The sequence below is a fragment of the Capricornis sumatraensis genome, chromosome 1 (assembly GCF_032405125.1).
Source record: "Capricornis sumatraensis isolate serow.1 chromosome 1, serow.2, whole genome shotgun sequence".
Lineage (NCBI taxonomy): Eukaryota > Metazoa > Chordata > Mammalia > Artiodactyla > Bovidae > Capricornis > Capricornis sumatraensis.
In genome coordinates, this window is record NC_091069.1 from 237,120,586 (window position 1) to 237,180,623 (window position 60,038).

General features: G+C 42.9%; 1 protein-coding gene across 2 annotated transcripts; it reads right to left on the bottom strand.

The window, feature by feature from the left end:
* Positions 1-20,624: 20,624 nt before the first annotated feature.
* CLDN18 (claudin 18) lies at positions 20,625-46,287 on the bottom strand. 2 transcript variants are annotated; one of them, XM_068986237.1, is made up of 5 exons: positions 46,068-46,287; positions 25,393-25,557; positions 24,666-24,783; positions 21,808-21,918; positions 20,625-20,796 (listed from the first exon to the last, which is right to left on the bottom strand). In XM_068986237.1, the coding sequence occupies exons 1-5, from the start codon at positions 46,285-46,287 to the stop codon at positions 20,625-20,627; spliced, it is 786 nt and encodes a 261-aa protein (XP_068842338.1). The 2 variants fall into 2 exon arrangements, with proteins under 2 accessions (XP_068842338.1, XP_068842329.1); XM_068986228.1 differs by lacking the exon at positions 46,068-46,287 and adding an exon at positions 36,524-36,743.
* Between the last annotated feature and the right edge of the window lie 13,751 nt (positions 46,288-60,038).

Genomic DNA, 60,038 nt, shown 5'->3' on the forward strand with positions numbered 1-60,038 from the left:
CTTCCTGGAGAGGACAGAGTGGGACAGGGTGGGATGGCATGAGATTTCATCAAGCTGCTCAGAATGGTGTATAATGTAAAGTTTATGTATTGTTTTACTTCTGGAATTTTCCTTTTAATATTTTTGGACTGTGGTTGATGGAGGATAACTGAAACCACAGAAAGTGAAAGCACAGATAAGGGAAGGACTATTATTGTCATTAGTATATTTTGTTTGTTTTTGTAATGCACTTCCACTAGACTCAAGCACAAATCTATGTGTGCACACTAGACTAGATGACAATCAAAATGACCACCTTCATGCTGCATCCAGAATCATCCCTACTCATGCTTCAGGCAAATCTGTTCTTTGTCACTTTTCTTCTCTTGGGATGTCCTAGGACATTTTTTATTCCTCATGTACCTCAAGTCTACCAAACCCACTTGGCACAGTGGATATTTCTGTGGGAATTGTACCCACTCAAGGCCTCTGAGAAAGCCTGGCCTGGGTGTCCATGTTTCTTTGGATTAAAATGCATTGGCTTTGAAGTGAAGTGAAGTGAAAGTTGCTCAGTCATGTCCGACTCTTTGTGATCCCATGGACTATACAGTCCATGGAATTCTTCAGGTCAGGATACTGGAGTGGGTAGCCATCCTCTTCTCCAGGGGATCTTCCCAACCCACGGATCAAACCCAGGTCTCCTGCATTGCAGGCAGATTCATTACCAGCTGAGCCACCAAGGAAGCCCAAGAATACTGGAGTGGGTAGCCTATCCGTTCTCCAGTGGATCTTCCTGACCCATGAATCAAACTAGGCTCTCCTGCATTGCAGGCAGATTCTTTACCAGCAGAGCTACCAGGGAGTAGTAGTAAATCTGTACTGAAATTTGGTTATGTAATAAAGAAAGCTAACTATAATATATCACAAAGAGTTTAGAAATGGAATGTCTGCAAATGAGCAAAAATTTAGTGTTCTGGATCCACTTTTCCTAGGCTTCTCTTCTGCTTTCCTTCATCTTCAGGCTGGTAGCAACCTAGCTTCAGTGTTTTCAATCAGCAGTTTTAATCTTGATTATGCTTAGAGGAGGGGCTTCCCTGATAGCCCAGTTGGTAAAGGATCCACCTGCAATGCAGGAGACCCCGGTTTATTCCTGGGTTGGGAAGATTCCCTGGAGAAGGGAAAGGCTACCCACTCCAGTATTCTGGCCTGGAGAATTCCATGGACTATACAGTCCATGGAATCACAAAGAGTTGGACATGACTGACTGAGTGACTTTCACAGTTTCTATGCTTAGAGGAGGAAAGGTGTGTGTGTGTGTGTGTGTTTGTGTGTGTGTGTGTGTGTGTGTGTGTGTGTGTGTATCTTGGGGCATGGTTCTGTAGATTTTGCTGTCTTCTCATTATGAGAGAAGAAATCTGTTTTAGAATCTTCCCACAGACTTTCTTTTAGGAATCACTAGTGGAAACTGAGGAGAAGGCAATGGCAACCCACTCCAGTACTCTTGCCTGGAAAATTGCATGGATGGAGGATCCTGGTAGGCTGCAGTCCATGGGGTCACTAGGAGTCAGACACGACTGAGTGACTTCAGTTTCACTTTTCACTTTCATGCATTGGAGAAGGAAATGGCAACCCACTCTAGTGTTCTTGCCTGGAGAATCCCAGGGACGGGGAAGCCTGGTGGGCTGCCATCTATGGGGTCGCACAGAGTCGGACACGACTGAAGCAACTTAGCAGCAGCAGTAGCTGTCGAAACTGGATCATATGGTCTTTTCTCTAAACCAATCACTGGGAAAGGGAATGAGCCACTATGATTGACTTACATCAATCAAAATATATCCCTTGAGCGGTGGATACACTTATTTAGCCAGAAAAAATGATGGCAATCGATTGGATGTTGAATAGCCAAGTCTACTGCAGGGACAGAACTAATTGGATCACAGGTGAACCCTTTACAAAGGGTGACAAAACTTTCTGTTGATTAGTGATTAGAAAATCAATCAGATTCTCATGAGAATAATTTAAGAGAAACATAGGTTCTGCTTAGAGTGTAATAGATACTTTAACTAAAAGTTCATGCAGAGTTGGATCTGGGTGACACAACCATTTTTAGTTGAGGAGTAAGCAGCTGACAGAGAGGCCCCAAATTTTACAGTGGGTTTTCTGCTCTTGTATACAAAAAGACTTGATCAGGATATTCATGTATGTTTGCATCCGAGGTTGAGAACAATGTAGATTTAGCTGGTCCCTCTGCCTACCTAGAATGTGTTGTTATCTTTGTGCTTCTCAAACTAAAAATGAATCAATTTTGATGTATAAAAAGCACTAAAGCTAAGATGATGCTTGATCTTTAAGGGCCCACTTGTTCTTGAGTGTCTGAGTATAATCCTCAGTAGTACTTTCTTGGGAATATTAGGAATATTTTTAGGGACTGTTAGGTTGGAAAATACCCACCTAGTAAGGTCAACAAGATCTCTAATTCCTCAGACATGACCCTTTTCCACTGGGGGAATTCTGGGTGGCTCATATAGTCACATTGTGCTTCCTGAGCACGACGGCAGCTGGAATGGCTAGTATCGTCTATGCTGGTCCCTGGAAAGCCTTCATCTTGTCCTTACTTTGAAATGATAGCCTAGCTGGGTGTAAACTTCTAGCTTGAAAATTATTTTTCCTCTGAACTTTGAAGATATGATTACAAAGTCTTCTGGTATTTGTTGGTGTTGATGTCAGTCTCATTGCCATGGATTTATAATTATTTTTTACTTATTTTAAGATGGTTTTCTTATTCCTGATATTCTGAATTTTCATGACTGTGTCCCTAAGTATAGTTTAATTCATTTCCTTTACTAACTCTTCTGAGATACTGTGCTATGTCTAGTCCACTATTTAGTTTGACCATGATTCTTAGATCAACAACTAAGTCTTAAATTTCCAGCATTTTTATTCAGTTCATTTTAAAATACCACCTGCTCCCCCCCCCCCAACCCCAGTTCTTTTTTTTGGGAGGATACATTTAAAGTGTCCTTATTTTACAGCCTCTTATATTTTTCTATTAGTCATAGACCCTGATTTCTGATTCCTCTTAGTTGTCAAATCTAGAGACTTCCTCATCATAATTTATTTCCTTACATGCCTTATAACTTTTGATAGTAAGCCTAACTTTAGTGAAAGATGTTTTTGTGAGGGAAGCTTGTATATGGTGGGATGTGGATGCATCCACCTGCTCTGGGACCCTATAGTTTCAGTTATTTCAGGCCGTTTTCTTTCTTTCTCTCTTTTCACCTACCTTCCTTCCTTTCTCTCTCTTTCTTTTTTCATTTCCATCACTTGTGGGTGCCCTGCTCCAGTTTGGCTAAAGAGAAGAAAAAAATTTTGGTCAATTTTATATAGCATTTCTGTGTAATTGAACTGGTGGTGGTTGGGGGTGAGCATCCTGTGTCAGCTCAGCTTGCCACCTTGACTGAGAGGCAAGTGTTGCCACTCCAGCTGACACAGGCATCAGTTTGCTTAGCTACTTCTGTCTGAGCTGGGAGGAGGCTCTCATCCAAGAGGAATGCCACCCACCCAGTTCTAAACTCCTCTGCCTAGACCTTGGCATAAGCTCCCAAGGGCTGAGACAAGGGGCTAGGGAGCAATGCCAGCCTGTGTCTGACTTAAAAATGTCCTATGCCAGATATGCTGAATCACTGATCCAGGACGCACTGGGGCACTTAGCCTCTCTCCTGCCTCAGAGTGACTTTTTTCTCTTCATGTATAGCCCCTTCTTTTGTAAACTGGGAGACAGACTTTGTCTTCTCTTGTCGCTAAAGCCTTAACCTCCTGTGCCAGGATCTAAGTGTTAGTCGCATAGACGTCTGTCATCTTTCTCCCAGATCCTCTGGCAAAAAGGTTTCCTGCATGGTGGATGTTCTGTTGTGTGAGAATTTCTGAATGGGTATATAGGCTCTACCCAACTCCACTTCTCTTGTCCTCTCCTCTCCCATCCTGATCCCTTCATTTCCTCTAAGGTCCTATTTTCTTCTAGATACACACAAAAAGAGGGGATTAATGTTTTTCCCTTCAAAGTTGTCTGAAATTTTACTTCCCTAAAGGACTTGCTGTGGGATTGGCATACTTGCTGCAGCAAAAATGTTAAAAGAAGGGATTTAATATGTTCCTTTCTCATTCCATCCTGGGATGCGCAGTAGTAGGGAGAGGGCTGAGGCCAAGGGGGCTTCAGGTCCAACCCTAGCCTGGGGAGAAGGGGGAGGGAGGAAGAGCCTGCTGCAAATGTGCTTTGCATACTATTAGCTAGGTACATCTGAGAGGAGATAAAGCTGAAGGTTCTGTGGGAGGGGTCTGACCTGGGAAAGTCTCATAGAGTCCTTCTTGGTCACAATACCAAAATTGCTGGCCCATGGACCATACTTTGAGTATCAAGGCTTTTCCATTCAGAGGTATAGCCAGGTGCTGACCTCAAGGGAAGGGAGACTAGGGGCTGAACAAGGATGAGATGAGGGAGTTTTGCCATAGTTCCTGACCTTTGCCACACGGGGGTAGTACCAGTGGAGGCATAGGGAAATGAGGTGTCATGTCTTGGCAATGAAATTGTACTTTTACATACTTCATAGATCTGTCTTTGCCTGGGTTTGATTTCAAAGGGAGAAAAGTCCACACAGAGAAACAGAAATAGCTACATGACTACTATGTGCTGTGAAATTTTATTTTTAGCTCATGTTTTCAGATTCTTGGGCCAGCCTTAAGAAACAGTAAAATTACATCAGTTAGAAATACATTCAACAGAAAATGCAACGACAGTGGGGTTTATTGGTTTTATATTATGGAAAGTCTGAACCACTGGCTAGTGGGATGTTAGCTCAGACATCCTTGTTCTATATGCCTCCAGAACTTGGTTCTCAACTCTTGCTGAATGAACTAGGGAATTAAAGAAAATCACAATGTCTAGAGCACAGCCCAGGCTGATTAAATCATAATTTCCTGGGTCAGGACCCAGGCATCAGTATTTATAAGATCTCCCCACATATATCATCTAATGGTTGAGAACTTCTGCTCTTGGCCTTGCTGGTGCACAGCTTTCTCCAACAGTTTGCATCATGTTCTTAACAACTCTCAGCACCTGACAGCGTTACAGCCAGCATCTGTGTGGGTCTCTTGGCCTTTTCAGCTTGGTTACCAGGTGCTTGCTGCAGCCTCAGTCACTCCATTCTAGACAAGAAGGAGGAGGAAAGGGGAAAGGCAGGTCTCAGACTTCCACGCACATCTCAATTGTTGGAACTGTAACGTGCCTTCTGCTAGGTCAGAGGTGGCTGGAAAAGTGACCATTTGAGTTTTCCAGCCTCTTTAGTACAAGCAGATAAGAGTAATGAGGGTTGGGAGTAGCTATAAGGTAAGAGACAATACTGTCTTTTAGAGTCGATTATTACTGAGAAAATAAAAATTACCTGCCTGTTATAGAAATTCTAGAGGAACAGAGTAGAGGAAAATAAACTTACCATAGTCTCAGCACTTCAGGACAAGAACTGTCAATAGCTGATGCATTTCCTTCCAGATTCTTGTTGGTTTCCCTATGATTCAGATCATATTGTATTTACAATGATGAACTTTACCTTTTCTTATAATATGAAAGGATGAGCATTTCTCTATCTGTTATGGTGATTTCTTAAACATCATTTTATTGTCTGCATCATACCTCACAATGCTACCACATCATAGTTTAACCTCTTTCTTGCTGTTAAGAATAAGGTTCCCTCACCCCACTTTTCTAGTCTTACAGAATTAAAAACAACCCTGTCCTGAACTTCTTTGTGCCCAAATCCTTTCCCTGCCTTTGTTCCTGTCTATCTACCTATCTTATATCTACCATCAATCATCTAGTTTGGTGGGAGAGGAAGAGGTTAAAAAGAAAAGTTTGGTTTCTGCTTCAAACAACTTTCCCAAAGAGTGGTGATTCATTTACATCACGAACGCTCATTTCCTGTCTTTCACGACAGTTTGAATTCCACTTAATGTGTGATGCTTTCTGAAGTCCAGTGTATTCATTTGGACCTATGTGGAGTGTTCCTTGTGTTCTTGGTCTCATGTGAAAGATATTGACATTTTGGCTTCAAGAACAAATTAAAAAATCATAAGTACAACTTCTGTTTGATTTGGGTCTGAGCAGATTACAAGGCAACTATTTAGCAACAATGGTCTCAAATATTTAAATACTCTGTGAAACTGTAATTAATTAAAGAACTGTTGATTCGAAGAACTGTGCAACCAAGGCAATGAGGAGAGAGTTTTAAGTCTGGATGCCAAGTTCAGATCAAAATATTAATAATATCCTGCTCACATCTGCAGCATCTGTAATAGAATAGAGGGAGAGGATAATAAGAATTACATGAATAATGTTAAATAAAAGTGCTTCTAAACCAGGAAATTTTTTCCATTAAATTTGCCACTTATTCTAGTTCAACAAAATGCTTGTAAGGAAAATAACTATTTAAAGCATTGCTACATTGTTGCTATTCAGAACTTCTTGAGATGGAAAGAATGAACACCTATCAACTTTCCTGCTTTAAACTTAAGTATTTGTCTTAAAACATATTATTTTGTAACTTGAACATCTACTTAATGCCTTGAAAAGTCCAAGAAGAAAGTAAAATCATATTGAAAGCCAGCAATGGCATCAATCATCTAGACAGATGTTTGCTGGTGGATTTTGGTATCTAAAGCCCTTTTCCCTCACATTGCACAGATGTTCCTTTTATAGAAACAGCCTTGGCAGTAATGAGAACCTGGGTTGGTGCATAGAACTTTTGTAAATTCTGCAAGTGGAGGACTTATTCTCTCAATATCGACTGAATTTTGTTTGTTTAGAAGGTAAAGTTTTATTTTTGTTCAGCTTTCTCCCACCACTTTCAGTGGTATTTCTTGCACATGGAAATACATATATTGTCTGATACTAGTACCAGAAGTACTACCAAGTACCTTCAGTTGATGGTTTCCTTAGCTGCAGACCAAGTTTTTTTAAGTGAGAATGATCCCCTTTTAGGTCTTCCCAGGTAGCACTAGTGGTAAAGAATCTGCCTGCAATGTAGGAGAAGCAAGAGACCTGGGTTCAATCCTGGGTGGGGAAGATCCCCTGGAGAAGGAAATGATAACCCACTTCAGTGTTTTTGCCTGAAAAATTCCATGGACAGAGGAACCCGACAGACTGCAGTCCACGGAGTCACAAAGAATCGGACGTGACTGAGAAACAGCCTCCACGTGCATGATTCTCTTTGGGCAGTTTCCCAGGAAGTGAGCACTGGGTCACAGAGAATGAACCAGGTAGGGACTTGGAGTATGTTGCCAAAGTGGCCGTGAGGGTCATTCTGACACCAAGTCTCCAGTGCACTCTCCCCTGGCTTCTCTCTGCCCCACTGGCTGTGCCTCTTTGCAGGTGAATGGGGCTGGCCTTACTGCACAAGGGTTACTGGTGGGAGGTTTCTGGGAGCTCTCAGGAGAAGACACAGTCACATGCACCCTCCATTGACTTTCAAAATAACTCTACCCACATTCTGACCCCTCAGCCCCCACCCCTCAAAATGTTTGCTGGACACTTTTCTTTCTCTCACTCTCTCTTAGTTATGACTTAACTCCTGAGACTTGGGCAAACACTCCCAGGATCATAAGGGATTGGCTGGCTGGGTGGCTTCTGCCCCATTATGGTATTTTATTCACCCTTCAGCCAGACTCCATCCTCCTTACCAGAACCATTGCCATGACAACTGTCCTCCTTTGGGCAATGAGTATGGGTGCCAAAGTCCTACATGATTAATATGTTTGATATTTTACCTTTCAAAAAATTCTCTGGGGAAATTCAAGTTGGCTTGTTGAACAAAATAAATATGCTTTTTATTGTCAACAAAGGTTAAGGGCGGCAGCTTTGATAACAGGGAAAGGCTGGACTGGTTACAAAACTGAGACCAGAGTGAGCAGGTCATATCCAACTCCACTCGAGACAAGAAAGGAATGGAAAAACTCTTGATTGGTGGAGACTGACTGAGATCTCAGGTTGCTAGAGAGCTCTAACCTGAGATTAGCACTGAGATGAAATGAGCCTCAGCCCAAACCCGACCCCAGTGGACTTTGGGTGGCTTTTGGCTATCATCGCTTAAGGGATCAGGGATTTCGCCTGCAGACAGGGGGCCATGAGCCTTCCTTGACCCTCTGGGTGGCGTCACACCTCAGACTTCCTTAGCCGGGAAACCCTTAGAAGTGTACCTGCATCCCACAGCACATTGAGAGTTTTGTAGAGGCTGAATGTGTTAGCTCAGAGGAATCAGCTAGCCTGATGTCCTCCTCCATCCCTACCATCTGTTCGTCCACCATTTACAATAGATTTGACCTTTTTTTTGATACTTTTTAAAATTTGAGAATTAAAAGTTAAAGTTTTACAGTATATTGTTTTAAGTATTATGTTTCTTGGCTTCATAGGCAAATACTTTTTCCTTTAAAGTAGATTTATTCCTCCTCTCTTTCTCTTTCTTCCTCCCTTTTCCTCTCCGTCCCCTCTCCCTTCCTTCCTTCTTCTGTGTGTGTGTATATGTATGCATTTTCCCTTAGTGGGATTCACTCTAGCACAGAGGAAAGAGAGTGAGGTGTGAAGCCAGACAAACCTTCATTGAAGTTCATGTTTTCCTATTAGTTATGTAGCTTTGGCATAGGGTGACCAGATGTCCTAATTTGCTGAAGGCTAAGGGTTTTCCTAGAAGGCAGGACATTCAGTGTTAAACCCAGGATGGTACTGAATAAATCAGGACAGTTGATCACCTCACTTAGACAAGACACTTAACCTCTCAGAGCCTAGGTTTATTCATTTGTGAAATGTTGTTGTTCAGTTACTCAGTCATGTTCAACTCTTTGCAACCCCATGGACTACAGCACACCAGGTTTCCCTCTCCTTCACCATCTCCCAGAGCTTGCTCAAGCTCATGTCCATTGAATCAGTGATGCCATCCAACCATCTCATCCTCTGTTGTTCCCTTCTCCTCCTGCCTTCAATCTTTCCCAGCACCAGGGTCTTTTCTAATGAGTTGGCTCTTCACATCAGGTGGCCAAAGTATTGGAGCTTCAGCTTCAGCATCAGTCCTTCCAATGAATATTCAGGGTTGATTACTTTTAGGATGGACTGGTTGGATCTCCCTGCAGTCCAAGGGACTCTCAAGAGTCTTCTCCAACACCACAGCTCAAAGCATCAATTCTTCAGTGCTCAGCCTTCTTTATGATCCAACTCTCAGTTCCATTCATGACTACTGGAAAAACCATAGCTTCGACTAGATGGATCTTTGTCAACAAAGTAACATCTCTGCTTTTTAATATGCTGTTTAGGTTGGTCGTAGCTTTTCTTCCAAGGAACAAGCATCTTTTAATTTCTTGGCTGCACTCACCATCTGTAGTGATTTTGGAGCCCCCCCAAAATAAAGTCTGTCACTGTTTCCATTGTTTCCCCATTTATTTGCCATGAAGTGATGGGACTGGATGCCATGATCTTCACTTTTTGAATATTGAGCTTTAAATAAGCCTTTTCACTCTCCTCTTTTACCTTCATCAAGAGGCTCTTTAGTTCCTTTTCACTTTCTGCCATAAACGTGGTGTTATCTGCGTATCTGAGGTTATTGATATTTCTCCCGGCAGTCTTGATTCCAGCTTGTGTTTCACCCAGCCTGGCATTTCCTATGATGTACTCTGCATATAAGTTAAATAAGCAGGGTGACAACATACAGCCTTGACATACTCCTTTCCCGATTTGGAACCAATCTGATGTTCCATGTCCAGTTCTAACTGTTGCTTCTTGACCTGCATGCAGGTTTCTCAGGAGGCAGATAAGATGGTCTGGTATTCCCATCTCCTGAAGAATTTCCCACAGTTTGTTGTGATCAGTACAGTCAAAGGCTTTAGCATAGTCAATGAAACCGAAGTAGATGTTTTTCTGGAATTCTCTTGCTTTTTCTATGATCCAACAGATGTTGGCAATTTGATCTCTGGTTCCTCTGCCTTTTCTAAATCCAACTTTAACATCTTGGAGTTATTAGTTCATATACTGTTGAAGTCTAGCTGGGAGAATTTTGAGCATTACTTTAATAGCATGTGAAATGAATGCAATTGTGTGGTAGTTTGAACATTCCTTGGCATTGCTTTTCTTTGGTATTGGAATGAAAACTGACCGTTCCAGTACTGTGGCCACTGCTGAGTTTTCCAAATTTGCTGGCATATTGAGTGTAGCAGCATCCTCTTTTAACAGCATCCTCTTTTAGGATTTGAAATAGCTCAGCTGGCGTTTCATCACCTCCACTAGCTTTGTTCATATTAATGCTTCCTATGGCCCTCTTGACTTTGCACTCCAAGATATCTGGCTTTAGGTGAGTGATCACACCATCATGGTTATCTGGGTCACAGATCTTTTTTTGTATAGTTCTTCTGTGTGTTCTTGATGGAGAAGGCAATGGCACCCCACTCCAGTACTCTTGCCTGGAAAATCCCATGGATGGAGGAGCCTGGTAGGCTGCAGTCCATGGGGTCGCTAGGAGTTGGACATGACTGAGCGACTTCCCTTTCACTTTTCACTTTCATGCATTGGAGAAGGAAATGGCAACCCACTCCAGTGTTCTTGCCTGGAGAATCCCAGGGATAGGGGAACCTGGTGGGCTTCTGTCTATGGGGTCGCCAGAGCTGGACATGACTGAAGCGACTTAGCAGCAGCAGCAGTGTGTTCTTGACACCTCTTCTTAATATCTTCTGCTTCTGTTAGGTCCATACCATTTCTGTCCTTTATTGTGGCCATCTTTGCATGAAATATTCTCTTGGTACCTCTAATTTTCTTGAAGAGATCTCTAGCCTTTCTGATTCTATTATTTTCCTCTCTTTCTTTGCAGTGTTCACTTAGGAAGACTTTCTCATCTCTCTTTGCTGTTCTTTGGAACTCTGCATTCAGATGGGTATATATTTCCTTTTCTTTTTTGTCTTTCATTTCTCTTCTTTCCTCAGGAACTTGTAAGGCCTTCTCAGACAACCATTTTGCCTTTCTTTTTCTTGGGGATGGTTTTGATCACTGCCTCCTGTACAATGTTATGGACCTCCATCCATAGTTCTTCAGGCAGTCTTTCTATCAGATCTAATCTCATGAAACTATTTGTCACTTCCACTGTATAATTGTGGATTTGGTATAGGTCATATAGGGATTTGATATAGGTCATACCTGGATGGTCTAGTGGTTTTCCCTACTTTCTTCAATTTAAGTCTGAATTTTGCAGTAAGGAGTTCATAATCTGAGCAGCAGCCAGCTCCCAGTCTTGTTTTTCCTGACTGTATAGAGCTTCTCCATCTTCAGCTATGAAGAAGATAATCAATCTGATTTTGGTAACCACCATCTGGGGATGTCCATATGTATTGTCAGGTATCTTGTGTTGTTGGAAGGGGGTGTTTGCTGTGACCAATGCCTTCTCTTGGCACAACTCTGTTAGCCTTTGCCCTGCTTCGTTTTGTACTCTAAGACCAAACTTGCCTGTTACTCCAGGTCTCTCTTGACTTCCCACTTTTGCCTTCCAGTCCCCTATGATGAAAAGGACATCTTTTTTTGGTATTAGTTCTAAAAGATCTTATACATCTTCATAGAACTGTTCAGCTTCAGCTTCTTTGGCTTTAGTGTTTGGGGCACAGACTTGAATTACTATGATATTGAATGGTTTGCCTTGGAAATGAAGAGAAATCATTTTTGAGACTGAACCCAAGTACTGCATTTTGGACTCTTCTTGACAATGAGGGCTACTCTGTTTCTTCTAAGGCATTCTTGCCCATAATAGTAGATATAATGGTTATCTGAATTAAATTCACCCATTCCAGTCCATTTGAGTTCACTGATTCCTAAAATGTTGATGTTCACTCTTGCCATATCCTGTTTGACCACTTCCAATTTACCTTGGTTCGTGGACCTAACATTCCAGGTTCCTATGCAATATTGTTCTTTACAGCATCAGACTTTGCTTTAACCACCAAACACCAAACCTCCAAACCTCCTTCAACATCCACAACTGGGCTTGTTTCCACTTTGGCTTAGCCTCTTCATTCCTTCTGGAGCTATTTCTCCACTCTTCTCCAGTAGCATATTGGGCACCTACTGACCTGGGGAGTTCGTCTTTCAGTGCTTATCTTTTTGCCTTTTCATACTGTTAATGGGGTTCTCAAGGCATGAATGCTGAAGTGGTTTCCCATTGTCTTCCCTAGTGGACCATGTTTTGTCAGAACTCTCCACCATGACCCATCTGTCTCAGATGGCCCTACACAGCATGCTCATAGTTTCATTGAATTAGACAAGGCTGTGATACAGGTGATTAGTTTGGTTAGAAAGTGAAAGTCGCTTAGTTATGTCTGACTTTTTGTGACCCCTTGGACTGTACAGTCCATGGAATTCTCCAGACCAGAATACTGGAGTGAGTAGCTGTTCCATTCTCCAGGGGATCTTCCCAACCCAGAGATCAAACCCAGGTCTCCCACGTTGCAGGCGGATTCTTTACCATCTGAGTCACCAGGGAAGCCCTATGTTAGTTGGTTAGTTTCCTGTGATTGTGGTTTTCATACTGTCTGCCCTTTGATGGATGAGGATAAGAGGCTTGTGGGAGCTTCCTTATGGGAGGGACTGGCTGTGGGGAAAACTGTGTTTTGCTCTGGTGAGCAAGGCCATGTTCAGTAAATCTTTAATCCAGTTTTCTGCTGATGGGTGGGACTGTGTTCCCTCCCTGTAGTTAGGCCTGAAGCCAAACTATGGTGGGGTAATGGTGGTAATGGTGACCTCCTTCAAAAGGACTTATGCCAGCATGCCACAGCTCCCAGAACTGTTGCAGTCAATGCCCCTGACCCTGAGGCAGGCTACTGTTGACCCACGCCTCCGCCAGAGACTCCTGGACATTCACAGGCAAGTCTGGCTCAATCTCTTATGGGGTCACTGCTCTGTTATTCTGGGTCCCGGTGTGTCCAAGGTTTTGTCTGTGCCCTCCAACAGTCTGTTTCCCCAGTCCCGTGAAGTTCTGCAGTTAAATCCCCCTGGCCTTCAAAGTCAAATTCCCTGGGTTTCCTCAGTCCCTTTGCCAGATCCCCAGGTTGGGAAATCTGCTGTCAGCCCTAGAACTTTTGCAACAGTGCGAGAACTTCTTTCATACAATTGTACCTTAGTTTGTGGGTCTTCTGCTCAGAGGCTCACTGGAGCCAATGGCAGCCTCCTCCAAAAGGACCTATGCCACATGCCACATCTCCCAGGTCTGCTACAGCCAGAGCCCCCATCCCCATGGCAGGTCACTGCTGACCTGTGCCTCCGCAGGAGCCACTCAAACACTGAAAGGCAGGTCTGGCTCAGTCTCTTGTGGAGGTCACTGCTCCATTCCCTGGGTCCTGGTGTACATGAAGTTTTGTTTGCACCCTCCGAGCATCTATAGTGAGTCTGAGATTTGATTTTATATATGACTGCATGCCTCCTACTGTCTTGTTGGGGCTTCTCCTTTGCCCTTGGATGCAGGGTATCTTTTTTTAGTGGGTCCAACATTCTCCTGTTGATGATTGTTTGGCAACTAGTTGCTGTTTTGGTGTTCTCTCAGGAGAAGATGAGCACATGCCCTACTCTGCCATGGCTTAGTGGGGTAGTAATATTTGTCCCATGAGTTATTTTAAGGATTGGGGCTAGTGTACAAAAAAAAGGCCTGAAGCTGTATCTGAGATCTACTAGATCTCAATAGATGATCAGTTCAGTTCAGTCACTCAATCGTGTCCGACTCTTTGCGACCCCATGAATCACAGTACGCCAGGCCTCCCTGTCCATCACCAACTCCCAGAGTTCACTCAGACTCACGTCCATTGAGTCGGTGATGCCATCCAGCCATCTCATCCTCTGTTGTCCCCTTCTCCTCCTGCCCTCAATCCCTCCCAGCATCAGAGTCTTTTCCAATGAGTCAACTCTTCTCATGAGGTGGCCAAAGTATTGGAGTTTCAGCTTTAGCATCATTCCTTCCAAAGAACACCCAGGACTGATCTCCTTTAGGATGGACTGGTTGGATCTCCTTGCAGTCCAAGGGACGCTCAAGAGTCTTCTCCAACACCACAGTTCAAAAACATCAATTCTTTGGTGCTCAGCTTTCATGATAGCAATATTAATATTAGTAATTTTCTGTATTTTTTTAAGCCTCAAAGTGACCTTTCATCATTATTCATTTCTGCTATAAAAGCTTTTCTCTCAACTTCTAATGTCTGTTCAGGAAAGGGGAGTTTATTTTGGTTTCTTCATTTAAAAATATATTAAAAAAAAATTTATATTTATTTATTTGTCTGCCCTGGGTCTTGGTTGTGACATGTGGGATCTAGTTCTCTGATCAGGGATAGAACCTGGGGCCCCTCCACTGGGAACCAGGAGTCTTATCTACTTGACTACCAGGGAAGTCCTTGTTGTTTTCATTTTTATGTAAGTCCTAGGTTTCTAAGACTTTACTTCCCCCAATTAAAAAAAAAAACTACTAAATTTTGCCTGATTCCTAACATCTCTGAGTGGAGTCTAATGGTGACACACCAACTGAGATTCAGATTATCTTTTAGAAACCCTGAGAAACTCACTGAGGCCCCTAAAGGCTTCCTCTTCACATACAAGATACACAGCTTTTACTAATCTCCTTTTTTTTCAGATGCAGGTTTGATGTGTCCGAGGTGTTGAAGGCTTGGGAGCTGAGGGTCTGCTCGGGATATTTCCCTACACAGGGGAGTGGAGGTCTAGACCACTGGCTGACATTAGATCATCTGCCCCATAGCAAGTTTGTCTTTGCTCTTTTGGGTTGGTCCTTCTCTCAGAAAAAGGAGTTGGGAACTGGGGAGGCCAGTGGAGTGGGAATGTGTGATCTTGGGGAGAAAGTAAGAGATTAAATGCAGGCGTGGTCTCTCGTTCCTGGCTCCCTTAACTCTCTTCTGATCCTCATCCTTTATGGGGTGTGGACCTCTGTCTCCCATCTTCAAGGATGAGTAAAGGTGATGAAATGGAGAAATGAAGCCACAGGATCTCCAGAGGGGAAGAAAAACAGAAACAATTCAATAGAGGTCTAATTTCTGGGCTCATGAGCATTTCATTTTATTAGTTCAGAATAAACACTGAGCTCTGTTCAGCCAGGACTTACTAGCTTCCACCCACCAAGTTGCCTGAGATGGTTAGGTCTCCAGGTAACAGGCTGCACCTGCCTTGTGGACTTCCTGCTTGGATGTTATTTTTAAATTGTAGTTAAATAGGCATGTATCATAAAATTTACCATATTAACTGTTTTGAAGTGTATATTTAAGTATATTTATATTGTTGTACCATGTCTGGATCTCATTTTCAAGTTTTTGTTTCTCCATAAATTTTTAGTTTTGTTTTTTTCTTTGGATATGAAATGAAGATATTCTCATTGAAGAACATTTGGAAAATCTTGAGAAGTATAAAGAAAAAGAATCATTATATCACTATAAGAGCAACCACTTTAAAATATTTTAGAATATACTTCTTTCCACAGCATTTTCAATGCACTACTTAAAAGAATTAATATTTAAAATATCTTACTAATTTAATGGTTGTGTATTAATTTATGATTAATGAATAAATTATTATTTATTTAAGTCTTCTAGTTGGATTTTAAGCTGATCCAGTTTCAGTCTTCCAAACAATTGATGTATATCTTTGGGTATAAATATTTATGATTATTTCCTTAGGGAATATGAAAAAGGAACTGCTGGATTAAAGAACAAATATTTTTAGTCTTTTTTCATATTCGGTTCAGTTCAGTTCAGTTCAGTTCAGTTGCTTAGTCGTGTCTGACTCTTTGCGACCCCATGAATTGCAGCACACCAGGCCTCCCTGAGGAGAAGGCAATGGCAACCCACTCCAGTACTATTGCCTGGAAAATCCCATGGACGGAGGAGCCTGGAAGGCTGCAGTCCATGAGGTCGCTAAGAGTCGGACACGACTGAGTGACTTCACTTTCACTTTTCACTTTCATGCATTGGAGAATGAAATGGCAACCCACTCCAGTGTTCTCACCTGGAGAATCCCAGGGACGGGGGAGCCTGGTGGGCTGCTGTCTATGGGGTTGCACAGGGTCGGACATGACTGAAGCGACTTAGCAGCAGCAGCAGCAGCAGGCCTCCCTCTCCATCATCAACTCCCGGAGTTCACTCAAACTCACGTCCATTGAGTCAGTGATGCCATCCAGCGATCTCATCCTCTGTCGTCCCCTTCTCCTCCTGCCCCTAATCCCTCCAGCATCAGAGTCTTTTCCAGTGAGTCAACTCTTCGCATGAGGTGGTCAAAGTACTCGAGTTTCAGCTTTAGCATCATTCCTTCCAAAGAACACCCAGGACTGATCTCCTTTAGGATGGACTGGTTGGATCTCCTTGCAGTCCAAGGGACGCTCAAGAGTCTTCTCCAACATCACAGTTCAAAAGCATCAATTCTTCGGTGCTCAGCTTTCTTCACAGTCCAACTCTCACATCCTCCTCAGGATTCCTCAGGGATTTTTATGGGTAACAGTGATGAGGCATATTTTAAGCATGTACATTGTGACTTAACACTCTGTTTTTACACAGAGTCTTCAAAATGTCCCTAATCTTAGTTTTCTACTATCCAGTTTGGTAATCCTACTTGTTTAAAAATTGAATGTGAAGGTTTTTATATTTTTTTGGTCACTTTTAGGTTATAATTATCGTTTCCCATGAGAATAAAACTGGTCCACCAGACCTTCCCTCTCTGTACTGTAAATACTGTGCTGTTTGGTAAATGGTCAGAGAGACTCAGAGGTTGTGCCTCTGAGGCTTTCCTTGGAGCTCAGGTTCAACCAAAGGGGCTAAAAAATGAGGCAAAGCAGAAAGTGTCTGATTGCTAAGGACTCTGGGTGCCTAGAGTACAGTCTTTATGCATGTGAGCTCAGTCGCTTCAGTCACGTCTGACTCTTTGTGACCCTATGAACTGTAGTCCACCTGGCTCCCACAATCCCTCCATGGGATGCTCCAGGCAAGCATACTGGAATGGGCTGCCATTTCCTCCTCCAGGGGATCTTCCCAATCCAGGGGTCAAACCTGTGTCTCCTGCATCTCCTGCCTTGCAGGCGGGTTGTGAGGCAAGTGATGAATCTGATGAATCTCTATATTTTGACTGAGGGACCCAGGCTTATTTAAGCTAAATACCATTGCTCTGGTTATAGGAAGAGGTTTAGGGGTGGATGCATGACTCAAATAGTCCAGTGAGTTTTATCAGGACTTTTTTCTCCTACAGATATCAGGAAAGTTTGGCAAGTTTCCCTAGCTGAAAGACGGCCTATGCCTGGAAATAAGATCCATCACTGCTATCCTATGGGGGCAGGCTGCCTGAGAAGCACACCAACTGACGGGAAAGCAGATGTGAGATGAGGGCAGAAAAAGGTAGAGTCTTGATCCTATCCCTTGATCCAGCTGTGCCTGAAACCTACCCTGGCCTCATATCCTAGCTACACAAGACAAGGCCCTGTTTGTCTTAAAGTTGTTCAAGTCAGATGTTTTCACTTAAATAGACCCTTTACTTACATTATTCCATTAGCCTTATTATTTCTGTTCTATAGATAAGGAAACTGAGATTCTGAAAGGTTAAGCGCTTTGCTCAAGCTGACACAGCTGGGAATTGATGCGACCTGAATTAGGGGTTGGGATGTTCTGATTCATGTTGTTCCCAAAGACTGCTGCAGCCTCAGTGAGTACGGCTAACTGAGCTGGTCAAGCCAGCCCTTGATGTCATCAGGGCACAGGCACTGGCTGTCTTGTTTTACTAGCTCCAAGGCTGATTGATGACATTAGACATCCAGGCTGGTGCACTCAGGGTCAGACAAGCTAATCTTGGTTTTTGGACCCATGCTGCATGCCTGGCAGCTCTGGGAATCCCTTTTCATTCAGGCTTCCCAACCTTCAGAAACTCCTAACTGGACTGGGGAGACCTGGCCGACCTCCAGGCAGCCTGGCTGCTGCTGAGAAGACATGGATTCTGCAAACAGAACACCCCAGGGAGATGCGCTCAGCTTTGAGGTGCTGAGGCTCTTAACTCCACTCTCTGAAGCTTAGGAAAAAAGAGCAGAAGCTGTTCAAAAGTGAGATAACAGTATCTTTAATATTTAAGTAACAAAACATGCAGGTCAATACTCAATGAATATACAATAAGACAGAGCAACAAAAAAAAATTACAAACCATACTGTAACTACATGGAGGCTTTCAAACAATTCAGTGTTGATAGAGAACATGCTAATTAAAGAGCCACACCTCAGGGCCTCAGAACTGACCAAGACTCTGCCCTTTTTGGGAGAGAGAATTGATTGTGCCCATGGCCTTCAACGCCAACCCTGAAGACTCTGAACAATCTCCATTTCTTACATTGCTCAGCTTTTTCTCTCCCAACCCCTACTTTTTTGGTGTGCATGCATTTGCTGATTTAATTTTTTTTTTTTTTTTTTTTTTTTACACAGTAGGTCATTTTGGTTATCTGTTTTAAAGATAGCAGTGTGTACAAGTCAATCCCAAACTCCCAGTCTATCCCTCCCTCAACCCTGCCCTTCTGGTAACCATGAATTCTTTCTCTAAGCCTGAGTCTGTTTTTGTTTTATAAATAAGTTCATTTGTATCATTTTTTAAGATTTCACATACAAGTGATATCATATGATATTTGTCTTTCTCTGACTTACTTCACTTAGTATGATCATCTCTAGGTCCATCCTGATTTTATTTGTCCATTCTTTATCCCATCTTAGAGTTTCATGAGTACTGATTTGGTCTTTAAACACTGCTGTCTCAGTGAGAGGGCTTCTCTAGTGGCTCAGTGGTAAAGAATCTGCCTGCAATGCAGGAGACCCGGGTTTGATCCCTGGGTTGGGAAGGTTCCCTGGAAGAGGGAATGGCAACCCACTCCAGTATTCTTGCCTGGAGAATCCCATGGACAGAGGAGCCTGGGGAGGTTACAGTTCATGGGATTGCAAAGAGTCAGACATGCCTGAAGCAACTGAGCACACGTGCATGCATGTCTCAGTGAGCAGGGTCTCTGGGTTGACTCTTTGGGTTCTTGGTGAACATGATTCCTCTCTGTTTAATGGGCCATGGTCTGGAGTTCCTCTGAACATAGTCTTTCAGTCCTGAAGATGCCTATGAGTATTCCTTGTTTCCTTGGAAGCCACTTTCACATGCACTATTGGCCTGAGGGCTTCCTCCCCCACCCCCTCAAATAATAACCCACTGGTCAGATTCCCTCAGTGGCAGTGCCGCTGCCTGACTAGGTAGTTTTGAGAGAGTACCCTTACCACAGTTCCCTGGGGGGGCCTGTTCTGGCTCTGGTGCTGGGACGGGATGCTGGTGGCCTGGAAGAAGGAGGTTAGGCTTTTGGCAGCAGTGACACAAATGCAGGGAAGGTGGGTCGCTGCAGAGAGTTCTTGAACATCTAATGGTCCAACCAGTGGAGGTGAATTCAGGGAACAGCAAGTAAGTGCTACCCTCAACTCTCAGCGGCCTGTAGGCTTGTGAGTGTGGCCGCATGTCACTGGGAAGCATTATATTCAGGCTCATCACATTTCAAAATAGAACTAGTTTCAACTCACTTCCTAGGACCTGCTGTGTCCCATTATTTGGTTTTTACATGGATTACACTGATTCTATCATCCATAACCAGAGTCCAGGAGACCTCAAAGGGAAAGAAATAGGATCAGTGAGCATTTCATGAAATTCAGACTTCAATGTGATTTTACCAAGTACAATACAGACAACATCAAAGCAATTATTTTTTCGTTTTCTTCTATTCATGTGCAGGGGTGAGGCTAATTCACAGAGACAGTGTATCATTTCACTAATACATTATTTATTCTAACTATATTTAGAATACCAAATACATTTAGATTACAAAAAAATAAAAAGGAAAAAGAAAAAATCCTTTTCTTGTTCCTCCAGAGACTTTCTGGCCTGTGACAGAAAGAGGACATGCAGCGGGGAGTCCAGCAGATGTTAGCAGCGGTGGAAATGTTGGTTTCCTCCAAGTGAAATCACTTTGGCCCAAGTAATGTTAAAGATCACAGTGTAAGAAAACTCAGAAAATGAACTGCAGATATGATAAATATTTCCCCCTCTCCCTATCTCTTCTTCAATCAGTGTTTATTAGTAGCCAAGTGAGGGCTGGGGGTGGGAGGGGAGGCAAAAATGAAATAGTAGAAAATGATGTCTTTTGATTGACTCATTTTTTCCTTTCAGAATTGTTCTGGGGGATGAGCTGGGAAATAGATCATCAATGGGCTGTCAGCTAGAAGGAGGACAGACATTTTGCCTAAGTGATCTAAGTGATTGATAGGAATTCAAACCATATTCTATCATCAGATTAAAAAGGTTATGTCAAAAAAGAGATAAGAGGACTGGCAGATGTGGGCTCTAGCCTCTCATGCCATATGATAACTCAGCTGTTTTGTGATGGAACAGTAGCCAAGACCATCTGGCCTCACCACAGGGAAAAACAAGGCTTTCTAACTTCCAGCTGTGAGTCAAAAGCTATGGGAAATCAAGGTAGAATTCCTTGTTTTGGGGTGAGATCTCGAGGGGTTTCTTCTGCCCCTGCCCGGGTAACTTGGGGGGAGGGCTACACGTAGTCATACTTGGAAGGATGAGACTGTCCCTCATCCTCTGTGCGGGCACCCCCATCATATATCTTCTTGTTTCTGGTGTTGGACTCAAAGCCAGTGCTGGCTTTGAAACCTCCAGGCCTGTAGGCGACGTTGTGGCCTGAGGCGTGGTAAGAGACGGCTTTGTAGCTGAAAGAAAAAGAAACACTCTATGACCAACTAGAGATGTATTTGGTAGCAGAACAAATTACCCATTTTCTCTAGGATGTCTGACTTCTAGCACTGAAAGTCCAGTGTCCCAGGAAACCCTTAGTCCTAGGTAAACTGAGACAGCTGCTGTTTTGGGCTTTGAGACACTGGCTTTTCAGCCTCTGCAGTGGAGCAGAATTTCTTGCTTCGTATTAGAGTTGGGGGTTAGTGACCAGGGAGTTCCATCTGTTCATTAATTCAGATGAAGCTGAACCAGAAACTATGTGCAGGGGAACATGGTTATGCCAAAGAATCATAGAATTTGTAAGCTGATCAGTACGTATGAGCAATCCATCTCTGCTAATCTGCTCAGTATGTGGATGAGGTAACAAAGGCTGAGAGAAGGCAGGTGACTGGCTAGAGGTCCCCGGACTGGTAAGCAGGAGAACCAGACGAAGCCAGGTCTCCCAATCCCAGTCCCAGTGAGAGAAGTACAATAGGTGTCCTCAGCAATAGTGTTACTAATGTTCTGAAACTGAAAATCTTTGGTGTAGGGGCCTGTCCTGTGCTTGGCAGGATGTTTAGCAGTATCCCTGGCCTCCACCTACCAGATTTCAGTATCACTCAACCCTCCACTCCAGAGCTGTAACAATCGAGAGTCTTTAGATGTTGCCAAATATCTCCTGGGGACCAGGGCAGGGGTAGGGGGTGGGGAGAGGTGGGGAGGTGGGTACAATCGCTCCCAGCTGAGAATCATGACTTATGGAGTACTGGAGTTGGGGGACAGCCTAGAGGGCTGTTTCATTTTTCCTTCAATAGCATCACTTCTAAATCTGCTCAGGCTGACATATTCCTGTTCTGTTCTTTAGGCTTCCCCATAAAAGATAAGGTTCATGATCCTTTTGTCAATAGCATTCTTCTGTATACATATGCTGATCGTTCTGGCTGCAAATGATATGTTAAAATGGACTTGGATCAAATATCTGATTACATTGGGATGGGGAGACTCACTTGGTTTCCTCGGGGGCCAGACCCCGGCAAGCGATGCACATCAGCACACCCCCAATCAGCGTGAGGCCTCCAGCAACCCACCCGACGAACAGAGCTGCACCAAAGGTGTACCTGGGTGGGGAGACAGTGGCTATGAATGTGGCTGACTCAACTGCCCAGGCTCTACCCTGTGAACCTGGCCATGCTCATCCTCTCTGTCCCCACTTTTGGATTCCACCTACTCCAGCCCACCCCTGAACACACAGTCCTTTGGGTCACACTGAATCAGGTGCTCTGAGATCAGAATTGGAACTGAAGCTACTCAGCAAAACAGTTGTGAGATTCTTATGCCCTTAACATCACTCAGGCATAGAATTCACTGTGAGTCTCTAATTTCAAACACCTCAGGAAAATTCTACTTCTTTCCTATTGGCAAAGGGAAGTGTCTTGAAGGTTTGGTAAGAGAAGTTTGAGCGATATGAGATCAGTCTCAAGTTATTATTTCAGAAGGAATTTTGGTGTCTTGAGTTCTTACTGTGGACCAAGAAGTTTTCATCATCTCTAACTCAAGTAACCCTGGTAACCATCCATGCCAGTAGGAGCATGGATGCTGTTTTTTGAAAGACCTAATGTGAAGAGACCATTCATTTCTTCATTCATTTCTTTACTTACTTGGTCAACAAGTATTTATTGATCTCCTACTGTGTGCCTCCTACTGCCTGGCACTGGAACAGAGGGATGAACAAGATAGATACCGACCATACCCTCATGCTGCTTCTGTTCCAGCCCACATTAAATTCTAACCTGTGGAGGTCTGACTGTAAAACTGGTGATTTTCCCCCTTGTCAATTATATCCAAACAGGATTATCTGAGAACAAAAATCTCTGAAGTTACCTGTCCAAGAGACATGGGCAGGTTCTAAGGAGATAATGTAAGAGGGCAATGGTGGGCATTAGCCCTGGGTCCCCGGTAGTGGGTGACTTTTCCAGGCAGGGGCACTGACACTAGGCATCCAGACACTGCAGACAAGGTAGGCTTTTCTAAGTAGGGTGACCAACCATCCTGATTTGCCCGTGACAGAGAAGTTTCCAAGGATCTGGGCCTATCAGGGCTAAAACTGGGTAAGTCCCAGGAAAACAGTGACAGACTTTACTTTCTTGGGCTCCAAAATCACTATGGACAGTGACTGTAGCCATGAAATTAAAAGATGCTTCCTCCTTGGAAGAAAAGCTATGACAAACCTAAACAGTGTATAAAAAGCAGAGATCTCTTGCTTTTTATAGCCTCTTGCATATAGCCTTGATTATATAGACCTCGCTGACAAAGGTCCATATAAAAGGCAGAGACCTCTTGCTTTTTATAACCTCTTGCATATAGCCTTGACTATATGGACCTACATGGTCCATATAGTCAAGGCTATGGTTTTTCCAGTAGTCATGTGAGAGTTGGACCATAAAGAAGGCTGAGTGCCTAAGAATTGATGCTTTTGAATTGTGGTGCTGGAGAAGACTCTTGAGGGTCCTTTGGGAAGCAAGGAGATCAAACCAGTCAATCCTAAAGGAAATCAACCCTGAATGTTCATTGGAAGGATTGATGCTGAAGCTGAAGTTCCAATACTTTGGCCACCTGATGCAAAGAGCTGATTGGTTGGAAAAGACCCTGATGCTGGGAAAGATTGAAGGCAGGAGAAGTGGGTGACAGAGGATGAGCTTGTTGGATGGCATCACTGACTTAATGGACTTGAGTTTGAGCAAGCTCTGGGAGATGGTGAAGGACAGGGAAGCCTGGCAAGCTGCAGTCCATGGGGTCGCAGAGAGTCAGATATGACTTAGTGACTGAACAACAAAAACAACCACCCAGGGAAACCAGGATGAGTTGATCAGCATGCTTCTTAGTTGTCCTTGTAGTCAAGAGACCATGGGAGGACTGTAAAGGAGGATGAGGGCACCTTATGGGGATCATATCTTTCCCATTCTCAAAACAACACAGGAACACACATGGTGAATGGAGTTCCAGGGAGCCAGAGAGTAATGGATTTATCACATGCTCACACTCATCTGTCTTCCATGATGGTGTTGCTGGAGAAGTACCAAGCATATCCACTCCAGAGATGATGGGTCACTTAGGTATAATATTTACATGACTCTCCTAGAAAAAGATCTTTCTCCTTCAGGAATTTGCTGCTGCTTCTTGCTATGAAATACATTCCTTTGAAGTGGCTAAATGAATACAGGTGTTGGAATTCCTCTTGCATCTCTGAAAAGTTCTACTCTGCTTGCAACACCAAATTACAGTGAGGTTTCATCTCCCTCTGTTAGGCTGTGACCCCCATGAGAACGAGGACTTTGTTATTATTCCAAGAACTCAGAATGATTCCTGGCCCACAGCAGGTGTTTGATACATTTGTAGAATGAATGAGCTAATGAATGAGCGAAAGAGCAGCCATACAAGGAAGAAACATCACTTTTTCACCTATATTACACCTCACTCATTTCTATTCTAGCTTTCCCCTGTCCCCAGCTGGGTTCCTGTCACTGACTGGAGATGTGGGGTGATGCTCATTTACATGCTTGGGTTAACAGTGCCTGTTTCATTGCCACCACAATGGGGCCTGTGTATGAGTGTTAGATAAATACTGTGAACTGTCGCTATATTTCAATGGAAATGTCAGATCAGCCTCAAGTCATATCACCAAGGATATTTCACTGAAATGAAGTTTATGAATTTACAGATCATTGTTGATTTATGATATGGCATGGTTGCCTCTGATAAATTTTTGCTATTTCAGGCGCTGACAGTCACATTAGGCATATGTGCTTAATCGGATTTTTACAACAATGTTCACTGAGAAATACTGAGTCTAGATTAGGGAGGTTACCTGGTCTGAACAGTCTGCACCATCCCCCCCATGCTGGTGTACATGCTGGCTGTGGACATCCAGAAGTTAGTAACCAGCATGTTGGCAAACACAGACACTCCAGCGATCGCACAGAGACCTGCAAGCAAAGAAGAAGAAAACTCTGGAGTCAGCTTTAAAGGGATCACATTGTTTGTGAGACAGTGTATGCTTACATGAGTTTAGATGGGCAGGTTACAGAATACTCCATTCCTATACCAGAATGGTCAATTCAAGCACTGATTACTGAATTCTCACTATGAGTTGGACTGTCTCTTATCTCTACTTGTGGAAGGATGGGTGTGTGTGCAGAAAGAGATTTTCCATCTCAGGACAAGGGGTCAATAGTACAAATATTAATATTTGGGATCTGGTCCTCTGACAATGTCAAGGGCTCTTCCCTTATAATCATTTTTTAAAGTCTCAACAGAATCATGCCTTTAGGGATAGAGTCACGTGACTACCTTAGAGTTGAGAATCTCCTATAATGAGGCGAGGCTGGCAGCTAAGAGGGATCTTAGCACTTGCGGTAATTCTGTAGAGTGTAATTGAGACTTAATTTCAGATCTTGAAGCCCAGTGTGTAAAGCTTTTACCCATGTTCAGACTATGCCCAGCAGGGAGAAGCTGTGTTTTCTCTGCCAGAATGATTTTGCTTTGACATTCCCAGATGTGCATCTGAGAGAGGGATCCCCAGGCTCCTTGTTTACCTGCGATGATGAACATGATCCCGGAGGTGAGTGTCATTTTGGCTTTGGCAGAGTCATCCATGTTGCCAATACGGATGCACTTTAGGGCAAAGACTGCCACCAGGAGGCCAATGACGCTCAGGACGATGCCCACAATCATCAGGGCTCGCACGGCCTGCAGCATGGCTGTGGGACAAGGGACAGAACACAGCAGACAGATAAGACCACCTCAGCCAGATTGATCAGGCTCTGATTTAATACAACAGAGAAACTACAGCCAACCAATACCAAACTTCTGAGAGGCAGAAAGTCCAGAAACTGTGAACCTTTTCATTGTTAGGAGATACAAAATTGTGGAAAGTGCAAAACCATCACTTAAACTCCCCTGATTGATGAAAAACACGCATGCAGATGTCTATAGAATGAGAAAACTATGGACTATTGGAGCAGGGAAGGTCAAGGGAATTTAGCTATTAAGAATATTAATTACTAATATTTCATCTCCTCATTTTAAAACCTGATAATCTGTGTTCCAAGAAGGGGAAATGCCTTGACTAAGGTGACATTAAATATTATCGATAGAAAAAAATTATTGATAGAGCTTATAGTAAAACTGGGTTGCTTTATCTTCCAATTCAAACATCTTTCTTCTCTAGTCTTTTCACAGGGGCTCAGTGCTTCATAGAGTTGTGTCCACTTCCAGAAAACTCAATTTAATTTATAGCCTATAATGAAGCAAAGTCACCAGATGATATACCAAGGGCACTGTATCATTGCCTCTTCCCAAAGGGACTATTAAGGTCATGGTGAGCTGTATTTGGGGCCTATATAAAAAGATGATTATATCAATCTCAGGTCTTTCAGCACAACCACAGTTTATCAGCAGTTCCCTTTCCAGGAATCAGTGGAAGTTTTTTGTCCTCTGGGGACTCTCTTGCAGTGACCTCCCCTCCAGACACTTCTAAAGTGGTTTCTAGTGCCTCCTTAAAGTGCAGTGAGTCTTAGCAACAGGTTTTTACTGAATGAACATCCCCCCGCCCCCCCATGACTAGACATAGGGATGACAATAATTAACAGGTCTCTGCCCTCATGGAGCTTATGCCAAAGTGGTGAAAGATGGTCATCAAACATGTTCACTACAAGCATAATGAACTTTATAAAAGGAAGACGAATGAGTTCTTGTGTTTTCTAGAGGGAAAGGCCACTAGGGTGGGTAATTCTGGTAGAACAGAACTGAAGAACCACATGAAGCAAAGCAGAGAGCTCTGTCCTATCCAAGTGGTCATAGCCAATTGCTACTTTTAATTGAACGCTATTAGAGACTTTTCAGACATTAAAAAACTGAGTCCATATTTAAAAAACCCTACAATGTAGGTAATATTATTTAAAGAAATCGAAACTCAGAGGTTAAATAACCTGCCCAGACACACATATCAAAGGAAAAGCAGAGCTGGGGGGCAAACCTGGAGCTGTCTCAAAATAGTTATTTTCCCATCACAGTACGTTGCTCTGAGGTACTTTATCCTGGAAAAACAGGCAGAGTTCTGGCTGCCAGCAAGGTACAGGGTTCTGTAAACTTCTAGAAGAATGTATCCTTCAAACTTGGAGACTCGGCCATAAAATGTCATCCTCTGAAATGGATGCTAAGAGTGTATAAAGGAATATTTTCCAAAAGTCATCTCAGGGAATTACCTGCCCCAGGAGAGTATTTATAAATGTGACTCTCAAGACCAGGAAGCCCTGGGAGAAATTCTTTCCAATCTCTTTGCAAAGATTTCCATCTCAAATATGGCCAATATCCATGGAACTGCTTGCTTATTCACTCTAAGATGTGTATCATGAAGCAATTTGTCATGATGGGAGAATTGGCAATCAATGAAAGATACTGAAAAGAGGAGAGGTACATCATGCAGAATTCATTAAAGAGCCTTCTGCTGTGTCTGAGGAATGGAGCCCTGGGAACTTTCTCACCAGGTAGGGAGACGATGGAAACCAGATTCTCTAGTTCTATGCCATTGACCTCCATTCCCTTGATTCTTCTCCTTAAGAAAACTCATGATTTTAACTTTGCTTCCTTGCTGGGAAGAGATTTCTATAGGGATCCATCATCAATCTTGGTCCTGTTAACAACTATATTCCCAGGGTAAATGTGTTGGTTTACAGTGTGGATCAATCCTCTAGGATCTGACCATTCACTCCTGGGAGAACTGATGAACATTGGCACCTTGGGCTTGCACCTTTCTGATGCTAGTGTCATGGTGACCTCAGGAAGCTGAAAAGAACTCATGAGGGTTTAAGAATAGCCTTTGGATCTACTCCTTAAGAGGGCTCTAGCATGTTACCTCTGTTTCCCAATGCCTTGCCCAATGGCTTTGTTGGCCTCGCACATACTGGGAACAAACACCCCATACATTCCCTCACTGGCAAATGCAAGCATGTGTCATCTACTCATGTATTCATTTACACCTTTGTGTATTCACTCAGCATGTTGATATACTATCATAGTCATATGTTAACAGATTCATGCACCCATCCATGAATGCATTCATTTATTCATCAATAATTTTTTAAGCTCAAATTCTCTGCCAAGCTCTTTCCCAGGTGCTGTATGAGGAATACAATTTCATGAGAAATAATCACTGTCTTCAAGCAGTTTACAGGCTGGGAAGATTATATTTCCATTGGAAATACTGAACCTTAAATGTCTTTTCACCTTGGAAGTACCTTGGCTAAGAAATCATAATGGAACCACTTTCTAACTTTACTCATTGTGTGTTTCTAGTTCTCTTTCACACAGACACAGACACATAGACACACACACACACAATTAAGCTTCAAAACTGTGGTTCAAGAAGGTTAGTTCAGGAGAGGACATTTGTGGGGAATCCCCAGACTTCAGGAAATATCCTTAGGGCTCTTCTGTTTTTGGATGTTGCTACCAGAAAACCAGACATATGAGAGGAGGAAGAGACTTTGACTTTCCTTCTATCTTGTCCCCATGGGCCTTTTATGAACTTCAAATATACTCAAAAGCCTATTTGAAGTTGTAATAACTGCTCTTGTTTGGATACCTTAAACCTTAAACCATTCAGAGAACAAAATCTTTTTTCCATTTTGGGAAGCACCTGGCAAGGCATCTGGTTTTAAAACAACCAAAACTCAATCAACCAACTAACCAACCAACCAACGAACCAGACAATATTAACAAAGTAGAATAAGGAATGTCCCTTTCTCATTCTATGAACATAATATTTATCCTGAGCAGGGATGGTGTCGCTGAATCTCTTTCAATTGAGTGGTTCTAGTATTTAGTCTTGAAAATGTATCACATATGCGCTGTGACTGTTGCTGTGGCTGAGATATGTGGTCTACCCCGGCCTTGTTAGACTAGAAGGGATGGTGATGCTGGCTGGTGGGAGGTATTAATAAAAGCTCTGGTCTTGCCTAATGTGGACAGCAGCTGCTGCTCTGTGTGTTACAGGAGCCCTTGGGTACCGGAGCCCCAGTCAGCCTGTTTTGGCCAGCCTTTGCCTCAGGCTCTCAGATGCCCTCTTGCCTCTGCTGGGTCAAGTTAAGGTCAGAAATAAGACCTTATTTCTTTTCTGCTTGCTCTTGATTTCTGGATTTCTGATCAACACTGGTACCTGCTTTGAATCAGGTCCACCATGACTTTGAGCTCCCTTTTATATTTAGAATCTCCTTCTATGGATAGGATTAGCTTACTCCTACCACTTATATTTTGTGGAACCACTGTCAGAGCCAAAACTCTGAACCTGGATGGATGAATTAAGCTCCTTGCTTTGGAGACCCCTTGGGGAGGGGTTCTTCTGAGGGTGGGGGCTGTGATGGGGGCAGTTGCCAGAGTGAGGGACAATGTTCTTTACTACTCACTGCTAGATGCCCTCTGTTTAGTAATGACCATGGAGGAACACGTTGGTGACCGGAACTTCCTTTCCATCTGGAAGACTCTACCATTCAGGAGTCTAATCCTTCTTCTTAGATACACAACCAGAGAAATGGTTCCCAAAGGAGGTACATTTCTCTTTTAGCTACTCTGTGTTTTATTTGATATTATGAGCAAGAGGCATAGGCTTATCAGCTGATAACAGGTGAGTCAACTGGCTCTGTAGACTGATTCCCTGACTAAAGCCGTGACTATAGCATTCTTTCCAATGAACAAAGACATATTATCAGAGCTGAAGGGTGGGGAGGATTCAGAGCTGACAGAAGCAAACAAAAAAATGGGAACTGAATGTTCCTTCCCTGTTGCTATATATCTTATTCTCCCAAAGTAGCTATGAACTGACAGGCAAGGTGTTTTTGGACATGGTTCCCAATCCCGGCTGTACCTTAGCATCTCCTAGGGAAACTTTTAGATAAATATTTATGCTTTGCCCTGATCCCTAGGAACTTTCATTTAATCGTTCAGTGACATAAAGCTGCAAGGAATAATCTGGGGGCTTAATAATCAAGAGGGCTTAGGAGGAGGTGCTCAGAATGGGGAGTTGAGAGGAAAGAGTTTCTAGCAGCTGATATCATTGAGCTGGCTGGAGGGTGGGGGTGGGGCTGAGGAAACAGCAAGTCACTAAGTGCCAAAGCTTGGACATGGAGTCTTTGTTGGGATGGGGATGGGAGATGACTCATATCTTCATGCATAGCTTGGCCTTAGATTGGAGGCAGGTAGGTCTGGTAGAAGAGTCCAAAGAGGGGGATCCCAGAAGAAGGAAATCTGAGGTCAGACCTTAGAGGAAAGGCCTTCAGAACAAGGTGGGAGGGCCTCGATTCTCCAGAGATCCTGGGGAACCCATATGGAGGTCCTATGCATCTCATGAGATCCCACAGACTTCATGATACCAAGTGAGTGTCGTTAGGCAAGTCTTTTAACCTCACAGAAGCCAAGTCTCCCCAACTCTGGAGTGGGATAGAGAGATTTCTTGCAAAGAAATGTTGTGAAGATCAGATGCTCTTTGGTCCCAGCATAGAACTAAGTCAGGATCTGTAAGATTCAGTTTCTTCCCCTTCCCTAAAGAGAAGCTATTTTTCCATAGAGAACAAAGCAGTAGTTACCAGTGGGGACTGACGAGGGGTAATACAGGGGTAGAGGAGTGGAAGATGTAAATAGGCTACCAGGATGTCGGGTACAACACGAGGAATGTAGCCAACACTCAGTAATAACTGTAAATGGGAAGTAATCTTTAACAATTGTATAAAAATTAATTGAAAATAAGACAATTGAAAAAAGTAGTTATCTCTCTCCAACTCTACATGACTTTGGCTTGTACTAACCGTGTACAAACCTGAATCCTTTCATTTGATAAAATACAGTTGAGGATTTGAAAAAGCCACGTGTGAGAGAGCATGAAGGGCAGGAGTGGAAGAAGATTTGAGAAGAGGAGGAACAGAAAGGCCTGGACCAACGTAGGGAGGAGATCAGGGAAAGTGGGCTTAGGATCTGGTGGGCAGTGAGCAGGCTGATGCAGCGTAGGTGGGTTCTGTCCTATTGCCTTTTCAACTCTAAGGTGGGCTCCAACTACATAACTCTGACCATGTATGTTCCCACAAAGAAATGATGCCCCACTACTGACCAGTTCAGGCTAGAGTGTGATGCCCCTGCTGTCAAATTAACAACCTTGGGACTTCTTTGGTGCTTCAGGGGCTAAGACTCCATGCTCCCAATGCAGGGGCCCAGGTTCGATCCCTGGTCAGGAATTAGATATGATATATTCTAATTAGATATTGTATGTTCTACATTTGGAATTAGATACCAATTTTCAATGAAGATTGAAGATCCCAGGGGCTTCCCAGGTGGTACAAGTGGTAAAGAACTTGCCTGCCAATGCAGGAGATACAAGAGACATGCGTTCGATCCTGGGTCCAGAAGATCCCCTGGAGAAGGGAATGGCAACCCACTCCAATATTCTTGCCTGGAGAATCCTATGGACAGAGGAACCTGGGGGGTTACAGTCCATAGGGTTCCAAAGAGTCGGACACGACTGAAGTGACTTAGCACACGTTTCTCTGGCATATGTGTTGCAACTAAGAGTTTGCATGCTGCAACTAAAGATCCTGCAAGCTGCAGTGAAGATTGAAGATTCCAAGTACTGCAGCTAAGACCCAGTGCAGCCAAGTAAATAAATAAACATTAAAAAAAAACCCATAGTAACAACCTCTACAACCACAAGCTGAGGAGGCGTCCTGATTCCTGAATCTACATAGCTTTGAGAAAAAAGAAGTCAGAGCAACAGCCTCCTTTTTACACTCAAGGTACCTTTTACTCTCTTGAGATTTGTAGATGTGTTCTCAGTTCCTTGTGGAATCTCCTTCAGATGTGCCATAATGTGTACACATCAGATATTTGTCCACATACTTAAAAAATCATGTTTGTGCTAAAATATGTCTCTTTTTTGAAGGAAGGGAAAGCAGCTTAACCCAAATCCAAGCGGTTCCTCCAGATCTCATTTCAATTTTACAACTAACTTATACTAGCTCTACCTTTCAGGGTCAATTTCTTCCACTGGACATTGAGGAAAGACAAGCTGGTTTCACAGCATCAGGAGCGCTAGACTTTATGTGAAACATTAGCTAGTAGTAAGAGGAAATAAACAAGATAGCTCCTTTTGAAAGGATACATAAGAGCAGTTTCATATTTTTTCCTTATGGATTTCAGATCTTGTGACACTGTTCTCTGGGTTAAATATGGTTTCCTTAAACATCCCCATTGCTGTGTGTGTCAATATGATTGACAGGTTGATAGGAAACTCCCTAGTGCTCCGGTGGCTGTTGTTTTTGCACATTGAGGTGGTAAAGGGGAAGTTGTGTGAAAAAAATCAAGACCTTCAATGCCTGTGATGGTGCTGAGAATAAGTGAAGAGCTCAGAGCACAAGGGGATGGGGGAGGGGGTGGAAAGGAGAAAAAAAGGACCCTAAATAAATCTTTACTTTAGATATTTAGATTCATAAAAGGCATCTGATGTTGGAGAAGAAAAAAAACTGGAAGATCAATATCCTAACTGAGAGCTTTGGGCAGTGTAGACATGACAGTAATGATTTAGTGATGCCAAGAGCCAGATCTTGTAGAGACTTTTCACAAGATCCAGTGGTTAAGACTCAGCACTTTAAATGAAAGCAGGGAGAGCTCAATCTCTGGTTGGGCAGCTAAGATCTCTGGATGCCACAAGGTAAGGCCAAAAAAATAAAAAGAGCCAGATAATGGGTCACAGAGCACGTTTACACAAATGACTTCCTGTGAGGCATTCAGACCTAAAGAAAGCCAGGTCAAGAGGGGTAGGTGGCCAAGCTATGCCCTGGATCCCAATTCATCTGCTCCTAACCACAGGATCCTGCTACAGCAGCAAATTCAGTTCAAATATTTGCAAACATGTTAGAGAAAACATCACTTGACTCTGATACCATCATGGAGGCCAGAAATGAGTTTGCCAGGCTTTTGCCTCCTCTCCATCCTGTCCATTGACAGCCCTTTGCTTTTTCCTGCCACAGTCTCCAGTCTTCAGGGAGGGGAAATGGGAATTAGTATTTTTATAAGTATCTTTATACTTAATATTCTTGATTGTGCATTGTTAATGAAATTACTATCAATGGGTCAGAGTGCCAATGCACCCTCTACTCTTATGTGCTCAAGCCTAGACCAATCCTTTCAACCGTAAGGAAGCCCCTTCTAGCTGCAATGAGTGTGGGCAGGGAAAAGACACAACTTGGAAGTCTTTCAGCATGTGTTCATAGCCTACTTCTGCCATCCTCTATCCGTGGGAACTTGGGCATGTTACCTTGCCATGCTCTCTGAGCCATAGTTTTTACTTTTGTAAAAATAAAGCTAATACATATTTCCTTGTATTACTGTGAAGATTAAACTGGAGTTTCTGTGCAGTCCAATAAACCACAGCTGTTTTTATTTCTGGGCACTGTCTTTGGAGAATTGCACGCTACATTGGTTGTTTGGAATCCAGTGCAGAGAATCCTGGGCTATAAACTATACAGCACTGGGAATATACAGGTAAACAGTCCTGTACCACCACCATTTACCTCATTCACTTCTCTGTAGGTATAGTACAGCTAGATGAATGGAATTAAGTTATTCTATGGCTGTCAGTTCCAACTAAATGTGATACAGTTTTATCAGATAAATGAAAAAGTGAGATTTTTGCAAGTAAAGAGCAAAGAAGAATTGAATAATTGGTAGTGGTGATTGTGATGATTAAAGCATGCCTTTATAGCACTTAAAGGCTTACTTGTCTGCAGGAGGATAATATTCCTCCCTGAGTTTCAGGTCAAAATTAAGCTCTCTGCAACCTTCCATTTTTACCTCCAGGCATTCCTCCCAGCTCCTCTGCTTCAGGTATCTCTTCCCAAGGCCTTTTGTTATGCTCAAGATTATGTTTTCAGCAACTGTTTCTGGTGGCTCCATCCTCTCTAGGAGCTGGGTCCTGGCTGGTTCATGTTAATCCTTTCAACCCCCTTGGGAGCCCCATAAGTATCCACAAGCCATCCTCTGGCCTCCTCTGGCTTCTTCATTGCCTTATGATCCTGCCTGTAGCTTTTGAGTTTTTTCTCTAGTCTTTTCCTCTTAATAATCCTCCCACTCTTCCCTTACCTCAGTCAGTCAGCCACATCTTAAGTCATCAAACAAATAATCGTATTTCAAGATGCCAATTTGCATTGTAGTCATTCCTGCTGCATTGAGGACTGGCTACTCTTAAATCCACACTCTTCTCCATGGCCACACATGATTAGTGATTTAAAGTATCTCTTTTCCCACAAACTCAGTCCCAGGAAATGGCTATTGTGGCTTTTGGTGGGATGCAGTTCTGACGCAGGCAGGCAGGGCAGGGGTTCCCTCTGTGAAGGAAGAAGCATGGGCTGGGGGCAGCAGGCTGGTAAGAGATGGGTCATGGAAGGAAGATGAGTAATGCTGGAGGTGTGTGTCAGGCTGTCACAACCTAGTTAAGCTGAGAGTGAGGGACCGTGGAAGGTGTTTGGGCCTTGAAATATCCAGGAAGAGGAGAGCAGAGAACTGGAAGCTGGTGACTGAAAGATTCTGCCTGACCTTCTGCCATCGTCAAAAGAGCAAACATTCTAAGGAATAAAGGATAGAAACTGGAATGCGAGAGGTTAAGAGTGAGGAGGGAGGGAGGGATGGGAGAAAAACTTTGTTTTTAGTTTGATTGTCAGTGAGCTAGGGAGAGAGAGAACTTGACAACACTCTGAATCAGGAAGGTTTTCCAGGAAAAGATGATATAAGCGTAAGTGAGGAGGAAAGATGAAAGAGGCAAGAAGGGGAGGGGCTGATCAGCAGGGTGGCCACACAAGAGGGTGCCGGGCCCTCAGAGCCCTGGTGGAGAGGCTGGTCTTGGACAGGTGGGAGGGAGGGAATCTTGTTCTGCAGAGTAGACTGTTGATGGGTGATGAAGAGAGATTCTGAGAGGACTTAGGGATGATGGGATCCCTCAGTAGAACAGGAAAAACAATGAGGGTGGGAGCAATGAGATCTGACCATGTTGGAGAGTGGGGCTATTTGGGATCCTCATGTGTGGAAAGATACAAAATGAGCCAGAGATTGATAATGTGTGATGGGGTCCTGGGAAGAGCTAATTGAGCTGAAGTCATGGAATGTCATGCCTTAATTTTGAATACAAGGTCATTCTTACTCTTTTATTTAATAGTTAAAATTGGGTGTAGCTAGAAACTCAACTAGAGAAGGCAATGGCAACCCACTCCAGTACCCTTGCCTGGAAAATCTCATGGACAGAGGAGCCTGGTAGCTGCAGTTCATGGGGTCGCTAAGAGTTGGACACGACTGAACGACTTCACTTTCATTTTTGCACGTCATGCATTGGAGAAGGACATGGCAACCCACTCTAGTGTTCTTGCCTTAAGAATCCCAGGGACAGGGGAGCCTGGTGGGCTGCCATCTATGGGGTCGCACAGAGTCAGACACGACTGAAGCAACTTAGCAGCAGCAGCAGCAGCAACTCAACAATCCATGGTCTTGCATCTCCTCCTTTCTGACATTTGCCCTGTAGCATCAGCAACTCTCTGGGGCTTCCTTCCCTCCAGCCAGCCTCCCTTACTGCTTTAATCAGATCTCAGTCAGTGATCAGTCTGTTTCACAATACAAGTGGCTTCTAAAGATGGAATAAACACCCCAGTTCTACTCTGACATCCACTTTCTATTTCTTTCTGCAAATGGAGATAATTGAGTTGCTTTCCACAATTCAATTTCAAGGGCTTCACAGGCCTTGCAGTTTCCTGCAAATTTATCCCCATCTACCTGTCCACGAGGTATTTGTTTCAGAGAGGCAAAACCTAGCCCTGTTTTCCTTTCTTCATCAAACTCACATCAGGGCCACTCCTTGGGGCCACTGATTAGTCTAACCTTTTATTTCCTTCTTTGCTTTTTTTCTTTAAATCAAGTAGAGGTCCCATAATATCTAGAATGCAAAGTTCCTATGATTCCTATTTGAACTAGTTATCTATTGAAACGAGGATTTAGCTGATATCATTTCCAGGGGTGAAAGGATGTCATTTATAATTATATTTATATTCTGAGACCATTATAATTATTATAGTTTTGTAATTATATTTTGACATGCATTGTTTTTTAAGAGTGCACACCAGAATCTCTCAACACAAATGCAGAGAAAGGATATTTGTAACTTAAAGGCGATATATACTTTCTAGCACTGACTGAGACTCTGACTTCTCAAAGGAAAAATTAACCAAATTGGTAATGAAATTATATTAACTTCTGATAAACTTTTTCAATGATAAGAAAATATTCACCATCCTACCTAGCCCTAGGTATGTGCAGGCAAGAGCAAGTCACACACACATACCTGCACACGATTACTTTTCTCCTTGAGAAATATTGTCTCTTCTAGCATCAGGAGCCTGCCTTCGCCATAGCCCCCTTGTTCTCATGACCCGCTTCCTCACTGGCGATTCCTTTGAGTGTAAAATCTTGGATGTTCTCCCCTAGGTCTACATAGCCCTTTTTGACACGGGGCCAACTTCTCCTCTTACACGTCTGATGGGAGCCAGTGCTGTGACAGTCCTGCCCTGCGCCCAACTCCAAGGTCCCTCCTGGCTGCGGTGAAAGCCGCAGCCGGCTCCCGGCCTCACCTGTGCCCACGCCTACCTGGCAGGCCCAGGATGGTGAGGTAGGGCCGGCACTCGGTGAAGCCTGAGCTCTGCTGCACGCAACTGCGCCAGAGCCCTTCGTACTGGAACACGGCGGTGACCGGGCTGTCGTATAGGTCCTGGGTGCTCCACATGTCCATCTCGGTGGCAACGATGCAGCCGGCCAGGCCCAGGATGGACAGCAGGAAGCCCACCACTTGGCATCTGGTGGTGGACATGGCCCGGCTCGCCGTCCTCCCGCCCAGCTGCCGCCTTTTTCCCTGCCGTGCTCCCGGGGAGCTGCTCTGATCAGATGGTTTTCCTCGGCCCTCTGTGTTTGTTCACAGTGTTTTCCTTAGATAGTTCAGTTTCACTCTTGGTTCAAGGACATTATTTTTTCATTTGTTAGAGAAGCAGCCCCAAGAGGCACTTGTCTGGGGAGCGGCACAGGCCCGGTTGGTTTGAGGGCGCGGCAGTCTGAGTGGACCCCCGCCCCAGCCCGGCTCGGGGTCGGCCCCGAGGGAAGAAGCGCAGCTAAGACTCGCGTCCTTCCACCCCCGACCACACACACAAGCCTTCCGTGAGGCCCTGTTCATCACCGGAAACCAGTTTGACTGACCTCACTTAAAAAACACGGCTCCAGAAGTCTCCGTCTCACCCCAGACATTTTCTCTTCACAACTCGTAAACCACCATTACATTGACATCTTTCCATTTTGATCTTACAGAAATGGTAGAGCAGGTATTAATTATTCCCCACCCATAGTTTTGGGGGGCGGGGGTGGTGAGTCAAGCAAGGTACAAAGAGGTTAAGGTACTTGCCCCGGTGCCTTGCACCACAGCTGCTTAATTTAAAAGATGGCAAAGGTGGAAGTCCCATCTCAACTTCTAGTCTGGGACTGTTTCTCTGTTTCCATATGGAGTGACTGGGGCAGGCAGAGTTGTCCCCACTCTTGAGAACAGGCAGCCATATCTTACAGCTATACTCTGGGTCTGCAGGAATTGGATCTGGGATGGGAAGAAGCAGGGCGTTGTGTTCACGGACATCTCACCCTTTCACGCGCAGGAACCATATGAAGACCACGTGGCAAGCAGACACAAAAGTTCCACAAAAGGCCATGAGGAGGAAACAGGCAGGCTGGACCAGAGACCCTGACCTGGTTACTGGTTACTGAGAGGCCATCTGCTCCTGACCCTGTGCCTAACATGCTGTGTGCTGGGCGACTGGGGCAAATGGTTCCACTTATGTGGGTCACAGTGTTTTCATCTGTAACGTGGACAGGGTAAGCCGAAACACTTCAGAGCCCTTTCAGGTGTCATACACTGTTCTCTTCTACATTTTGCAGAACAATCTTTACTACAGTTGGTCAAAATGTCAGGAATCACCAAAACAGAGACTTGGCCAGCGATCAGAGAGTGTGTTTTGTCTACATAATTTGATTTTAGAATCACATTAGAGAATTGATGGACCTGCTACTTCCTGTGGGTAGTATGTGTCTGGCGTCTGAATTCAGACACATTTTAGCGAGACGTTCCATGAATCTGGATGTCAAGGCCCTGATACACACCCACGCACACCTATACCCCAATCTCTAGCCTATACATGTTCTCCAGGAAACAAGCCTGTGCATCTGAACGTTTCAATGTTATCTTGGGTGCACCTAGTCACCACTCCCATGGCTTTATTCCCAGCAAACACAGAAAGTAAATATGCAAGGTCTCCCCTCTGATTTGAATGGAGGCAACACTCCCCTAAACTGCACACCTTGCTTTAGGTTCTGTGATCAGGGTTTGCACGGTAAGAAGAATGAACCAGAAAACCCCAAAGAAGAGAGTATGCAAGAGTTATACGACTTAGGTGAAGTCCTGTTGGTGGCTCTGTAACTCCTGAACTGAGCTATAAGGCCAAGTCTAAAAGGTGGGGAGGGGGCAGCTAGAAGTGACCCTGGTCTCTGCTGGTTGACGGGGATCGACCAATTAGATTGGAAAATGTTGTAATAATTCAGGAATGATTCTGCCACTGTTTCTGTGGACAGAGCTCATTTCACTCTTATTTCAATTAAAAGTTAGGATTTTTATTCACAAAGCTTTATAAGAGCTTGGTTTCCAGTTGTTCATTTTATGACATTTGTTTACACCCTCACCCCCATCATTGGCCACCCAAATGTAGATTGAAAATGGCAAAATTAAAAAGAAAAGGTTATAGTTACCTAGTCTCATTCATGACAGTTTTCCCTCTCATTTTCCTATGAAAATGTTTTTATGCAAAATTTCAAGACAGAATAAAAAGATATTCAGGTAACAATGAATTAAGCTTTCTTTCTTTGAAATGGTGACAGTGACTTTATATTTTTGGAAAAAAGAAAAGTTAGTTTTAAAGGATAAAGTAAAGCGCCCTCTACTTAGGCAGAATATTAAATGAATAGAGAGGGATTCTAAGTGTACACACTTTAAAAAAATATGAAATAAGTATACGTTTCTGTGTGTGCAAGCTCAGTCGTGTCCAACTCTTTGTGACTCCATGGCTTCTTTGTCCATGGAATTTTCCAGCCAAGAATTCTGGAGTGGGTTGACAAGTATTAACATGCTTTAAAACATGTGGAAGATGGGATATTTCACTTCCTGGTGAGTTTTCTGTGCTCTAGAATGAGTGGACTGCTGCTTTAGCAGTCACTGCTAAAGAGTAACTGGGGGTCCACAGAGGAACATCTGGCTTCCTTGTTTATGGCAATGGGCTTTGTTAAAATATATTAAATGTATCTCTAATGATAATGACAGTTCATGGTCTGATTATAAGAGTATATAATAATAATGATAACAATCCATGATCTCATTGTGTTTAACAATAATGGGTCTGTTTCAACTTTGTTTAATCACTTTTACAATGAAGCAAAAAATTTTGCTGACTTCTTGAGGGGAATCCTCCCTATATTCAACTTTAAATATGGTGTTACCATTTCAGGTTGTACATTTTCAGGAGTTTATGTTATTTTACTGATATTGGAGAAAACATTTCCCCTAACTTTTCTTTATGTTGTTATAGGAATATTAATACAACAATATCTATGCTAATTAGGCAATATGGCAGTCAAATATCAACATAAAATATTATAGCTAGGAATATGGGAGGAGTTAAATTAGTATTGTTAGCAAGACAAATGATTGATATATCCATTGATTCTTTTCTTTTAAAATATTAACACACTTTATAGTCTTAACTTCTGACTCTCCATTTTGGTGCTCATAATAGAAAATTTAGAAGCAGAAAAATGTTAACAAATCTTACTCATAATTTTAAACCTTAGACAAAATATCTGGCATACTTTCTTTTTAATCTATTCTCTGTATATATTTTTTACATAATTAAGAGATCAAACATCAATTTAATGTTTTTCTCTTTTCACTTAACTGCATACATATACAATTAAAGTACTTTGTAAACATTGTTTAATATATTTAATCTTAAATATTTAATCTATGAGTATGTTAGTATTTCATTATATAGAAATGCTGGACCTCCTTGGTGGCTCAGACAGTAAAGAATCCGCCTTCAGTGCAGGAAATCGTAGTTTGATCCCTGGGTCAGGAAGATCCCCTGGAGAAGTGAATGGCTACTCACTCCCAGTATTCTTGCCTGGAGAATTCCATTGACAGAGTAGCCTGATGGGCTACAGTCCATGGGATCACAAAGAGTCGGACACAACTGGGCGACTAACACTTTCACTTTCATATAGAAGTGCAACTGTTCACCAAAACAACATCTATTCTTAAGATAATTAGACTTTACCCCTCCCCCAGTTTTTTGTTTGTATGAAAAACAATGTTAATGATGAGCATTTTTCACATGACTCTTTTTCCAGTATTTCTGATTACTCTTTTAGGACAGATTCCTAAGAGAGGAATTAAGACGTCAAAGGGTATGAGGCTTTAAAAAAAATCTTAAAAAAATTTTTTTTTTATGTAGAGGCAGACTTTTTTTCTATGAATTTTATTCCTAGTAAACAGCATTTGAAGCATCAACAGCATTTGAAAGATCTTGCCTCACTGAAACCCTTACCTGCTTTGCAAATTTGTTGTTATACATGATCACATGTTTAAATTTGCACTACTTTGATTATTAATGAGTTTGAAACTAATTTTTAAACAAATATTTGTGGAGTGTTTGTTTTTCTTTTTCATGAATTATCACTTCTTTCTCATATATTTACTGGAATTTGGCATTTTGTAATGCTTTGTAAAACCTCCTCTACCTATATTGAATTCACATATATGTCTTCCTAATTTTAAACTTTGCTCCATTGACCTGTGTCTATCTTTGGGACAAAGCACACTTTTAATTATCACAGCTTTAGAATTTGGTTGAATATCTGGCAGAGTTAATGCTGTACTTTTATATTAATATTATCCTTAAAAAACATTTAAAAATTAATTTCATCTGCTTCTTCCTATAGATAACCACTTTACCATGCTCCCAAGGGAAAACTCTCACTAGCATTTTGATTAGAATTCTTGTAATATTATTCTTACAGGCTTAGGCTCTGCAAAAAATCTGCCTGGGTTTGAATTCTCAACTGCCGCTTACTATCACAGTGTCACTGGGAAAGTTCTATAGCCCTTTTGTGCTTCAGTTTCCTCATCTATAAAATGGAGATAATAGCAATACTTACCTCATAGAGTTGTTGTGAAAATTAAAGTAAGTATAAGGTAATTTATGTAAATTTATATAGTCACACAAATTAGATTTAAAATATAAATTAACATATGCTAATTTCTTGAACCAATGCCTAGGGCAGAGTAAGGTCTCAATATGTTTTATTATTATTATAATACAATTAATTAAATATATTATTTATTATACATTAATTAGGAAGAAATTCACATTTTTATAATATCCCTATCTAGGATCCTGTAGTTTATATTCCTTTTTAATTGATGTTTAAATTTTCCTTAGTAAACTTCCTTTTTCAGTTTTATTCTTGCCTAACATTTAAAGGTATTATTCCTAAGTGTTTAACACATAACACTGCATTGTGTTGCCTCACAAAGATATTTAAGTTATTTTACTTCTCTTAATACATTACACTCTCTTATGCCACTGTGTCTTTTCCAGTAATATTTCTCTCTTTCTGAAAAACTCTTTACCTCTTTGTCTTTGATGGCTCAGAGGGTAAAGGGCCTGTCTGCAATGCAGGAGAGCCGGGTTTGATCCCTGGGTCAGGAAGATCCCCTGGAGAAGGAAATGGCAACCCACTCCAGTACTATTGCCTGGAAAATCCCATGGATAGAGGAGCCTGGTAAGCTACAGTGCATGGGGTCACAAAGAGTCGAACACGACTGAGTGACTTCACTCACTTCACATACATGTCATAACTAAGTAACTCAGCTCAGCTGTCATTTCCTTTGGGAAGTCTTCCCTTCCCTCGTGTCTACATCCTGTACCATATGAGGCACTGACTATGCTTTATAACAGTGGTACTTAACTGGGGCCACTCGCCCCCAGGGGATATATGACAAGTCTGAAGACATTTTTGTGTTTCAACTAGGGAGGGAAAGGTGCTGCTACTCCCATCTAGTGGGTGGAGGCCAGGGATGCTGCTAAATATTCTGTAATGTGGAGAACAGCACCCTACAATTGGAATTATATGGCTTAAAGTATTAATAATGCCTAGGTTGAGAGACTTTGCATTGCAATGGTTTGTTTGTCCTCTGTCTCTCTTTTAGATTTGTGAGCCTTTCCCCATGTGCAGACAGCTTGGGACGTAGTAGATACTCAACAAATGTTTGTTGAATGCATAAATATTCTTTCTAGTGCCATGATTTCTGTGTTATTGAGTTTAAATTTTTTTTACTTTTATTTTTTTGTGTGTGTTACAGTTATTTCCTTATTACTTCTGTGTATATGGGAAGACCAAAGGCTATACTTTTCCTTCCTGTCCCTGCCAAGAGGGGACTTTGTCTAAACTTGATCAGTCCAGGATAGGGTGGCTACCAGTTTTGGTTTTAGTGAAATGACTCTGTCTGGGAAGGTTGACTGTCAGTCCAGTACCTCGCGTTTCTCTGGAGGGTTTGTTGTGCTTGACTTCTTCCCTCTGAGCCTAAGTATCTGTGTTTGCATTCTGGGGAGTGTGTAGCTTCTCCATGGAAATTAAAAAATTCTGTGCTTTTATTTCAATGACAATGTAAAAAGTTAAAGCAAATATGTTCCAGACCCTCAGGCTGGCCACTTATGTCTAGGTTTACGTTGGCATATATGATCATGTTTATACCAGGAGTCAGTGAAGTGAAAGCCTTAACTGATCCATGAACAAAGGGTTCATTCCAGCTCAAATAGAAATGGAGTCAGGGGAATTTATCCCCCCTGTGGCACTGGTACTATGACTCAGACACCTGTGCCCTGGTGGTCAATTCTGCAGGAGCATCACCAATAAGTGCTGCACGTCCTGTTTTGCACAAACCTGATTGCAACAATTAGTGGTGGGTGGCACAGTGGTAAAGAATCTGCCTGCCAATCCAGGAGACGTAGGAGATTTGGGTTTGATCCCTGGGTTGGGGAGATCCCCTGGAGTATGAAATAGCAACCCACTCCCTGGTGGCTCAGATGGTAAAAAATCTGCCTTCAAAGCAGGACACCTGTGTTCGATCCCCAGGTTGGGAAAATCTCCTGGAGAAGGGAATGGCAACCCACTCCAGTATTCTTTCCTGGGAAATTCCATGGACTGAGGAGCCTGGATTGCTACAATCCATGGGGTCACAGAGTCGGACACGACTGAGCACACATACTTGCAAATACACAGCAGAGAACTTTTCCTCCCCAGATCCTAGTAATAATCAGGTCAATAGTCTTAGAGCCACATTTCAGAAGCACCGCATCCCAACCTCACCTCAAATGAACAAAATCATTGCAAAAAGCATCACATCACAGATGCCTCATCACCGCAGATAAGAGAGGACAATGCCCCGATGAAGTGGTGGCTAAGGGTGAGTGATGTGAGTACCCTGAATTTATTAATACCACTTTGTAAAACAAACTCATGTGAATAGAGACTATGCATTAATAATACTAAAGTCAAAGGTTTGAGAAAAGTGAAATGCAAAATTGAACTGTATCTTTGTCCTATTAAACTCCAAGTAAAAACCAATAATATCCCTAACACCAAGTGGATTTTGACATTTGGGTTTATTTAGTGGTATTTAATTACAACTGCAAATGTGGTTTTAGTTCCTTGTATAAAATTTATGTGCATTAGGAATTTAAATCTATTGTTATACATGTCCATGTTAAAGCGACATAAAATGAGTATAATTGAAATAAATATTGAAGGGCTACAAGAACTTTTTTCTTTTAAAATGGATTTCTACAAAATTCTTTTTGAAAAATACTTCTCTGAACTATCTAGTGGCAGGATCTTCACATATAACACACACAAAGGTTCTAAGAGAAGGCCCTAAAACAGTTTCAGTCCGGCCCCAGTTTAGCTCTGTGAATGTGGGCAAGTCACTTTGCCTCTCTGAGTCTCCATGTCTTGACCTGCAAAATAAACATGGGTGACGGGGGTGTTGACAGCTGTTGCTACTCTAGGACGCCCCCAAGACTGCAGCCTCAGTCTTAGGTAAGAGGTGAGGCTAGGAAGTTGCTTTTGTACTGGGGATTTCTGCTTTGTGTCTGAGAGCCGTGGGGCTCCCTGTGAGGGCTGGGAGCTGGGACTTGGGTGCAGGTAGGACCTGAGCCCTAGCTCTATCTGCATGTGACCTTGGGCAAGTTACCCCAGTTCAGCTTCCTTGTTTCTAAAAGGGTGGTAATGATAGCATCAAGTTCATGGATGGGGTGGCTTATAGAGATTACACAAAGTACTTCAAGGCAATTGTTGGCTCAAGTGGTAATGCCTGGTCTGCCATTGTTGTTTGCAATTTATGAAGCTGTGTGACCCTTCAGGTGTCACTTGGGTGCTCTGCCTCAGTCTGACTCTCCTTCAGGGCCTCTAGCTCTGTGTGGACCCAGGCCCATGAACTGAGGTCTCTGAGAGACCAGGGGCATTTTGCATTTGAGTTGAGCGTGAATTCCAAGGGCAGATGGTTAGACCTGGAGCTCAGGAGGGGTCAGCAGGACATAGAGACATGGGAGTGGCTCACCTTTCTCCAGTCCCTGGAGGAGGGAGATCCCACTGAATCGGCCACTGGTCCCCCAGGGATCTGGCTTATGTTCTCGTTTGAATACAGGCCATTCTTCTCTTAGCCTGGCATTCAGTGCTCTCCACCATCATCTCCATATAAATCCTCTTTTCCTACCAAGGTCATTCCTCCATTTCCTCCCGAGTAAGCCTCAGGTGGAAACAACCTTTAACACCTTCATGCCTTTGCCCATGCTGTTTTTCCTGCTATGATGCTGCACCTCTAACTCGTAACTACCTTTCAAGGGTCACTTGTGAGATTTCCTTTCCAGTGGGTCTCTTCCTGAACAAGTCATCTTTCTCTCATCTCCTGCAGCACTAGCCCTCTATTTTCCTTACTTGTCACCTTATCATACCACCCTTGTGTGCACTTTCACATTTTGGGGATGCCAGGCCCACAGAATCCTGAGGCTGTTCTGAGCTCTCCAGCCCCAAATGTGGAATGTATGAAAGACCAAATCTGTGAGACAGTCTTCACCTTGTACCTTCTATGTGGGCCTAAGTCTTGGCTCTGCAACCTAATGGGAAATTCCTGGAGGAGAAATTCCTGATCCTCCTTACTGTGCCCACCTTACATCATTGTCTCTCTCCAGACTTTGATGAATATATTTGAAAGGAAAAAAGAACTAAGAAATAAAAATAAGTGTATTTATTGTCTTACTCTGATACCTGAGTGAAAGACACTTTTAACAGTCTCTGCTCTTGAGGCTTGAAGTTTTCTTTGTTAACATGACCCATCTGTGAAGCAAACAAATCCTTATGAAACTAACAGGCCAGCCTGCACATCACAGCTGTCACTCTTTTGCCCTGCATGGCTGAGCGCACTTTCTATAAGGTTCCTCTGTGCAGAGAGAACTCAGAAGCTGGTTCCATGTGATCAATACATTTTGCAGGTCAGGAGACGCAGAGAAGGGGCAGACCCATCTGGTGTCCCCCAGAGAAACATAGCACCCAGTTGTTTTCCTCTGCCCACTTTATTTTGCTGCTCTGTGTATAGATGCCCTGGAACCTGGGACCAGGCGCAGAGGGCTGGAGATGGAACTCCATTCAGGAGATTCACCATCCCCAACTCAGGGAGGAGGATCTGGGATTAAAGGAAGGAAGTGGCTATGACCTGGGCCTCCTGAGTCCTGAGCCTGTGGGTGATTGAGACTTTTGTGCAGTAGAGTTATTTTTAAAATGTGCCGGTTAGGTACCACCTAGTTAGGGATACAGGAGCCCTACCAGCTCCAAGAAGCTCCTGTCCCTAAATTTCCTGCACTTCCTGTTCCCACCTCAGTGGTGGGGATTGTTGCTCCTCCCTCCCCAGTGGTCCCTTGGCGGTGCCTCAGGTAGAGGTGGCTGTATCCTGTTCAGCTCTGTCTGCCCCCACATCTTGTCAGATACCAGTCCTTACCTGGCAGCCCCAGCAGGGTGAAGTACCCCCGGCACTCGGTGAAGCCAGAGCTCTCTCGGACACAGGAGCGCCACAGCCCTTGGTAGTTGAATACAGCTGTCACCGGGTTGTTGTACAGATCCTGGGTGCTCCACTGGTCCATGCAGGTGGCGGCGATGACGCCTGCAATCCCAAGCAGTGAAACCACAAACCCCAAGCCCTGGCAGGCGGTCACAGACATGGTGGTGTGCAGGGCTGACACAGAGTACCACCCGATAGGGGGACAGTCAAGTTCTGAGGGTGCTGGGTGTCGGTATGGAGCTTTCTTAGAGAGGCTGGCACACACGTCACCATGCACCATGTAAGGAGGCGGGGACTCAACAGTGCCACCTGGGCTTGCCCTGTGCCTTTATCTTCCCAAGTGAGATAATTTCCACAACATGGTACCAAGAGCCATTTGTCTTCCACCATATGTACACTCTGCTCACTGTTTACCTTTTGAGGGAGTTTCTTTCCTGATTAGCCAGGCTCCCCTCTGTGGGGGATAAAGCAGGAGCAGAGGGCACTGCCTGTAGGTCCCAGCAGGTTGGCTGAGTAGGGCTCCCAGTGGCTAAGCCACACAATACTTGGAGATGCCAAAGGAATGGATTTATATCTGAATCACTTTGCTGTACAGCAGTAATTAACACAACATTGTAAATCAGCTCTATATCAAATAAAACAGTGATTAGAGATGAAATGGCTTTATTCGTGGGGCTCTCCCAAGGTACTACTGCTGCTTTACTTAAAAACCTAGGTAAGGCAGATTATGAGGCAGCATGAAATACAGCTGATTCTTCTTAATCACTGTTATTACATTTTATACAGTTGCCAGGAACACTGAATTAGCGAATATGGAATCATTGCCCCCTGAGGGAATACAGAGTTCAGTTACTGTGAGCCTCAGGTCACATTTTATCAATTGGTCAATACATAACTTTGTTTTATGTGGGTTTCTGCTTAAAGACGTCTTATTTAATGTACATTGTTGGTTCATTAACATTGAACTCGTGACCAACAGCACTAGAACTCACGCCTGAACAAAGCTCATCTAATATATCCTTTTCTCTGTAAAACACACCGCAGTCTTCTTGCGCATAGGAGCCCTAGCCAGCACTTTAGTAAGTGCTGTTTGGGCCATTTTAAAGAAAGAAATCACCAACAAAACCCACAAAGATATGAATAATATGGCACTCAAAATACTGTAAGAAGGGCATTTGTTTATGGGAGGAGGTGAAACAGGAAGGCAGACTGTCGTCTTGTTCCACCTCACCTAGGAACAATACACATCCCACCACCCACATTTTCTGCCCTGTGCATACATACATGTCCAGTGATGACTGAGGAAGCACCTTGAACACTGATTAAAATACATTTTAGGGAGCAGGTGAATTGGCCAGTATGAATCTGCAAAGAATCAAATATAGTTACTTGATGGAACTGGGTAGTGAATGTGGTCAAGCTATTTGCAGCTTCTGTGGCACTGACCCTGCCTTCAGCCCAGAGACCACAGGAGAAGGAAGATGGCAGAGGAAAGTAACAGGAAGGCACTGGGCTCTGGGACCAACAGCCTGGGTTCATCCTCGTGGCATGCTGACTAGCTGTTAGAGGCAACAGCTATATCACTTCACCTCTCTGATCCTCATTGTGTTCATCTGTAAAATCACATAATAATGGTGATTATCTCCCTGGGTTGATTGTAGCTTAAATGTGGAACTCTAAACTCAGAAAACAGCAAATAATAGGAGAGCAGACTGATGGCAATATAATAAAAAGCTTTAGTGATTGACTAGTAACTTTCACATTGTGTTTCTTCACACTGATCAGAAACGAAACAATAGCCTTCCACACAAAGTATCTCTAGAAAGGTTTAAAAATTTTTTGGTCCAAATTTCATTTATACATACTTTGAACCTAGATTCAAGTCTCAACTCTTTCTCCAGCTCACAGGACTATATTATACATTGTTGGCTAACACCTCTGTGCCTCAGGTCCCCCATTATTAAAGTAAAGGGTTTGTAATGTATAGAAACATTGAATCAATATGTTGTGTACCAGGAAAAAAATAAAGTAAAAGATTTGGAACATCTCAGAAATAGAAAGCTAACAATGGGTAAGTAGGAGATTAAATGCAGCTAAAGTTAGCATCAATAAACAAAAAGATAGACCTGAGAAAAGTACATAAAATACAGACACAAATAAAGAGATGGAAGGCATGAAATGGCAGTAAGAGGCATGGAGGATAGAATGAGAAGTTCCAACATACAATTGGAGTACTGAAGGAAGAGAATCAAGAGAATGAGAGAAGGGCACTATTTGATAAGTTATTGGCTAAGAATTTTCTACAACTGATGAAAAGCATTACTTCAATATTTAGATTGTACAGCAGTTCCATGAAAGGTAAATAAAAATAAAACAATATCTGAATGTATTGTATATTGCAAAAAACCAACAAAGACAAAGAGAAAAACCTTTTAAAAAGTTGAAAGAAAAGAATTACAGCTATTGTATCAACTATACCAGTAGAAACCAGGAAGTAACAGAATTATATCTTTAAAAATTGAGAATAAAAATAACTATCAACCTCAAGAAAATAAGAAGATAGGCCACAAAAGGAGAGAAAGTATTTGCAAAAGAAAAATATCTGCCAAACTACATTTTATACAAAAAACTTTTGGATCAAGGACTCATCCCAAATATATAGAGAACTCTTTGACAGTCAGCATTAAGGAAATGAAAAACCTGATATAAAAATGAGCAAAAGATCTAAAGAGTTCTTCATCAAAAAAATTATACAGATGGCAATTAAGCATTTGAAAGGATGCTCAACATCTTATGTCATTGCTGCTGCTGCTTCTAAGTCACTTCAGTCGTGTCTGACTCTGTGCGACCCCAGAGACGGCAGCCCACCAAGCTCCCTCGTCCCTGGGATTCCCCAGGCAAGAACACTGGAGTGGGTTGCCACTTCCTTCTCCAATGCATGAAAGTGAAAAGTGAAAATGAAGTCGCTCAGTCGTGTCCGACTCTCAGCGACCCCATGGACTGCAGCCTTCCAGGCTCCTCTGTCCATGAGATTTTCCAGGCAAGAGTACTGGAGCAGGGTGCCATTGCCTTCTCCATCTTATGTCTTTCAGTTCAGTTCAGTTCATTTCAGTTGCTCAGTCGTGTCCAACTCTTTGCGACTCCATGAATCACAGCATGCCAGGCCTTCCTGTCCATCACCAACTCCCAGAGTTCACTCAGATTCACGTCCATCGAGTCAGTGATGCCATCAGCCATCTCATCCTCTGTCGTCCCCTTCTCCTCCTGCCCCCAATCCCTCCCAGCATCAGAGTCTTTTCCAATGAGTCAACCCTTTGCATGAAGTGGCCAAAGTACTGGAGTTTCAGCTTTAGCATCATTCCTTCCAAAGAAATCCCAGGGCTGATCTCCTTCAGAATGGACTGGTTGGATCTCTTTGCAGTCCAAGGGACCCTCAAGAGTCTTCTCCAACACCACAGTTCAAAAGCATCAATTCTTCGGCCCTCAGCCCTCTTCACAGTCCAACTCTCACAATCATACATGACTACTGGAAAAACCATAGCCTTGACTAGATGGACCTTAGTCAGCAAAGTAATGTCTCTGCTTTTGAATATGCTATCTAGGTTGGTCATAACTTTTCTTCCAAGGAATAAGCATCTTTTAATTTCATGGCTGCAGCCATCATCTGCAGTGATTTGGGAGCCCCCAAAAATGAAGTCAGCCACTGTTTCCACTGTGATGGGACCAGATGCCATGATCTTCATTTTCTGAATGTTGAGCTTTAAGCCAACTTTTCCCTTTCACTTTCATCAAGAGGCTTTTTAGTTCCTCTTCACTTTCTGCCATAAGGGTGGTGTCATCTGCATATCTGAGGTAATTGATATTTCTCCCAGCAATCTTGATTCCAGCTTGTGTTTCTTCCAGTCCAGCCTTTCTCATGATGTACTCTGCATAGAGGTTAAACAAGCAGGGTGACAATATACAGCCTTGACGTACTCCTTTTCCTATTTGGAACCAGTCTGTTGTTCCATGTCCAGTTCTAACTGTTGCTTCAAATTAAAACAACAACAAGGAAAAATATTTGAATAGAACTACACATAGTGTGATGAGATGACACAACTTCCAACATTTCTAATAATGATCATGTATGAGGCAATAAAATCAATCTCAAATTTAAACAGCAAAAGCAGTGAGATACTACACTCTACTTAGTAGATTGTCTAACATCCAAAACCCTAACACCAAATTCTAGTGATGATGTGGGTATGGAGCAACAGTACTCTCATTTACTGCTGGTGATAATGCAGAGTGGTACAGCCATTTTTCGAAGACAGTTTGGCGCTTCCTTGGTAGCTCAGATGGTAAAGAATGGACAATATCAAGAGTGTACTCTATGTAAACTACAGACTTTGGGTGAGAATAATTTGTCAGTGTTGATTCATTGATTATAATAAGATGTACCATTCCAGTGCTGAATGTAGGAAGTTTGGGAGGCTGTGCATGTGTGGGGCAGGGCTTACGTGGGAACTCTCTCAATCTTGCTGTGAGCCTAGTACTGCTCTAAAACATAAAATCTATTTTTAATAAAAGGGCTGAGCTCCATCTTTGGGTTGATATCTGACTGGAGAAAGAACAACTCTGGAAGGGTAGAATAGAGAACAAGACTTCAGTAGGGGCAGGGAGCTGGAATGAGAGACGCCTGTGAAAATGGAAAATTCCTGGGAATTCTGAAAAGTCTTGGAGTAAGCAGTAGACTTTCTCAAGGTGTAGAATGAGAGCCCAAAACAATCTCACACAGGTCTTCAGGGACAGGGGAGACCCTAGGGGAGATCTCAGTTGCATGACAAGCAGAAGAAGCAGGGACCATATCCTAGTGATGTGCTCAGTCATGGGAGGGGGAAAAGAAGTTAGAACACACTCAAACTCTTGGCAAAGGGGAGATTGTGAGGCTTGAATTGGGGAGAGAGAATTTCGACTCAAAATGTCCATCAGTGACTGTGAGGCTGGTTCCTTGTAGCTCTAACCCTCTGGCTGCCAGATACACATCTTAAGCCCTGTGACCAAGAAAACACTCCTTATATCCAACCTTCTGTCCATATGGTCAGTGGTCAAGGATGTAAAAAAATTTGTAAGAGATTTCATTGGTAATGCAGTGGATAAGAATCTGCCTGCCAATGCAGGGTACATGGGTGTGATCCCTGGTCAGGGAAGATCCCACATATCTCAGAGCAAATAACCCCCTGCACCACAAATACTGAAGCCTGTGCACCTAGAGCCCATGCTCTGCAACAAGAGAAACACTGCAATGAGAAACCAGTGCACTGCAACCAAGAGTAGTCCCTGCTCTCTGTAGCTAAAGAAAGCCTGTACAAAGCAATGAAGACCAGCTCAAACAAAAAATAAATAAAAACAAAAAACTTGCAGGATTTTTTTTTTCACCAAATCTAGGAATTGCAAGCAAAGGAATCTCAGTATATATGCTAACATATGAAGAAACTCATGTCCTAACTCTAATACTGTGGGATTTTGCTAACACCATTTTACCAAAAGTGAGTCTCTGTCCCCCAGAGAAATGAGGAACATTTATTATCCACACTATTGGAATGCTTTGAAAAATAACAGGCTGAATACCACAACATCCAGAGATCTTTGTCACTGAGTGTGAGCTCTGAAAAAACAAATTCAAATTTCCCAAAGAATGAAGGGATGGAGCCAAAGAAAAAACAATACCCAGTTTTGGATGTGACTGGTGATAGAAGAAAGATCCGATGCTGTAAAGAGCAATATTGCATAGGAACCTGGAATGTCAGGTCCATGAATCAAGGCAAGTTGGAAGTGGTCAAACAAGAGATGGCAAGGGTGAACGTCGACATTCTAGGAATTAGCGAACTAAAATGTACTGGAATGGGTGAATTTAACTCAGATGACCATTATATCTACTACTGCAGGCAGGAATCCCTCAGAAGAAATGGAGTAGCATCATGGTCAACAAAAGAGTCCGAAATGCAGTACTTGGATGCAATCTCAAAAACGACAGAATGATCTCTGTTCATCTCCAAAGCAAACCATTCAATATCACAGTAATCCAAGTCTATGCCCCAACCAGTAATGCTGAAGAAGCTGAAGTTGAACGGTTTTATGAAGCACTACAAGACCTTTTAGAACTAACACCCCCAAAATATGTCCTTTTCGTTACAGGGGACTGGAATGAAAAAGTAGGAAGTCAAGAAACACCTGGAGTAACAGGCAAATTTGGCCTTGGAATGCAGAATGAAGCAGGGCAAAGACTAATAGAGGTTTGCCAAGAAGATGCACTGGTCATAGCAAACACCCTCTTCCAACAACACAAGAGAAGACTCTACACATGGACATCATCAGATGGTCAACACCAAAATCAGATTGATTATATTCTTTGCAGCCAAAGATGGAGAAGCTCTATATAGTCAACAAAAACGAGACCAGGAGCTGACTGTGGCTCAGATCATGAACTCCTAATTACCAAATTCGGACTCAAATTGAAGAAAATAGGGAAAACCGCTAGACCATTCAGGTATGAACTAAATAAAATCCTTTATGATTATACAGTGGAAGTGAGAAATAGATTGAAGGGCCTAGATCTGATAGATAGAGTGCCTGATGAACTATGGAATGAGGTTTGTGACATTGTACAGGAGACTGGAATCAAGACCATCCCCATGGAAAAGAAATGCAAAGAAGCAAAATGTCTGTCTGGGGAGGCCTTACAAATAGCTGTGAAAAGAAGAGAGGTGAAAAGCAAAGGTGAAAAGGAAAGATATAAGCATCTGAAAGCAGAGTTCCAAAGAATAGCAAGAAGAGATAAAGCCTTCCTCAGCGATCAATGCGAAGAAATAGAGGAAAACAACAGAATGGGAAAGACTAGAGATCTCTTCAAGAAAATTAGAGATACCAAGGGAACATTTCATGCAAAGATGGGCTCGATAAAGGGCAGAAATGGTATGGACCTAACAGAAGCAGAGGATATTAAAAAGAGATGGCAAGAATATACGGAGGAACTGTACGAAAGGATATCACGACCCAGATAGTCATGATGATGTGATCACTAATCTAGAGCTGGACATCTTGGAATGTGAAGTCAAGTGGGCCTTAGAAAGCATCACTACGAACAAAGCTACTGAAGGTGATGGAATTCCAGTTGAGCTGTTTCAAATCCTGAAAGATGATGCTGTGAAAGTGCTGCACTCAATATGCCAACAAATTTGGAAAACTCAGCAGTGGCCACAAGACTGGAAATGGTCAGTTTTCATTCCAATCCCGAAGAAAGGCAATGCCAAAGAATGCTCAAACTACTGCACAATTGCACTCATCTCATATGCTAGCAAAGTAATGCTCAAAATTCTCCAAGCCAGGGTTCAGCAATACGTGAACCGTGAACTGCCTGATGTTCAAGCTGGTTTTAGAAAAGGCAGAGGAACCAGAGATCAAATTGCCAACATCCACAGGATCATGGAAAAAGCAAGAGAGTTCCAGAAAAACATCTATTTCTAGCTTAAATGACTATGCCAAAGCCTTTGACTGTGTGGATCACAATAAACTGTGGAAAATTCTTCAAGAGATGGGAATACCAGAACACCTGACCTGCCTCTTGAGAAATCTGTATGCAGGTCAGGAAGCAACAGTTAGAACTGGACATGGAACAACAGACTGGTTCCAAATAGGAAAAGGAGTACGTCAAGGCTGTATATTGTCACCCTGCTTATTTAACTTCTATGCAGAGTACATCATGAGAAAGGCTGGACTGGAATCAAGGTTGCCAGGAGAAATATCAATAACCTCAGATAAGCAGATGACACCACCCTTATGGCAGAAAGTGAAGAGGAACTAAAAAGCCTCTTGATGAAAGTGAAAGAGGAGAGTGAAAAAGTTGGCTTAAAGCTCAACATTCAGAAAACGAAGATCATGGCATCCGGTCCCATCACTTCATGGGAAATAGATGGGGAAATGGTAGAAACAGTGTCAGACTTTATTTTTTTGGGCTCCCAAATCACTGCAGATGGTGACTGCAGTGATGAAATTGAAAGACGCTTATTCCTTGGAAGAAAAGTTATGACTAACCTAGATAGCCTATTCAAAAGCAGAGACATTACATTGCCGACTAAGATTAGTCTAGTCAAGGCTATGGTTTTTCCTGTGGTCATGTATGGATATGAGATTTGGACTGTGAAGAAGGCTGAGTGCCAAAGAATTGATGCTTTTGAACTGTGGTGTTGGAGAAGACTCTTGAGAGTCCCTTGGACTGCAAAGAGATCCAGTCAGTCCATTCTGAAGGAGATCAGCCCTGGGATTTCTTTGGAAGGAATGATGCTAAAACCGAAGCTCCAGTACTTTGGCCCCCTCATGAGAAGAGTTGATTCATTGGAAAAGACTCTGATGCTGGGAGGGATTGGGGGCAAGAGGAGAAGGGGACGACAGAGGATGAGATGGCTGGATGGCATCACGGACTCGATGGGTGTGAGTCTGAGTGAACTCCGGGAGATGGTGATGGACAGGGAGGCCTGGCATGCTGCGATTCATGGGGTCACAAAGAGTCAGACACGACTGAGCGACTGAACTGAACTGAACTGAAAGTGACTGAGCCAACCTGCTCTTTCCAGGTGAAAGATCTACCCCAGATTCTATGGGAGAAACTTAGCATGTCCTTGTCATAAGCTTATGCTCCTGAGTTAGTTATGACTCAGAAGAATGACCAGTGAAGCCTGAGTTTCAGCCTAATGTGGGTGTTCCAAGGACAGGAGTTAGCCATGCAGTGACTCATTTCCATTTGGTTTGGCTTGTGGGAGTAACAAGATAATAATCCCTTGACTGTGATGGGGGGCAGGGGGTGGAATAAGCAGCTCAAGTACGTCACCCCATTTGAGTTTCAAGAGTCAATTCTAAAGCCAATAAGCAAGGCTAATCAATATGTTACCCAGCATTCATCAGCTTTCTAGATCTGGCTGTCTTTTTGAGTCCCAGTTGGAGTGATTAATTGTATATTGATTTTAAATAAAAATATGCCTCATATATCTGGAAAAGAATTTGAACAGGATTCATTATTTCAGGCTAGATAAGAAACACAACAACCCAAAACCTATGGGACTCAGTAAAAGCAGTGCTAAGGGGAAGGTTCATAGCAATACAAGCTTACCTGCAGAAACAAGAGAAAAGTCAAATAAATAACCTAACTCTATACATAAAGCAACTAGAAAAGGAAGAAATGAAGAACCCCAGGGTTAGTAGAAGGAAAGAAATCATAAAAATTAGCACAGAAATAAATGAAAAAGGGACAAAGGAGACCATAGCAAAAATCAGCAAAGCTAAAAGCTGGTTCTTTGAGAAGATAAATAAAATAGACAAACCATTAGCCAGACTCATCAAGAAACAAAGGGAGAAGAATCAACTCAACAAAATTAGAGATGAAAATGGAGAAATCACAATAGACAACACAGAAATACAAAGGATCATAAGAGACTACTATCAGCAACTATATGCCAATGAAGTGGACAGCTTGGAAAAAATGGAAAAATTCTTAGAAAAGTACAACTTTCCAAAACTGAACCAGGAAGAAATAGAAAATCTTAACAGACTCATCACAAGCACGGAAATCAAACTGTAATCATAAATCTTCCAACAAACAAAAGCCCAGGACCAGACAGCTTCATAGTTGAATTCTACCAAAAATTTAGAGAAGAGCTAACACCTATCCTACTCAAACTCTTCCAGAAAATTGCAGAAGAAGGCAAACTTCCAAACTCATTCTATGAGGCCACCATCACCCTAATACCAAAACCTGACAAAGATGCCACAAAAAAAGAAAACTACAGACCATATCACTGATGAACATAGATGCAAAAATCCTTAACAAAATTCTAGCAATCAGAATCCAACAACACATTAAAAAGATCATACATCATTACCAAGTGGGCTTATCCCAGGGATGCAAGGATTCTTTAATATCCACAAATCAATGTAATACACCACATTAACAAATTGAAAGATAAAAACCATATGATTATCTCAATAGATGCAGAGAAAGCCTTTGACAAAATTCAACATCCGTTTATGATAAAACCCTCCAGAAAGCAGGAATAGAAGGAACATATCTCAACATAATAAAAGCTATATATGACAAACCCACAGCAAACATTATCCTCAATGGTGAAAAATTGAAAACATTTCCCCTAAAGTCAGGAACAAGACAAGGATGCCCACTCTCACCACTGCTATTCAACATAGTTTTTGAAGTTTTAGCCACAGCAATCAGAGGAGAAAAAGACATAAATGGAATCCAAATTGGAAAACAAGAGGTAAAACTCTCAGTGTTTGCAGATGACATGATCCTCTACTTAGAAAACCCTAAAGACTCCACCAGAAAATTACTAGAGCTAATCAATGAATATAGTAAAGTTGCAGGATATAAAATTAACACAGAGAAATCCCTTGCATTCTTATACACTAACAATGAGAAACAGAAAGAGAAATTAAGGAAAAAATTCCATTCACCATTGCAATGAAAAGAATAAAATACTTAGGAATAAATCTACCTAAAAAAACAAAAGACTTATATAAAAAAACTATAAAACACTGGTGAAAGAAATCAAAGAGGACCCAAATAGATGGAGAAATATACCATGTCCATAGATTGGAAGAATCAATATAGTGAAAATGAGTATACTACCCAAAGCAGTCTATAGATTCAATGCAATTGCTAATAAGCCACCAATAATATTTTTCCGAGAACTAGAACAAATAATTTCACAATTTGTATGGAAATACAAAAAACCTTGTGTTAGGCAGGCTGGTCGGCTCAATAAGGTGCATAACAGTGCCGGGGACCTGAGTCATGTTTCCTGTTTTCTTGAAGAACATTCCTTAACCAAATAAGGAAAAATTTCTATATGCGATAGCATAAGGAAGGTGTTGCATGAGCTCATTCTGCCTGTCCAATCAGGTATCGCCAAGTACCCTGTAACTGAGACAAAGAGCTGACTGTATATAAACCGCCATATTGCTTTGTTCGGGGCTCTCGTCTGATTCCGCTGCGTCAGATGAGGCTTGAGCCCTAGCGCGCTAGAAATAAAAAATTCCCTTCTTGCCTTTGCATTACTGTGGTGGACTTGTTCGCTCTCTCGGTCGGTTCGGAGATATGGGCTCGGTACATAACATTTGGGGGCTCGTCTGGGATCTCTGGCCTACCAGGGAGGACAACTCTCCTGGTAGAAGGGAATAACCTTGTTAGGAACTGAGAGCTCTGAGCACTGGTGCTAGCAGTGCAGAGGCCTAGATTAAGTCCAGGGCCCAGTATCGTACTGGGGAGGCATCTAGGTGTAAAGTGAAGAGGCAAGCCCAGCATAAGGCCGGGTCCCCGGTAGCGAACCGGGAGGGCAGCTGGCACTGAGGACGTCCAGATGGTAAGACACTTGCAAGTAGAGAAGGGGTCTCTAGTGCTATAAAGGAGACTGAAAGTAATATTGAGAGTTGGAATCTGTTTGTTGTGTCGTTTTTGTGACTCTGTGTGCCGGCACTGTCTGTGTGAGTCTTGTTGTCATTGTCCGTGTTCTCTGTACCCATGGGGCAATCTACTTCTACTCCGCTGTCTCTGATGACTGACCATTTTTCTGATTTTAAGTCTAGAGCTCAGAATCTTTCGTTACTGGTGAAGAAGAGCAAATTGGTGACTTTCTGTTCCGCCGAGTGGCCCACCTTTGACGTCAGATGGCCACAAGAGGGAACCTTCAATCCCCAAATTATCCAGGCAGTTAAAGAGAGGGTGCTTACCCCTAGTCCTGCCAGGCACCCAGACCAGACTCCCTACATTCTGGTCTGGCAGGATCTAGTGATAAACCCACAGGAATGGCTTAAACCCTTTGTTCTCGCTCCTTCTAAACCTCCTAAACCTCCCCATTCCTCTTCCCCAACTCCAACCTCACTAAACCCACAGGTGCTAGTCATGAAAGCTTCTGAAGAAAAAGAAGAAAAACAGGACGAAAAATGACCTAAGCCGGTGTTCCAGGAATCTTCTCTGTATCCTAATCTGATTGACCTGGAAACCGAGTTGTTCCCACCCCCGTACGCGGATCCACATCTGCCCTTGCTTCCACAGGTTCCACAAGTTTCATCGGGAGAAGCCCGGAGGAGGGCCAAGCCCTCGGCTCCTCCTAGGGAAGGGGGCCCCACCCAGGGAACTCGGGGAAGAACAAGGGAAGTGGCCAATGCAGCAGAAGAAGAAGGCCCGGAAATTCCCTCCTCCACTGTTCACGCGTTTCTGGTCCGGGCTGGGCCAGCCAGAGAGGGCGGGGAATGGACATATCAGTATCAGTATCCTTTTCCACTAGTGATTTGTACAATTGGAAAACTCAAACTCCCTCTTTCTCTGAGAAACCGCAGGGTCTTATTGATCTTTTAGAATCTATCCTCTTTACTCACAATCCCACTTGGGATGATTGTCAGCAACTGTTACAGGTACTTTTTACTACAGAAGAGCGTGAACGGATCCTGTCAGAAGCCCGGAAAAAAGTGCCAGGGGTGGATGGGAGGCCCACAATACAGCCTCACCTCATTGAAGAGGGGTTCCCCTTGGTGCGACCCAACTGGGACTTCGAACGCGCTGAAGGTAGGGAGCATCTCCGAGTGTACCGTCAGACTCTTGTGGCTGGCTTTAGAGCCGCCGCCAGAAAGCCAACTAATTTGGCCAAGGTAAATTCAGTGAGGCAAGAGCCAAATGAGAGCCCGGCAGCCTTCCTTGAAAGGATAATGGAAGCTTTTAGACAGTATACTCCTATGGACCCACAGGCAGATGAGTCTCGAGCAGCAGTTATGCTAGCATTTGTGAATCAGGCAGCCCCCAATATTAGGAGAAAGTTACAAAAGATAGAGAGGCTGGGTGACCAGTCCCTGCAAGATCTAGTGAGGGCAGCAGAGAGAGTTTTCAATCATAGAGAGACCCCAGAGGAGAGAGAGGACCGCATTAAAAGGAAAGAAAGAGAATTTAGAGCTGAAGAAAACAGTAAGAACCAAAAAGAGCTGGCTCAGATATTTTTCACCGGAATTGAAAACAAAAATAGGTTCCAAAACGGGAAAAAGCTAGACTCAAAGACTGAGGAAAAACCTGCAAGGTGCAAGCTTGGAAAAAACCAATGTGCGTTTTGTAAGGAGATTGGACATTGGAAAGATAAATGCCCCAAGAAAAACCTAAAAGAGGGGCCCAAAAATCCCAAGAACGAGATTCCCTCTCCTGAGAGTCATATCCTCTACGCGGGTGAGGATAGTGACTAGGGGGGTCAGGGCTCGACGCCCCTCCCCGAGTCCTGGGTAACTATAAATGTGGAGGGGAAACCGGTTGGCTTCATGGTGGATACAGGAAACATGACTCAGGTCCCCAGCACTGTTATGCACCTCATTGAGCCGACCAGCCTGCCTAATACCTTGAATAGCCAAAGCAATTTTGAGAAAGAAGAATGGAACTGGAGGAATCAACCTGCCTGACTTCAGACTATACTACAAAGCTACAGTCATCAAGAGAGTATGGTACTGGCACAAAGACAGAAATATAGATAAATGGAACAAAATAGAAAGCCCAGAGATAAATCCACGTACCTATGGATACCTTATTTTTGACAAAGGAGGCAAGAATATACAATGGAGAAAAGACAGTCTCTTTAACAAGTGATGCTGGGAAAACTGGTCAACCACTTGTAAAAGAATGAAACTAGAACACTTTCTAACACCATACACAAAAATAAACTCAAAATGGAATAAAGATTAAATGTAAGACCAGAAACTATAAAACTCCTAGAGGAAAACATAGGCAAAACACTCTCCAACATAAATCACAGCAGGATCCTCTATGACCCACCTCCCAGAGTAATGGAAATAAAAGCAAAAATAAACAAATGGGACCTAATTAAACTTAGA

Coding starts and splice junctions, on each gene's coding strand:
- CLDN18 (XM_068986237.1), bottom strand. CDS start 46,287: ATGTCTGTGACCGCCTGCCAGGGCTTGGGGTTTGTGGTTTCACTGCTT. Junction 25,558..46,067: donor CACCCTGCTGGGGCTGCCAG/GTAAGGACTGGT, acceptor CTTGTCCCACAG/CCATGCTGCAGGCCGTGCGA. Junction 24,784..25,392: donor GATCATGTTCATCATCGCAG/GTAAACAAGGAG, acceptor CTTTGCTTGCAG/GTCTCTGTGCGATCGCTGGA.